Source organism: Macrobrachium nipponense, chromosome 25 (genome assembly GCF_015104395.2).
Source record: "Macrobrachium nipponense isolate FS-2020 chromosome 25, ASM1510439v2, whole genome shotgun sequence".
NCBI lineage: Eukaryota > Metazoa > Arthropoda > Malacostraca > Decapoda > Palaemonidae > Macrobrachium > Macrobrachium nipponense.
This window is the reverse complement of record NC_087214.1, coordinates 69,710,447-69,767,946: the sequence shown is the minus strand read 5'-3', so window position 1 is coordinate 69,767,946 and position 57,500 is coordinate 69,710,447. Positions and strand designations below refer to the sequence as shown.

The 57,500-nt window shown below is 37.7% G+C and overlaps 4 protein-coding genes across 4 annotated transcripts; 3 read left to right on the top strand and 1 right to left on the bottom strand.

Moving 5' to 3' along the window:
* Positions 1-1,914: 1,914 nt before the first annotated feature.
* On the top strand, positions 1,915-5,388 carry LOC135199218 (uncharacterized). The gene is made up of 6 exons (XM_064227086.1): positions 1,915-2,287; positions 2,574-2,646; positions 3,330-3,815; positions 3,976-4,095; positions 4,268-4,460; positions 4,827-5,388. Exons 1-6 carry the CDS (start codon positions 2,015-2,017, stop codon positions 4,936-4,938), a joined length of 1,257 nt encoding a protein of 418 aa, XP_064083156.1. The 5' UTR covers positions 1,915-2,014; the 3' UTR covers positions 4,939-5,388.
* Positions 5,389-18,038: 12,650 nt separating this feature from the next.
* LOC135199516 (ETS homologous factor-like) lies at positions 18,039-23,763 on the top strand. Its single transcript, XM_064227635.1, has 6 exons — positions 18,039-18,900; positions 20,436-20,634; positions 20,971-21,204; positions 21,810-21,959; positions 22,123-22,315; positions 22,999-23,763. Exons 1-6 carry the CDS (start codon positions 18,601-18,603, stop codon positions 23,108-23,110), a joined length of 1,188 nt encoding a protein of 395 aa, XP_064083705.1. The 5' UTR covers positions 18,039-18,600; the 3' UTR covers positions 23,111-23,763.
* A 3,569-nt stretch (positions 23,764-27,332) lies between these two features.
* LOC135199102 (ETS homologous factor-like) lies at positions 27,333-30,856 on the top strand. Its single transcript, XM_064227021.1, has 6 exons — positions 27,333-27,896; positions 28,094-28,292; positions 28,463-28,675; positions 29,231-29,338; positions 29,790-29,982; positions 30,113-30,856. Exons 1-6 carry the CDS (start codon positions 27,675-27,677, stop codon positions 30,225-30,227), a joined length of 1,050 nt encoding a protein of 349 aa, XP_064083091.1. The 5' UTR covers positions 27,333-27,674; the 3' UTR covers positions 30,228-30,856.
* A 7,569-nt stretch (positions 30,857-38,425) lies between these two features.
* Positions 38,426-42,410, bottom strand: LOC135199515 (ETS homologous factor-like). The gene is made up of 6 exons (XM_064227633.1): positions 41,994-42,410; positions 41,272-41,470; positions 40,888-41,100; positions 40,377-40,481; positions 39,711-39,903; positions 38,426-39,580 (listed from the first exon to the last, which is right to left on the bottom strand). Exons 1-6 carry the CDS (start codon positions 42,207-42,209, stop codon positions 39,469-39,471), a joined length of 1,038 nt encoding a protein of 345 aa, XP_064083703.1. The 5' UTR covers positions 42,210-42,410; the 3' UTR covers positions 38,426-39,468.
* Between the last annotated feature and the right edge of the window lie 15,090 nt (positions 42,411-57,500).

Genomic DNA, 57,500 nt, shown 5'->3' with positions numbered 1-57,500 from the left:
CATCTGAGGAATATATCAGAGTGAGCGTAGATGTGTTTAAGTATAAGCTCGACAATTATCTAAGCTGCATCCCAGACCATCCAAGATTGGAAGATGCAAGATATACCGGAAGATGCATTAACAACTCTCTGGTAGACATTAGAGGCGCCTCATACTTAGGGACCTGGGGCAACCCGAACAAGATGTAAGGTCTGTAAGGTCTCTCTCTCTCTCTCTCTCTCTCTCTCTCTCTCAGCTAAGTGGCCTAAGTCGCTGTCTGAAGATTTAAAGAAAAACTAATAATTCTGTACGAAACTCTCAGCCAAGGCCCGGTGGTGGCCTATGCGGTCAGCACCCATACTTGTGCCAGACGCACGATCATGGCTAACTTAACTTTAAATAAAATAAAAACTGCTGTGGCTACAGGGCTGCAATTTGTTATGTGTGATGAGTGGAGGACAGACAAATAGCCATGTCAGTAGTTTCCTTTTATAGAAAACTAGAAAGTAAAAAAAGAAGAAAAAGAAAAAAAAAAGAAATAGGCATGAAATTTTTTACCACCTCGCTCCAGGAAGTCTTCGAACGACTGCATTGCAGAGCTGGGAAATGTTAAAAAAAATAATAAAACAAATAAATAATATTTAACATCGAAACCAATAATTTGGTATAAAAAAGATATTAGTGTTTGGTAACTGAAAAAAAGTAAAAAATAAATAGATAAAATTTAACATCCAAAGCATAATTTGTTAAAGAAAAAATAGTGTTTGGTAACAAAAAAAAAAAAAAAAATTAACATACAAAGCAATAATTTGGTAGAAAAATATTAGTGCTTGGTAACTATAACTTTAGTACTTTGCGGAATATATAAAAGTATATAATATGTATTCTTTGCTCTGGATATGTTGTGTCTTTATCTAACATTAACAAACATATAAGGTAATCATGGGATAAAATCATGTTTTGATTGTTGCAAAAATACTCAGTCTCCATATTTATACTTATGAATATCAATTAATCAATGGGACATCTTTGAAATTAAGTAATATAAGTTACTTAACATTTCTCCATTAGCTGTATGAACTTAATATTTGCATGAGATAAGTCTCTCTTAAAAAAAAAAAAAAAAAAAAAAAAAAAAAAAAAAAAAAGCAAACAAAGGTGGCTACAGCCTGGAAAACCCAAGGTTTAGACTCCTGAATTTGGGCCAATGAGGTGGAGGTTTTGTTGGGGGGTGGGGTTGTTGGTTAGGGGTTAGGTGACTACTAGTTTGGGAGGGGAGGAGGGGGGAATGGATGATTCCATGTGTGAGGCAAATGGTGATTTTTATTTTTGTTTCCCCATTCTATCAATTACGCACAAACACACACACACACACACACAGTACGTGTGTGTGTGTGTATGTGTATGTATGTAAACACCCTAGCCAAACGGTGTAGCGCTGACTACAACTGGAAGAACAGTACAGGTCGTTCTGTGGTACGAGTGTCAGCTGGGGTCAAGAAAGAAAGAAAGAAAATAAAAAAAAACACTGGAGATTCCAGAATCTCAGCGTCGGTACTCCACCACGTCATCTATACGGAACGCCATATACACGTGAACCGTCTTCCCACCCTTTATGTTTTGGTTTATGTTATTATCGTTACGCTCGCGCGCAGTCGCACGCGCGCATGAGAGTGCATACCTTTCTGGATTTCCCTGCCTGTCTCGTCCCGCGGAATTCGGGGCGCCCGTAAACAGCATGCCGACGCCAGACGTTTTAGTGAGGTGGGGGGAGGTGGCGGTGGGAGGAGTAGGAGCTAAAACTTGGAAAATCCATCGGCTGAGGAAAAAAACGTTTGAGGAAGAAGAAGAAGAACAGAGAGAGAGAATAGAATCTTCGGTTCACACAGCATATAAGGAGGAGAAACCGTGCAGACTCCGTCATTCTCGACAGTGAACTCGGTGAGGAGCTTTGGGATTATTTTATAAACTTTCGGAGTCCAGCTTTCCTATCAGAGACTTCCAAGAAGAAGAAAGATCGGATGGTAAACAAAAGATGAGTCGCTGCTTGCCCCAGATCCAGTTCCACGAAGACGGCGCGAGGACCCCGGCCCCCTGCGACGGCGACTTTTTCCCGGAGGACTTCACGGGACTCGAGGCCTCCTTCAGGAGCGACGAGAGGCTCCAAGGAGGCTGCTCCGACTTCGACGTTCTGTACGACACGTACCTGGCGAGATTCGAGCAGTCGATCAGTCTTCAAGGTCAGCATCAGCAGGCTGATTGTGATGACTCTTTCTTGCTTTCGCTCACCCATGAATGGAATGGCCAGGTGGGTTGTATATACACTCTCTCTCTCTCTCTCTCTCTCTCTCTCTCTCTTTCACCCACCAATGAATGGGAAAGCCAGGTGGGATATCTGTACTCTCTCTCTCTCTCCAATGAAAGGGAAGGTCAGGTAGATGGTGATATATGTTCTCTCTCTCTCTCTCTCTCTCTCTCTCTCTCTCTCTCTCTCTCTCTCAAGATGAAGCACATTGAAACAGCTGAGATGAGAAATAGCTACAAAATACCAGCGCGTCGCCAGGTCACTCACCCAATCAAATCTTCCATTTCAGGACAGCCACGAATGGTCGGAAGGCGGAGTGAGAGGAGCTGGAGAGTCACACACACCCGTTAAAAAATTCAAAGGTAGATTCAAGAGACTTCAGAACACCATTCCTTCTTCTGTGTTCCCCCTCAAGATCTTTATAAGAAGTGATGATGATCACGAGTACTACAAACGGTTTCGTTTTGAAATTTTGGAATTTCACCCTTTCCTGCGTGTTCCTCACAGTTCACTTTTTGGTCCATTCCAGTTTTGAAGTAGAGATAATATTGATATGAAAATTAGTTACCATTCCTTATATATAAGGAATAGCAGTTTTACTTCGACCATATTTTTTTCATGTTTCTCGGGGGGGTGGGGTGGGGGGGGGGTGTGATGTGTCTTGATTTTTATTTTTTCATTGGGGGAAGGGGGTGAAGGAAAGGTTTTATTCATCCAAAGGATGTTCGTTTACATTTCCCAAACTAGGAGAGATTAAAAATACGATTGTTTAAATTTCCAAGTCACTTTTTAACCCGGCACGAGTGTCGTGTTTTTAAAGATCTCGCGAAAGCTTGCGGACTTGTCACGCCAGATTTCACAACTATAGACTCTCTCTCTCTCTCTCTCTCTCTCTCTCTCTCTCTCTCTCTCTCTCTGTGTGTGTTTGGGAATGCTTTTTTGTTATATAATATGTTTACGTGCTTATGTCTATATCCAATGATGTTGGCATGTTTTAAAACAACCTCATCAGCTCCTAAGATATCCGTGGGTCATTTCTCAACAGAGGCTGAAGATTTGCAAGACTTGGCTCCTGAACTGAACTCGTCCCCACACGTCGTCGTCAGATCGCAGGATGGGACCTTCTTCTCTGCGCCCCCACCACTTCGTTTTGCTTCTCCCACGCCTTCTTCTTCTTCTTCTTCTTCTTCTTCTTCTTCTTCTTCGCTCTTTGCCCTGGACAACAGCAGCTGGGACCTGACCCAGGAAGAATTCCAGGACCTCGACCGGTACATCCCACCAGGAGGAAGATGGGGCGACCCGACCTTGGATTTACTCGGCTCACTCGAAGAGCCATTTGTCTACTCCTCCACCGAAGAAGTAGCTGAAGGATTAGGTGATTACCCCTCTCCCAAGGGAGTGGAAGGAGGCAACGCTGCTGACGGAAGGGGGGAGGAAGAGAAGGAAGAGGGGGAGGAGGAGGAGGAGGAGGAGGAGGAGGAGGAGGAGGAAGAAGAAGAAGAACTTTACTGGAATGGAAAGGAAGTGGAAGGTAAGTGGTCACTTGTAAATAACCTCAAGAGACTCACACAGGAAATACAGACAGACAGATCCGAAATGATTCTAGATGTGATCTTTAAATTGATGATGATAATCACTGACGAAAGCGTCACTTATCCCCATAGAATACTGATAATTTCCGTCACTTCCAGAACCGTTGATATTCCTGGAAGTTTACGGCAACAAGGAGAGTTATCTATGGAGGCAAGGGCCGAGAGAAAAGGCGAGCTGCGCCGTGACTCAGAAAGTGAAGACGACCTCGAGGAAAGGAGGTATTGTTTCTCAGTTTACTCCATTATTATTATTATTATTATTATTATTATTATTATTATTATTATTATTATTATTATTATTATTATTATTACGGAAGGTAGTCACTTATCAACAGACTAACCAAGAAACAAGTGGACACTCATTCAAAAAACCTCTTATTTCCCGATGCAGAAAGAGGCCCCAAGATTTGGGAGTTTCTGATGCGACTCTTGGTCGACCCAATGACCAACCCGGAATTGATCGGATGGGACGACGCAGCCAGCGGCACCTTCATCTTGACCCAGCCCGGGGTCATTGCCCACCTGTGGGGTGCCAGGGCCAACAAACCCAGCCTCTCTGCCAACAACTTCGCCAGGGGACTCAGGTGACCTTTCTCAGTTTGGAGGATTTTGTTTCGTTTGTTGTGATTAGTTCGTTCTCTCTCTCTCTCTCTCTCTCTCTCTCTCTCTCTCTCTCTCTCTCACTTTTTCTCTCTTTCTCTCTCTCTCTCTGAAATATATGCATATATATATATATCTATCTATATATATAGTATATAAATATATATATATATATATATATATATATATATATATATATATATATATATATAAAGAGAGAGAGAAAGAAGAATTGTAGACTTGCATTAGTCCCACGGAGAGGGATCAATATACCTAGTTGTTAGTCAACTGCGGTGGGTGGTCGCATAGTAAAAAATCCACGGAAACTGACAGCTGCTTATCTGATCCAGGTACCACTACAGCACAGGAGCCCTGACCGCTGTATCCGAGAGACACTATGTGTACAAGTGCGGACCCAAAGCCCTGAGGTACCTCGCCTGTATTCAGAGGAAAGCGGAGTAGACCAGAGAGTGCCGGAAAGTCGAGGTGAAGCACCACCAGCAGCAGCAGCAGCAGAAGTAGTCCTGCGAGTCTTACCCGAGTTCATTGTTGAGTGGGGATAGTGCATGGATGGGTTACCAGAAGCATTCTGGAGCCGTCTGAAGCTGGGAGTCCAGTGTTGATTTTAGGCTTGAGGTGTGAATTAGGCAGGGGCCATTGCCTTGTTACTTCGATGGAGACCTTTACCTGTGTTGAAAAAACTTCACAATATATATATATATATATATATATATATATATATATATATATATATATATATATATATATATATATATATATATAACCCTGTGGTGGGGTTGTAAGAATACTACCACCGTAGGTCCTGTGTGTCATAAAAGGCGACTAAAAGGACAGCTGCTGCCTTGCAGTCTTACTTTTTTAGTAAAACGCTAGACCCACCACCAGTGACTGTGGAAAACTGCTGCCTTGCAGAGGTGGACTATTTAGTCAAAGGCGAGGCCCACCACCAATAACTGTGGTTGATGACAGCAAGGGCATGCAGTCGTAAAAACCCCTTTGCCAAATAATAAACCATGTCTGATGTTGTAAGGAAAGGCGCATCAGGCAACCAACCCCTTAGTGTAGGGATAATGATGGGAAGAAGATATATATATATATATATATATATATATATATATATATATATATATATATAATATATATATATATATATATATATATATATATATATATATATATATATATATATATATATATATGTGTGTGTGTGTGTGTGTGTGTGTGTGTGTTTGTAATTTAGTACCTTACTTTTGTACACGCTTGTACTCACAGTTAAGCTCAATAATTATTTGAGGCGCCCAATTTCTGTGATATGATTTTATTGATTTTTGTTGATGTCTTAATGCTAATAAATAAACTGTATTTTTAATTGCTATATTTAATTTTCAAACCTTATCCCCGTTTGAAAGATATTCTGAGAATGAAGTTCTTCCTTCATTCTCTAAAGCTACGTCGTACACTATCATTCTACTTCAAGTGCAAACTGGAAGAAAGAGGAGTGTCGGTACAAAGTTGGCAAAATATTCTGGATAAAGAATCCCTCCTTAAACAAGCACAGGCAAAGGAGGATTGGATTGAACAAGAGGAGCCGTTTGAAAAGAGAATCTTGATTAATACTACTACTAGTCGAGCTGTCATTTGCTAATACATTTCCAAGTACAGTGTGAGCTTATGATGGGTGTTGCAAATGTACTCTGATGGTTATTTTCTAGCATCAGGTTTAATGTTACACCCAGTTTGCCAAAGGAATGTTATCTTTGTCACCACTGAAATGTGGAAACAGTTTGCCTAAGTGCAATTGTGGAATAATTTAATCCCCCAGATGTTTAAACGAGGAACAAATTCATTCCTGCTCTCAGAAGCTGATGTCTCCTGAACTTCAGGTGTATCACTTTTATTTTCTGTTCCCTCATATTGATTGATTTGTCTTTCTCTCTTTCTCTGTCGGCTGATTGCCCATGGAGCTCTCTTGGGTTAATTATAGTTGTTTGACTCTGTCCATAAGAGTTTTCAGCTGAAGATTTAAAGAGAGAGCGAAAGAAAATTCAGATAGCATCTGATGACGTATAGGGCCAAATATTTCTGATTCCTTAGTTACCACGAACATACAGATACTTCTAAGACGAATTCAGTGATTGTGCTGTGTCGTGGAGCTTCTCAATATCTTAGTTGACAATTTAGTTTGTGTAGTAACCAATTCCTTGAATAATCGCGAGAAGTGTTCATTCAAGCCAAGATGATTGTCCTCTGTGGGGTCTCCTACTAATTTGGGAAGTGTCATGGTACCTGGTGTGACACCTTTAGCTGAAAATGTAAAGGAATGAAGTAAATGAATGTAGTATTTAGGCTAATCAGTGAAGCTTCATGACCAGTTACCTTTCATTACCAGACAGATGAGACCATCAGAGTTCGACTCCACAGGGGAGAAAATCTTTCTGCTCCTGATGGCTATCTAACTGGTGGGTTGCTGGTCTGGTGTGGAAGGATACAATACTCATTTGGGTACAGTGACGAGAAGCTGCAGGATCTATTGAAATAGGTTGAAAGTGATTGTAATTATATATAAGGATAATAACGAGAAAGACTGAGTGAGGAAGAGTTATATGTATTGTTAAACAAGAGGGTTGTTGATTTGTACAGGTATTTGGAAGCAGGTTATTTTAGGTTAGGTTAGGTTAGGCAGTAGGAAGAAAGTTGGAGCGTGCAGACGCCAGGGTAGAACGTATGAAGGACTGATCAATACGTAAGAATAAAAAGACCGAAGTTGTTTTTGCTGCCGAACCTGACAGCCAAACTTGGGTTTATCAACCATATTGAAACGGGTCGGAGTTTGCTAATAAAGTTAGCTGTTTGTTAACGAGTCAGAGTCTGCTAATAAAGTTAGTTATTTGTTGCCTGCAGAGAGGGACAAGATATAAGAAAAGTTACCACTAAACAAATATGAGGGAATGGAAAATAAAACCAGCACTCCTGAAATTCAGATGTCAATAGAAGGGAGCAGGAGTGAAATTACTTTTCATTAAAACATCTGGAGATCAGAAAACAAATGCAGTTGACTGGCTATTCCACATTTGAGTGGTGGCCAAGGTGAAACTCCCCCGCCTCTCTCTCTCTCTCTGTCTCTGTCTGTCACAAAAACCTGACTCACATAGAGAGATGGGTGTCTGGAAATACCCACAGCTTGACCTAGGTCATCACTAGCCAGTAAGAAGTTGTCTTGTTTTTGATGAGACAATGATGCATCTCCTTGGTGTATGTACACACACACACACACATATATATATATATATATATATATATATATATATATATATATATATATATAATATATATATATATATATGTATAACTGAATCACGAAAGTTAGGAACGTGATAAATCCATAAATAAAGATATATGCCACGAAGGATCCTCCTTCGTTTATTTTTCCTTCGTGGCATATATCTTTATGTATATATATCTATATTATATATATATAATATATATATAATATATATATAAACATACATATGTATATATATATATATATATAAATGAACTACTAATTAATTAGTCCCACTTGTATATAGTTATTATCTCTCTCTCTCTCTTGCTCGATATATTCATATCCTATTTTCGTCTTTTCACTCATATTTTGGGAACAATTTTGTAAATTTCCTGGTAGTAATTCGTATATGCCTCCTTGTTTTTTCAAAATGTATTGTTTTCTGGATGAATTATCTGTTATCATGTGTGTGCTCCTCCTAGGTGTGGCTGCCTAAAACTCGCTTATCCTGCCCTCAGACGTTTCCTCGTTTCTGTAGAGTGAAATCGACCTTATTGCTAATCTTGTAATGTCAATTTGGATATTAAGCCTACTTTGACTATGTTTTTCCTCTGTAAGATCAGTTGTGCCTGAGTAAAGGGTCGCACTAGACCGAAAGGGCTTGGCTAATTCGCTTTTCATTTTTTCATTCGTGGCAAAAACCTTTAGTTATATATATATAGGTAGATAGATAATAGATAGATAGATAGATATAGTGTATGTGTGCGTTTCTATTCAAAGAAGAAAACACAGATGAATAACATTAATTTTCATTAGTGATTGACTTCGGATCCAGCGTCAAATGTCGAGGATAAATCTAACCACATAGTTAACCTCTCACCTCCCTCATTAGAGATTCCTTGGGATTTCCTTGATCATGGGTAAAAAGAGGACTTAGCGAGAGAGAGAGAGAGAGAGAGAGAGAGAGAGAGAGAGAGAGAGAGAGAGAGAGCGTGCCCGCGTTTCACCCGAGTGAAAGTTGTTGATACTCATAAGACGTATGATTACCTCACTGGAATTCTGGCTTATAAGAGACATTCCTCTTCTACTTTCAGGTTTCTGGGTCGGCCTAGACGAGAACGGAGCGAGGCTGTGGGGCATTTCGGTGCATTTTGGAGCCGAAGAAACGACCCAAGGACCTCTGGAAAGAAGCAGAGGTAAGTAGCACCTTCTCGTCTCACGTTCGTCTGTTCGTGTTTTGGGACTCGAGTCGGTATTCCCGAACTTCTTCTTCTTCCTCTTCTTCTTCTTTCAACCACGTTGCCGTAATAGAGGCTCAACCTGTTGGATAATAATTGCATAAAATGAACTTGCCAACGTGTTTGGGACGAACGTCCCTGTTACATACCAGAGGCCTCCACTTGGAAAACCCAGCAAAGCTGGGCTCTCGTCCCGTAAAAGGAAGGAGTGTTGCTTCATGTGATTGCAATGAAGAAAAAAAAAGTCGATTCTTCTAGAGTCTTTGATAATGTAAACAGGTACTAGCTGAGGACGTTTGGTCGATCAAAGTTCTCCTTGTAATCCGGACTTTGAGCCAATAGATAAGATTTATAAACCGGCCAATACAATGCGTAATGTTTACGTTAACACCCGATGGGACGAGAGAGAGAGAGAGAGAGAGAGAGAGAGCAACGGCCTGAGCTCGAGCTGGATCAAGACGTGAATCTCTTCATTCTCTTGTCACCGGGGTCCCCTCCCACACTCCCCAAACATCCAGAGGGTTCCAGTTAGCGGCGTACGCGAGGACGGAGTGTGTGACCTTGAGAAGAAATAGGAAAAGTTGATCACATGCCTGGCTCTCTCTCTCTCTCTCTCTCTCTCTGTCGAAGTTCGCTAAGTGGGGATACCCAGTCACCTGGGTGACCGGTTTTACAAAGCAAACTGTTGCTCAGATCAATAGCATTTTACATAATGCATTTTACGAACGGTTACGAATGAATTACCAGGTATGCCGCGGTGTTCCTAAAGGTACTTTTCTACCCCCGTCATTATATATTTTTTTGGGGGGCGGGGGTGGGGGTCGGGCCTAAACTTTATCGATGGATGTTTTGCAAATATGTGACTTTTTTCACAGTGAATGATTCATTTAGAAAGCTTTATTTAAGTTTAACTAATTGCTGACTTTGTATGCAGTGTGAATTCACCTGCAAAATAAATCTGTTATACATATATATATATATATATATATATATAATATATATATATATATATATATATATATATATATATATATATATATATATATATATATATATATATATTTGTGTGCGTGTGTGTGTGTGTGTGTGTGTATGTATCACATACATGTATGTATGTGTACAGATAACAGCAGCTTCTGACTGCCTAGTTGAAAGCCCAATCATCCTTAGTAATGTAGTGGGAATTCCTAAAGGTGTTTACTCGGGACCCACGAACCACAAGGGAACTCGAAAAAATATTGTTTTGTTTTACGCCTTAGATCTCTCTCTCTCTCTCTCTCTCTCTCTCTCTCTCTCTCTCTCTCTCTCTCGTAGTCGAAAGCAACTTAAAACTTAATTAGTATACCCTTTCTTAGCTATAACGGCACTTTATAAGTTTTGAGAAATAATTGTTAAGTGTAATATAAGTGAATATCCAACGTTCTATGTCCTATGAGATGTTTCATATTCTGCATTTTGATGAAAAATGAAAGTTGGTTATAAGAAATCCTAAGTGAAACTTGTGAAATTTACTTAAATTTTAAAAAATTCAGCTTTTAAATTCGCTTTAGTCTGAATGTAATTGATTTACTACGTTAAAAGAAATTATTCCAAAGTGATGACGTATTTCGTACGATAAACGTAGCAAGCGCGAAGATATGTGTACCGTTAATAGTTGCCAACTAATCAATAAATTGATTAGGTTATAGTAAATATTCGATACGATTGAGATTCACTTCATTTACTAAAGTTCGTCGTAAATACTCAGAAAGAAAACGATAAATAAAGAAAACGCAATTGAACAGTAGCTCTCTTCTGGTTCAAAGCAAGTGTTTGAGGGTCGTCATTGATATTGAAACAACCTCGTCAGTACTATTGACTCGTTGAACTGTTATGTAGTGTGAAGATGAGATTGACCATAAATCTGACTTACAAGACAGACACATCTGTTCTGCCTCAGAAGAAGTAAATTCATTCCTGTTCAGAGTAGTTTACATGACAGAACCCTTTTACTTGTTTTCTTCGATTCAGTGATGTGAATATTGGTTAATAAAGTGTTTTTCTCCGTATATTTCTTTCCAATAGTGCGATCATTGGGTAGTAAAATAACTTTTCACAATTTTTTCATTTGTTATCATTTTTATTATCCTAATAATGTAATTATTGTCTAGTAAGGTACTGCCTTCTGGAATTAAACATTTTTAATTCCATTATGTAATCGTTGTCTCATAAAGTAAGCAAAGAGAAAATGTCAATGTTTTTCTATCTATCTTTATATGAACTTCGAGACGGCATATGATTGCACAATATTTTTCCATGACTATCTTGCTGAGTCGAAATCGCACTTAGTACAAATATAAAGAGAAGGAAATAATACGGAAAGAGTTAATTACGACTGCTAGCCAAAAATTAGGCGGATACCGAGAACCATTCCCGAGTTTATGCGAACAGTTATTCTAATTTCATCTCAGGGCGTTGAGAAACCGTAGGATATGCGTTATTATTCAGGTGATGTTGAACACGGACGTTTTCGGCGGGAGCCGCTTTTTTTGTAGGTTGTTGGACGGCATCGTACATCTGGCAACCGTAAGAACGTTTAGCTCTAGGCTTCGTGAAAATGTTCATAATTCGCCCTCCTCTCTCTCTCTCTCTCTCTCTCTCTCTCTGTGTGTCTGTCAACCCTTGAGAATAATTAGAGTAACTTTCGTTCCGCAGCTACGTGAAAATGATTAATTATCATACATCGCCATCCCACTTAGACGCATGGCTTTCTCTCTCTCTCTCTCTCTCTGTGAGAATAACGCACCTGTCCGTTCATCTCTCCTTCGTGACTCATCGGTTTTCGCTCTTGAGGAATGCGATACAAAACGATGCACTCATATTTTTTAAGCCCTTTTAAAATGCAGGTCGGTTTGCGAGTGAAGAATGTGCTGTTGCAAGTCATGACGATGACTACGTTGGGAACGAATGTTTTCAGAGTTCGAGGCTGTGGCGAATCTATTGTAATTAATAAACGTTTCATTTAAAGTGGTAAATACGCACTTATTCACTTATTTAAGTATGCCTACACTTACTTAGATAAGAATAGAGTTCGTTAATTCAAGCTTCGCCGTCGTGGCTGGGAATTTAGTTGGGAAATAGTTAGAAAAATTTGATTTTTTTATTATTCTCTATTTTGGCACAGAGGAAGAGGGGCCGTTTTAGCTTGGACTGACTCTCTCTCTCTCTCTCTCTCTCTCTCTCTCTCTCTCTCTCTCTCTCGGGCCATAAACACAAAACGTCTTCTGGCTGGCTATCCCGGGGTTGTACCTGAGAGGGAATCCTGCTTTCCCGACCTTAGGGAATTGTCGAATTGTCGGATTCGGTAGTTGAGAGAGAGAGAGAGAGAGAGAGAGAGATGGCGAAGTTTTGCGCTGAAAGTGTTACACGATATTGTGTAGTTTATTCCTTTATTTATGAAATTTTTATTTTTTATTGAGAGAGAGAGAGAGAGAGAGATTCACAGGGAAAAACCACATAACACCTTCGGTGTGAGAAAGGTGACACTGCATTTTTTTATATTCGGTATTCGTTTGTCTCCAAATAGTTGGGTTCCTCCTATTGTTGTTCTGTCTCTCTCTCTCTCTCTCTCTCTCTCATTATTGATTACTCTCTCTATTTCTTTCTCTCTCTCTCTCTGAATCTTTTTCTTTCTCGATCTGTCTTTCAGTCTTTGTCTCTCTCTCTCTCTCTCTCAATAAAGTACTCTCTCTTTCTCTCTCTTTCAATAAAATACTCTCTCTTTCTCTCTCTCTCTCATACATACCCAATATAAACAAAAGCACACACACACATACATCCAGTGCCAACCGCCGGAAGTGACGTCAGTCGAAGATAATGACAACACAAATCCGGTGAGGTCAGATAGGACGATGAATGTAAACAAACCGCCTTTCTTCTTCTTCTTCTTCTTCGTTTCAGAGGACTGAGAAAATTCATTCTGGTCAGGCAATAAGACTCGATTATATATATATATATATATATATATATATATATATATATAATATATATATATATATATATATATATATATATATACATATAAAACCATTACACCCATCACCCACAATTTCGACGCAAAAAAAAAAAAAAAAAAAAAAAAAAAAAAAAAAAAAAACAGTACCTTCACCTCCTCGCCTGGGGTCAAACTGGCGCCCCCAATTTAAAAAAAAGTCTTCGTCAGAGGTTGGGTTTAGTGTGTTTAAGAGATGACGTTATAGATACCTACAGGTCCAGTCTCAGAGCTCTTATCTAATTTGATTTCCTCTCGGTCGTGAGAGAGATGAATGAAGTCAGGTGGTTTTTTATTCATTCGTTCATTCATTATCGTCAAATGTTTTTTTTACATTTTATTTATGAATTGTATTCACTTTTATACTTTATGTATATGTAATATATATATATATATATATATATATATATATATATATATATATATATATATATATATATATAACTATTTATGTGCATGTAAAAAAATATTATATATATATATATATATATATAATATATATATATATATATATATATGTGTGTGTGTGTATATATATAACATATATACATATATATATATATATTATATATATATATATATATATAATATCTATATATACATACTATATATACATACGCATACATATAATACATATATATATTATATATATATATATATATATATATATCAACACTATAGTTTTAATATTCTACACATCAAGCAAACTAAACCATGATAATAATAATAATAATAATAATAATAATAATAATAATAATAATAATAATAATAATAATAATTTTTAAAATTATCATTAGCAGTTAGGAACTATCAGTTCATCTCTGCAATTATATTACTTAACCAGCAACACAAACAAAAGTCTAATATTTCAGTCTTTCTGTTTTTTTGTTATTAGTAATTTTTCTATATTTTTTTAGTGTTTCGATTTTATTTATTATTTTTTAAAGCTTATTTTGTAGTTTAGTTTTTTACTGTGTAAATGTATTTTTTAGTGTTTTAATTCAATTTTCAACTTTTTAGTTTATTGTTTAGTTTATTTTTAATATTTTCATTTATTAAGTTTCTTATTTCCTATTTTTTTTATTTTTGATTTATTTATTAAGTTTTTTTTATTTTTTTCCTAGTATTTAGTTAATCTTTAGTTTTTTATTTGTTATTTTTTAGTTTTTAATCAAATGTTTTGTTATATTGTCTTTGGTTCTTGAATTTACATTTTATTTTTAAATGTACTTTTTGTTATTTTTTTAGTTTTTGAGTTTATTTATTGATTATTTTTTAGTTTTTAAATATACTTTTTAATTTTTTAGTTATTAAATAATTTTCCGGTTTTTTAAATTTAGTTTTTTTTTTATTTTATCTTTTAGTGTTCAATATTTTATTTTATTTCTTAAATGTATTTATTTGTATAATTTTTAGTTTTTAATCTTATTTATAGATTATTTTCTAGTTTTTAAATGTAATTTTTATTTTTTTAGTTTTTAGATTATTTTTTCGGTTTTTTAATTTAATTTTTTAGTATATCCTTTAGTTTTTAAATGTATTTTTATATCATCTTTTAGTTTTAAAATTTAATTTTTAGTTTTTAAAATTTATTTATTAGTTTAATTTATAGATTTTAATCTTATTTGTTAGTTTGAAAATGTATCTTTTGGTTCAAGTTTTAGTTTTTAGATCTATTTTTTACTTTTAAAATATATTTTTAGTTTATTATTTAAGTTCTGAAATGTGTTTTTTTATTTTTGAATTTTATTTTATTTTTAGTTCAAAATGTGTTTTTTTTAGTTTTGAATTTTTTTTAGGTTTAAAATGTATTTTTAGTTATTTTTTAGTTTTTAACTTTATATTCTAGTTCATTTTTTATTTTTTAGATTAAATGTTTTTATGTTTTGTAAAATAATATTTTATTTATTTTTTAAATGAATTTGTAATTGATTTTTGTAGTAAAATGTTTTTTTTATTTTTTAGGTTTATTTTTTGGAGGTTTTATTTTTTTATTTTTTAATTTGTCTAGTTCATTTTTTATTTTTTAGATTAAAGGTTTGAGTTTTGAAAATAATAATTTATTTATTTTTTTAAATTTTTTGGAATTTGTTAATTGATTTTTTTAGTAAAAATATTTTTTATTTATTTTTTATTTTATAAATAAATTCTTAGTTGATCTTTAATTTGAAAAATATTTTTTATTTATTTTTTAAATTTAATTTTAGCTGATTTTTTTTTAGTAAGAAAATATTTTTTATTTGTTTTATTTTTGTATCAATTTTTTGTTGGCTTTTCGAGTAAACAATTTTTTTCTTTTATTGATTTTTAATATTTTAATTCCTAGGCAGTTCATTGACTTCTAAGCTTTTTGTAGTTACATTTTTAGGCTTTTCAAGACTTTTTTTTTTTTTAGTCATTTAGTCAATTTAGGGGAATTTACCCTAGAAAATACCACATACAGGAAACGACCGTGGGAACATTGGTAGATATTCTCATCACTGGAGGACACGAAAGGAGTTTTGTTTGTCCCACCAATGTGTTACATCCTATCTCACGGTGCTGGCCTCAAATCCTAGGAAGGAGTCCTTCCAGTAGGGAGTCCTCGGAAGGAATCCTTACAAGGGGTCCTACGGTGCTTCCCCCAAATCCTAGCAAGGAGTCCTTGTAAGAGGTTCTTAGAAGGGGTCCTAGGATGGAATCCTGCTTTCCTGGATTACTTTTTAAGAAATTATTCCTCCTTTATTTTTGTTGGTCAGTGTATTATTATTAACTTTTTTTGTCTATCACAGTCCTCCCATTCGACTGGGTGGTATTAGAGTGTGGAGTTCCAGGTTGCATCCTGCCTCCTTAGGAGTCCATCACTTTTCTTACTATGTGCGCCGTTTCTAGGATCACACTCTTCTGCATGAGCCCTGGAGTTAATTCAGCCTCTAGTGTTTCCAGATTCCTTCTTAGGGATCTTGGGATCGTGCCTAGTGCTCCTATGATTATGGGTACAATTTCCACTGGCATATCCCATATCCTTCTTATTTCTATTTTCAGGTCTTGATACTTATCCACTATTTCCCTGATCGTTTTCTATCACTCCTTCAGGTTGGTGCTCGTACCACTTATTACTGCAAGGTAGCTGGTGGATCTTCGTCTTCTTCTTCTTCTTATTATTATTATTATCATCATCCTCTCTTAGTAACTCCTCATTCTCAAGTTAACACGTCGCTCGATGACTGTCCAATGACTTTTGGGGGGAATTCAGCTCTGGGGAATTATTTTGACTTAGGACTCATTAACGATTCCCGGTGGGCATTTTCCTAATCTGTGTCCAGCTTGGGGAAGGGAGTTACCTCGATACTACATCTGTCTCCTCACGTAAGTGTATTTTTTTGTTTTTTTTTTTGCTTTTTTAAGTTACGCCCCATGTCGTATGAGTATGAATAGCTTTCCATCTTCTTGAGTATGTGACTGAGGGAGAGAGAGAGAGAGAGAGAGAGAGAGTTTGTGATTCTCAAAACTGTGTTAGAATCTAATTTTTTTTTTTTCTCTTTAAAATATCATGGCGACTGACTGCAATTTCAGCTGGTCAATCAGTTGATGGTACTTTCTGCTTTATTAAAAAAGTATTAGGTATTTTCTGCTTATATATATATATATATATATATATATATATATATATATATATATATATATATATATATTTATACACACACACACACACACACACATATATATATATATATATATATATATATATATATATATATATATATATATATATGTGTGTGTGTGTGTGTGTGTAAATATATATACACACATACATACGTTGCATGCTTATAACTCTATTACTTTAAAATACCACCTGTTACGAGATCTGGTTTTTTCGGAAGGTATTTATATGCAGTAGCTGTCAATGGTTTTTTTCTTACATTCACCGAAATATAAAATAATACGTATTCTGTCCTGAAAATTGTGGATCATGTTTATGTGAAATATTACGGGTAAATCCCGTAGAGATTTTAACGCCATATATCCTTATTGAACATGTTGCACCATTTTTTCGTAAGCTATGCGAACTTTGCTGCAAAGAAAACAATCAAGTTTCCTTCATAAATGACAAATATAAAAGCTTTGTGACGTGTTTTTTTAAACAAATACTTGATCGACAATGTTCTATCTACCGAGTAACACTTTTTTCAGGGAGTCTTTTTTCACTCAAATCTTAATGTTAGAGAAAGGGTACCTTTTAATGTTTTTTTAAATTTTTTTTAGTAATGGACGAATACAAAAGTAACGAGTGATTTCTGTTGTAAAGAAAAGCTCAATAGACATTGCTTTATGTACCGAGGAACACTTTATTTTATTTTTTATTTTTACTCAAATCTTAATGGTATAGAAAGGGTACCTCTTAATTATTTTTTAAAAAATAATTGACGAATACAAAAGTAAAGAAAGAGTGATTTCTATTTTAAAGAAAAGCTCAATAGACACTGTTTTATGTACTGAGTAACACTTTTTTTCCCCAAGGGGAACATTTTTTGTTTACCTGTAAATCCAAAGGGCAGAGGAAGGGTAGGAGACCCCCTCAGGAAAACACGATTTTCAGAATGTTTTTTTTCTGTGTGTTCTTTGAACGTGATTCGACGATTACGAAACCTGACGTAAGAGAAGATGCATTTCCCCAATTCTAACCCGGAATAACTCATGCTAGGCGATTCTCTGATGTAAGAAGAAGAAGAAGATGATGATGAAGCTAAAGAAGAAGAAGGTGGTGGTATCCACATAATGCACACAGACTGGCATTTACTCACACAGGCTAGGATATGTGCAGGGATTTTCCCGGGTATGTTTGCCGTAGACGAGATTCGTAGGTCCTACTCACCTATGTGCACTGCACTTTTCTGCAAACGTTTCGGGCCCGAGAAGGGAACAATTTGGCTCCGGCGTGACGTCAGAGAGTTTCCCCTAAATCTGGCTCGTTCGGGTACTTATAGTGCTCTGCGCGCCATTGGCGAGGTCACTCGGACTTCAGAAGGGCCCGTCGAAGGCTGCTTGTGCATCGTAGGCCTAGAACTTCTACTGGAGAACTGTCTGGTGCCCCTTTTCTCAGATCTAGCAAAGGATTCCGTCTGCTTTTTGTGAAGTTGATTAACTGAGGCTGGTATCTAGGCCTATGGAACTTCTTCTGTAGAGCTGTCTGGTGCTCTTTTTCTCAGATCTCACAAAGGATTCCATCCGGATTTTTGTGGCGTAGGCCTACTGCCTCATTCTCTGAGTTCTGTCGTGGATTTCAAACACTGACGAAGAGAGAGATCTGTCGAAAAAGACCCACAGGATTTCGACAGGATTTACTCTGGCAGTTTGAAAATCGAAGTCTCCTTTTTCGTTTATGTGAATTGAAGACTTTTCATCGAAAAGGACAACGCCCACCTGACGAAGACCTACTCCGGGGGACAGAGGAAGAGAGAAACCGCACGTGCGAATCCGTCGCACCCTTGTTCTTGTGTGTGTGTGAGAGAGAGAGAGAGAGATTGGATTTTCAAAACATTATAAAAGAAAATATAAGTTTCATTTAGCCAAAGGCTACCAGCCAAGACATGGACTTTGTTGGTTTCGAGAACCTAGAACCTTCCCTGAGTTACGAAGAGGAACTCCTGCTGTTGACGCAGGCGGGCAACTTCGAAAACCTCTACTACACTTATCTGGTGGACATGAGTTCCTTCTCTGGCGCCCACGAAGGACGTGACGATTCCCGAGGAGGCTTCCCGCAGGAGTTTGGGACTTCGGCGGGCGGGCACGATGTCCCCTGTAGCAGCAGCAGCGGGTACGAAGGGCATTCCTACGAAGGGGATGGAAGGTCCTTCAGAAAGATACCCGTCGGCGACTGGCGGGGCGAGGTAAGAGAACTTCTGGGGTTCCGCGTACGATCTCACAAGTTTTCCTAGTGATGTAAACAATGTTTATCTTTGCTTTTGTGACTGTCTGAAGTCTTGTATCTTAGAAGATTCTATTTGAGGACATTAAAGTCTTATTTAACAGTCTCAATGCCTTCACTGAGGGGGCAATGTGAAGGAAAATGTTTGATTTTATTGTTGTTTATTGATAGTTTTTTTTTATTATTATTATTATTATTTATTAATATTGACGGTGTAGTACTGTTCACGATCAATTCTAACAATATCGAGAGTTGTGTAAAGAAGATATATATATATATATATAATATATATATATATATATATATATATATATATATATATATATATACACACACACGCACAATCTCCTATTCTGTATTTTACAAATTCTTATGAATTTTCCCAGCAACGTTTCAACGCATGACGCAATACTAGAAGTATAACGTCACAGTTTTCAGAAAATGATATCTACTAACATCTGTTAAACTTGTTTTTTTTTTTTTTATTGCCAGACTTGTTTATGCTAATTTTGCTTCCGTTGAAATAAAGTCAGTGCTGATGTCATATATATATATATATATAGTATACACACACACACACACACACACACACATATATATATATATATATATATATATATATATATATATATATATAATATATATTATATAAATTTCATTATTATTTAACCTGTGTATGTTTATGTAAGTGAATACAAAATTCACGTGGTTTAAATTTAACCATATATCTGTATACTATATATATACATATATATTACTTGAACTTAGTGCACAAAAATGTTGTAATTACATTCATATACTTATGCAGGTTGAATAATAACAACAACAATAATAGTGATGGACCAATTAAAATAGTATAGTTTATCCTTATATTACTAGTCATAGAAAATGGTTTCTCTTACTATTTCTCGTTTTCGTTAATGCCTGCAATTTCTGTTGATTTGTTTGTTTTTCATTCATCTTCACCTTATCTATATTGAAAATGGAGAATTTCGATGTAAAATATACATAAAAGATTTTATTCTCACAAAAATGTCTTAAATTTAACTTTAACTTCCGGCATCAATAAGAGTGTAAGAAAACATACATAACGTTCTGTTTTTCGTTGAGAAATGTACAAAAAACAGTTTTTGTATCGTCAATTTTAGGCCCCATCTACAGTGCCCCCGGCCCTTTTACCTCCCATTGGTTCCCTTTGGTCTCTACTCTTCTTCTGGGCTGTCCAACTTCTCTACAATTCCCCGTGGGAGAGTTTAAGAAGAGTAATTAGTGACAACAAAATTCTGCTGTAAGTGTTGAGAAATATACCTGACTTTCTCTTGTGCAGGTTTTTGTCAAAAAACATGCCCTAACTACAGTGCCCCCTTGCCCTTTTCACCTCCCAATTGTGTCATGGGGTCTCTAATCTTCCTTTGAGCTGTCCAACTTCTCTGCAACTCCCTCTCGTGGAGAGCCCATGAAGGGAACATAGTGACAATAGGAATCCTTCCGCCACAGGACTGTGTCGACTGGGCGGACGCCGTCTGCAGGAAGAGGGGCATTGACCCTGCCTCCATCAGCACCTGGGATTTCAGGAATTCGACAGGGGCCACCCTCCTGCAGTTCTCTCCGGAGCACTTCGTCGCCTTCGTCGGTGACCGGTACGGGGAGGTGTTCTTCCAGGAACTGCAAGCGTTGTGGAGGAAAGGCAACAACGGTGAGTTGGGTGAAGAGGGAAAGTTCATCCAGTGAACATAACATGACTTGAAATGTGATTGTGGATTAGTATGTACTTGGGTTCACATAGACTTTGTTGTTATTGATTATGTAGAGAATTAAATAAGTTCTTCCAAGCTTCTGCAGTATCCCGATGCTAACGTCTTATCCTGATTTATGTGTACCTCCTCACTGTAGAAGCCCTATTGCTCTCTTTGTGGCTGGACATCACCTGTCCGCCTTCCTTTTCCTTCAGTCCTGGGCTACAAACGGGCTTTTAAGTTTCCAGTTCCAGCTGCTATTCAGTATATAAATGTGTTGGCATCATTCACTACAGGCAAGAGCATATCCAAACCGGCATCCTCTGAAGGTGCCTATGGGTATACCGCGCCAGGAGAGGGCTTGTTCCTAGCCACTTCTGGAGCCTACCAAGACAGCAAGGACATATTCAGCTATACCACTGAGGACCTTAAGGACCTGGCCCAGTATTTCCCTGACGAGGACTACGATCCTTTATCCCACGACCTGCAAGATTTGGACCTGCTGGAGGAGTTCATGCCCATAAAATACGGTGAGGAGGATATTTTTTGAAGTAGAATTAAGGTGAAATATGTTGAATTGCATAAATCCTGAGAATGGAGGGGAATGGTGGCTACTTGTTTCAGATTTAGATAATAGAGGCCAGGACGTCGACACTGAACTGTACCAGGAAAGGAATGGTAAATTCCATAGAATAATTGCTAAGCAATACAAGGAGGGGGAGGGTCCTTCATGATAGACAGATACCATCTTATGGCTGTTGAAAAGGCAGACATAGCTTGGACAGATGTCACCTTGTTGGGTTAAGCTTAATGGGGTACTAACAGAAATGGCCCCAATAGGAAAAACAGAGCCATCTTGTGGGATGAGCTCAACAGGGTAGCACGAGAAAAACAGTACCAGTAAAACTGACAGATGTCAACTTGAAGTGGTGAGCCTTCTAGAGTATTGATTCCAATGGCACCTACTGAAAAAGAGAATGTTGCTACCCGGTGGAGGTGAGCTTCATAGAGTAGTGACAAAACGGCTATCCACAGTAGAGAAAAGAGAAGCCACCTAGTGGGAAAGAGAAGGAAATACGAGATAAGCAGTAAGTACAGTGACATGACATACTTATTTACATTTGTTCCTTAACAGATGAACCACATCTGAGCTATGAGTATCCTGTTCCCTCTGAAACTTCACCTTCCTCCTCACTCGCTGCTGCGACAAGTTCCTCAGTCGGAGACCTCGCGAGCACTGAAGACGACGTCTTCAAGAAGATACCAACAAATACAAGAAGGAAAGGTGAGCTTTCTCTCTCCTTCTATCACCTTGTGTACTCTTGAAACACATACTCTCATTCCCATGCATTAAATAACGCCATATATTTTGGCTCTCCTTGAACTATAAAATCAGAATAGCTCTGCGATTCGAATTCATTCATAGTTATACTGATTATGCTCGACAGTGAGAGGACCTAGGTCTTGGGAGTTCCTCGTCCGGCTTCTGGTCGACAAACGAACCAATCCAGCGCTCATCCGATGGGAAGATGAAGCCACGGCCACTTTCCGCCTGACACAGCCGAACATCATCGCTCAGATGTGGGGGAAGCGTTCGAAGAACCCAAAGTTGTCTTACGTTAACTTCGCACGAGGCTTGAGGTAGGGTTTTATTAAATTGTGTGAGCTCTTTTTATCTCTCTCTAACTCTTTCTCTTTCATAATGATCATTAGTCATCGTAGAAGTGCTGCGTTGGACGAGTGGTTTTCGTGCTCAGCTACCAATCCAGTGGTCCGAAGTTCGATTTTTGGCTCGGCCAACGCAGAATCAGAGGAATTTATTTCTGGTGATAGAAATTCATTTCTCGATATAATGTGGTTCGGATCCCACCATAAGCTGTAGGTCCCGTTGCTAGGTGACCAATTGGTTCCTAGCCACGTAAAAATATCTAATCCTTCTGGCCAGCCCTAGGAGACCTGTTAATCAGCTCAGTGGTCTGGTAAAACTAAGATGTATTTAACTTAGTCGTAGTAGATAATCTGAGCCTGGGTGTGCTCCATCCACGAAGGCCTTCAGCAAATAATGTTGGTTTGGAAGAGAGACAAATGACAAGCACTGGTCCCACTCGAGCATATGCTCTGTGAGCAACACTACCCGATGAATCCATTCATTTAATGACATCATTACTATCGATTACCATAATTCAAGGAGGAACAATAAGAAATTTCGGTGACAGAACACATAAGCTGTTTCTTGGTGAATCATCCTGGTGACTCTACATCTTACAAACGAGCAGAGGATCAAGGAAAGGAGAGACTAACCATATTTTTCCTGTTTTTTCTAGATATCACTACAACACAGGAGCTCTTGAGCCCGTGTCGGAACGCCAGTTGGTCTACAGATGGGGCCCAAAAGCACTCGAGTACCTAGACGAACTGAAGAAGGCACCCCAGTGACGGGACGCTTTGTTTTGGTCTTTCTGAAGACTGACCATCTCCTGTTGTGATTGGAGGTCACCTTGCCCTCTCACTTGTTGTGACTGGTCTGGCGATGAGGATGGTGATTATAAGGTGTGAATGGTGTTAGAACAATTATTCTGTGTCGTGCCAGTCAGTAGTTGTACCTGGTGGCAAACAATATCTTGTTGAAGGATTTAAATTTCTGGAGAAGCCAAATCGTACGCAAGCAAGCGTTGGCGGAAGTATTGGAACCAAAGGTTCGTTCCATCATCTGAGTGTCCTTTGTGCAAAGGAGGTGTGAGATATCAAACTTTGAGTTATTCTGTGAATTAACGCAATATTTCGTTTTATTCTAAGCAACATTTCTGGAAAATATCAATTTTAATAGATTTCTCTTCCTTAGAGGAAGCACGTACCTTTGTATTATTTATTATGATTATTTTAGTACATAAATGCAGCAATATTTTCCCTCTGTGATAGAAATACATGAATATGGCGTCCGTATTTATTTGTATGTTTCCGGAATTTATGGCAGGAATTAATTTATTATGCACAGGAACTAGGGTTAACACATGTGATGTTTTTGTAACAGTCGGCTGAGGCTGTGGAAGTTTTCTGTTTGAGATTTCATCCTTTGTTCTTAGGATGAATGTGGCTAGTCTATACTATATATATATATATATATAGATATAGAAATATATATATATTATATATATATATCTATATATATATATATATATATATATATATATATATATATATATATAGACTATAATATATACTATATATATATATATATATATAATTATATATATATATATATATATCTCTATATATATATATATATATATGTATATATATATATATATATAGATATATATATAAGACATATATATATATATATATATATATATATATATATATCTATATCTATCTATATATATATATATATCATATATATATATATATATATGGTATATATATATATATATATATATATATATATATATATATATATATGTACCGGCTGATTGATGAATTTGTGATACAGTTCGAAACATTGTATTCTCTCGTTGTTATAACATTACTAAAATAAAAATGAGTAATCACAACGTTTTGCTTAATTTGCTGTTACCTGAGTTGTAACTCTCTCTCTCTCTCTCTCTCTCGCTCTCTCTCTCTCTCTCTCTCTCTCTCTGAGCGTTACTAAGCATGGCTCAACCTGCCGCTTACGACATCCGAAAGAACACGTGTTGAAGACCATTTGGGGGAAATTCCCTAAATCCAGCTGCATTGACCTATAGGTCGGCGTGTAACTTTCTCCTTAGAATCCCTGACTGGTCTGATGATGGCATAAGATTGCCCCTCTCTCTCTCTCTCTCTCTCTCTCTCTCTCTCTCTCTCTCTCTCTCTCTCCCTCTTGGTTACGGTATTTTTTGTTGTTTCATAAGAGTTGTTGTTTCATAAGAGTTTCTGGTTGTGATCACTACACATAACTCGGGTTGTATGTATGGGTTATTTATAGGTCATTGGTGACAGGTTATAGGTTATAAATTCTCTGTATTTAAGAGAAATAAAAGACTTTGGCGAGAATAATCTAATGTAAAATGTTAGATTATATAGAGCGAAAGATACGTAGTTTCATTTAGAGAGAGAGAGAGAATAACTGAAACTGAAAGTTTATTGATTCAGTGTACCGAAAAAATGCATAAATTTGTTAGACAAGAGAGAGAGAGAGAGAGGAAATGGCTAAGAGTTGAACCAATCGGATAACCAGAAGGAAAGAAAAGTCGGAAGAAAAGTAATAATGAATAGTAATAACAACATTTTAATATTTTGATCTTTAAATACCTATGGAGCGACAATAATAGTCACGTGAGTCGAGAAGAGGAGTACTTATAGTCACGAACTCAACAGATGTAAACAAAACCTTTGCGATGACGCAATAGGGGTGACAGTGGGAATGAAGCTGAAGTATTTCCATCTCGGAAAGACCCGAACTCGATACGTATTTTTGGTAAGCAGTGAGAGAGAGAGAGTGAGCGGTGGATGAAGCAGTTTGTCAATATACTTGTTAGTATGTATTCATAGAAGAGAATTCAATATTAGAATGACGAGAGAGAGAAAAGAGGGAGGATGAAGCAGTTTTGAATCAACTATACTTGTTTTGTAATGTATTCAATAGAATATAATTGAGAATTCCAATAGTTAAGAATGGATGATGAGATTAGAGGAGAGAGATAGTATGATAGAATAGAGAAGTAGAGAGATATGATGGTTGATAGAGAGAGAGAGAGAGGTGGATGAAGCAGTTTGTCAATATACTTGTTAGTATGTATTCATAGAAGAGAATTCAATATTAGAATGACAAGAGAGAGAAAGAGAGAGAGATGGATGAAGCAGTTTGTCAATATACTTGTTAGTATGTATTTCTATATAATTGGATTGAGAATTCAATATTGAATAAGACGAGAGTTAGAGAGGAGATATTAGTGATAGATGAGAATAATAGGAAGGAGATATGGTTGAGAGAGAGAGAGAGAGGTGGATGAAGCAGTTTGTCAATATACTTGTTAGAATGTATTCATAGAATAGATGAGAATTCAATATTAGAATGACGAGAGAGAGGGAGAGAGAGAGAGAAAGAGAGAGAGATGGATGAAGCAGTTTGTCAATATACTTGTTAGTATGTATTCATAGAATAGATGAGAATTCAATATTAGACTGACGAGAGTTAGAGAGAGAGATAGTTAGATAGATAGAGAGAGAGAGATATGGTTGATAGAGAGAGAGAGAGAGAGAGGTGGATGAAGCAGTTTGTCAATATACTTGTTAGTATGTTTTAATAGAATAGATGAGAATTCAATATTAGAATGACGAGAGTTAGAGAGAGATATAGTTAGATAGATAGAGAGAGAAAGAGATATGGTTGATAGATAGATAGATAGAGAGAGAGAGAGAGAGGTTGGATGAAGCAGTTTGTCAATATACTTGTTAGTATGTATTCATAGAAGAGAATTCAATATTAGAATGACGAGAGAGAGAGAGAGATGGATGAAGCAGTCTGTCATTATACTTGTTAGTATGCATTCATAGAATAGAAGAGAATTCAATATTAGAATGACGAGAGTTAGAGAGAGAGATAGTATGATAGATAGAGAGAGAGAGAGAGAGATATGGTTGATAGAGAGAGAGAGAGAGAGGTGGATGAAGCAGTTTGTCAATATACTTGTTAGTATGTATTCAAAGAAGAGAATTCAATATTAGAATGACGAGAGAGAGGGAAAGACAGGGAAAGAGAGATGGATGAAGCAGTTTGTCAATATACTTGTTAGTATGTATTCATAGAATAGATGAGAATTCAATATTAGAATGACGAGAGTTAGAGAGAGAGATAGTTAGATAGATAGAGAGAGAGAGAGATATGGTTGAGAGAGAGAGAGAGAGAGAGAGGTGGATGAAGCAGTTTGTCAATATACTTGTTATTATGTATTCATAGAAGAGAATTCAATATTAGAATGACGAGAGAGAGAGAGAGAGAGAGAGATGGATGAAGCAGTCTGTCATTATACTTGTTAGTATGCATTCATAGAATAGAAGAGAATTCAATATTAGAATGACGAGACTTAGAGAGAGAGATAGATAGATAGAAAGAGAGAGAAATATATGGTTGATAGATAGATAGATAGAGAGAGAGAGAGAGAGAGAGATGGTCGAAGTAGTTTGTCAATTACTTGGTAGTATGGCGTCATGAAAGATCATTTGATTTTAAGAAGACGAGAGAGAGACAGTTGATGTCTTCACCCAATTTTGTAATGAACAGCTCGATACGTGTGCCACCCACGGCGATGTATTAGGTAAGCACTGGAAGAATGAATGAGACAGACAGAGAGAGAGAGAGAGAATGATCTAATCTCCTCGCACAGTCAAGGTCAAACGTAGGTAATCGAATCCTGTGAACCATTATGAGAACACAACAAAACCGCATGCACTTACATAGATCACGCAAACAATAGTCCTACACCTATGCTACAAGTAGTGTCGGCCTATGGGGTGATTCAGAGCCGAAGTATGGCCACACAGGAAGCCGTGACATAAAGACTAGGAAGAAAAGAAGATCTCTGACGTCACGGAATCCCGAGTAAAGAACCCCAGGTGGGCGCTAGGTTTAAAAACGTCTGGCCGAGCCGAGTCGATCTCCAGTCTTGAAACAGTTTAGAAAGTGTGAAAGGGCTGTCTGAGTTCAAAGTTCCAGGGTTTTGTAAAAGGTTCAGTGGTCGCCTATCGTGTACAAGGGTTTCAGAAAAGGTTCAGGAATCACCTGAAGTGTGTAAGGGTTTCAGAAAACTTTCAGGGATCGCCTGGAGTGTACAAGGCTTTTATAAAAACTTTAAAAGGTCACTGAAGTGTACAAAGTTGTTTTAAAACGTTCACGGATCACCTGAAGTATACAAGAATTTGACAAAACCTTCAAGGGATCAGCTGCAGCGTCTAAATTTCCCTCGAGGAGGAGAACAGTAGACAAACAGCAACAACAGGATCTTGGTTGTGGAACAGTGAAATGGAATCCTGCAGCCACGAGGACCTTAACGCTTCCTTCAGCTTCGAAGGGCCTCTCTTCAGCGGCGAAAACACCATAGACAAGCTTTGCCAGACTTACCTTGGTAGCCTGGGTTCCTACCGAGAGTCGCATCCTAAGCAGATAAGTTCGGGAGACATGGGAGTGTTACCAGCCACAAGTGAGGATTACGCCGGGAAAGATGTCGCGTACTGGATGCCTCAGGTATAAACTGGAATTTGTTGTTGCTTGTTTTTGGGATAGTTTTTCTTTATTTTTATCATTTGTTTTTACAACTTTGTCAAGTTATTGGGTACATATGATTACTCCCTTATCTATAAATGAAATCCAGAAGTTTCTACAACCTACTGACGTCTTGAAAGTACCTATTTCCAAAACTAATTGAGCTAACGTCTTTCCAGGACTGCCTGGACTGGGCCGGAAGTGTCTGCCGGAAGAGGGGCATTGACCAGTCCACAGTTGACCTCTGGGCATTCAAGAGTTACACTGGAAGCGACCTCCTTCACTTCACCTGTCAAGATTTCTCAAACATCATTGGGTCTATTTATGGCCCTCTCTTCCAACAGGAATTCGCGGCTCTCTACAATAAGAGAGAACAAGGTGAGCATACTCTCTCTCTCTCTCTCTCTCTCTCTCTCTCTCTCATTCAAATGGATGAAAATGTGACACATTACTGAATTCATAGCAGAGACAATATAATTATTTCATAACGTATGAATAAAAAAATGAAGAAAAATTAAACAACTTATTTCCTTTGATCTCTCCCCCAGACAAAATACAAGGAGCCGTGGGGGGCTGCGTCCCTACGTACGGATCCTTCGAGTATCCTACGCAGGAGTCGGGCTACGACAGCGATCCTTGGGAGCTCACCTCCGAGGACATCAAGGATCTAGATCGTTACATCCACCACCAGGCGGACGATCCTCTGGCGGGCAGCCTCTCAGACTTGGGATTTCAGGAACAGTTTCTTCCGATCAGTTTCGGTAAGTCTATAAAATTGTTTTCATTTGAGGAGCATAGTAGGCCTTTGATCTGGAAGGCCTCATGTATCTTTTGGGAAGCGTAGGCCTCCTGGCTTTTATAGATGGATGGTTAAAATAGGTCTGGGAGGAAATTTGCAGGAATGAGAAATGAAAAATTAATTTGGGTGTAATTGGTAATTAGTCTACAAGTCAATCATTTCCATCCAAAATGACTTATACAAAAATGAAGCGCCTCAGTGAGAGATGTGTATTTCTGGTGATAGAAGTTCACTCTCGACGTGGTTCGGAAGTCACGTAAAGATGTTGGTCCCGTTGCTGAATAACCACTGGTTCCATGCAACGTAAAAGCACCATACAAACAAACAAACAAACAAACAATAAAAACTTATAGTGATTATTGAAATAATCTAAATGCTTTTGAATATCAAATACCTTGTCAAATATGAATTTCATTCCAAAATAGTACCAAAGACGTCCTGCACAATATCATGACCTAATTCACCATTACTCCTGTACAAATGATCTAACATCGAGGAATTTCCTTCCCTCCTACAGAAGGATCTCAGCAGATTCCTGAAGCAGCGCTGCAGCAAAGTTCCTACGGTGCCTCATCCTCGGGTGAAGGGCAAGTTCCACTGAAGCAAGTTGAAACTAAAAAGAAAAGTAAGTCTAATTTTGGATTTGATTTGATAAAGAGAGTGGTCAGTTCCAAGTCTGCTTCGATCAAGAAATTAATATTTTCAAGCCTTATTCATATTGTGGTCATTGTTTTCGATTAAATCTTTATTTTTGGAACCGGAAGACATTTTTTAGTTGTAGGTTTAAATGTCAATATTTTTTCTGATAAATTGCCCGCTGGGAAACTGACTCCAAAAATTCTCCACCAGAAAATATGAGAAATTGAATCAAGAATTAATCTGCTGGAAAAGAAAAGCCAGAATAAGAAATTTTATCAGGATATGCTATGAATCTTCGGTGATTGGTTCATGGTATCTAAAACCAAAAAACAGCTCAAAAATCTATAATGAATAACAAATCTAAACCCCTCAGTTGCTGACATTTCCTGAAATCCGAAAGTAACAATTCAACTAAACGTTCTATTTGTCTTCAACAGCTCGTGGTCCCAAGAACTGGGAGTTCGTGATTGGTCTCCTGTCGGACCCAAGGACCAACCCTTCCCTCATAAGATGGGAGGACAAGACCCAAGCCACTTTCCGTCTGGTCCAGCCAACAGCCATCGCCCAAATGTGGGGTCGAAGGACCAACAAGCCCAATTTGACCTACGACAATTTCGCCAGAGGGTTGAGGTGAGTGAACTGAAGACTGAGATTGGAAGAGAAACCTCCATTTTAAACTATGATTGATAATTTATTTCATTAGTTTTCATATTTCTGTAAAAATACGACTTTCTACAAACATTTCTCTTAATTCCTACAGGTACCACTACACCACAGGCGCCCTGGAAGCCGTGTCTGAGAAGCAGCTGGTCTACAAGTGTGGACCGAAAGCCCTGAAGTTCCTCATCGACATGAAAAAGGAAGGAGTTCAGTGATGACCATGAGGGATCCCGTGACGTCACTGAGAAATAGTCACTGTTAATGTGGAGCAGCAGGCCAGTTCACTCCACTGGCCTGGAGTGAACTGGATGTGGTTCTTCAGGGACCTCGAAGCCACGCCACTCCCGAAGACCTTCCACTTTGTGCGAATCATCCAGGATCTCTAAGCAGTGCCATTATTTGAGGTTCTTTAGGAATCTCGAAGCCGCTCCAGTCTGACGCATCATTCAGTGTGCGGATGATGCAACTCCCGATTTATGAGAGTGTGTGACCAGGAGCGCCATCATTTACCAAAGACTGCTGGTACTCGGCTAATTATTTATCCTAATCTAAGCAAACTGGCATTCATATATTGAGTCGAGACAGCTATGTATTAGTCAACAACCAAAGCTACTTTGCATCTATCATTGTTAAGTGGTAAAAGAACTAGATGGAGAAAGTTCTGAAGCCAAATATAGACGTTAGTTCTCAAGAAGTTATTGGATATTATTTATTTATTAATTTATTTATATATCTGTTTTTCTGACAACTAATCTCTTTCTGTTACTTATTTGAAATGAACACCATAGTATTCTTTGGAAGCTTGAATTTCAGTCAGTGGTCCCTGTGGTGGGCTTGTTCCGTATGAATAGAGTTTCATCTTCTGAAATAATAATAATAATAATAATAACAAATAATAATAATAATAAATACTAATAATAATAAGAAGAAGAAGAAGAAGAAGAAGAAGAAGCAGCGGAAAAAATACCCTTATGTATTCATAAATATGCTAGTATTACCCGATCTCATAACGTAGTTATTTATTGATAGGTTACTATTTATTCGAATGTTTTCCCAGATAACAGCTGGCAAATACTCTGTTGAAGTTTTGTAGCCGTAGTATTTTTTATGTCTAATTGCTATAGTCCGTGATATTACGAAGTGTGGCTGTGTTACAAAGTAATTTGTAATATTATAATTTGTTTTATGATGTTGAAGAATATTTTGTAACATTATAATTTATTTTGTAATGTTAAAAATTATTTTGTAACATTTCAATTTGTTTTGTAACCTAAAAAAATATTTTATAACATTGCAATTTGTTTTGTAATGTTAGAAATGATATCATAACATTGCAATTTGTTTCGTAATGATGAAAATTATCTTGTAATATTACATTTTGTTTTGTAATGTTAAAAATTATTTTGTAACACTACAATTTGAGTTGTAATGTAAAAAATTATTTTGTAACATTTCAATTTGTTTTGTAACGTAAAAAATTATTTTACAACATTGCAATTTGTTTTGTAATGTTAAAAATGATATCAACATTGCAATTTGTTTCGTAATGTTGAAAATTATCTTGTAATATTACATTTTTTTAATAATGTTAAAAATTATTTTGTAACACTACAATTTGAGTTGTAATGTTAAGATTATTTTGTAGCATTACAATTGTTTTTGTAATGTTAAAAACTATTTTGTAATATTACTATTTATTTTGTAATGTTAAAAATTATTTTATAACATTACAATTTGTTTTGTAATGTTAACAAATATTTTGTAACATTAAATTTTTTTTGTAATGTTAACAATTATAATATATAATTTGTAATAATTTCATTGTATATTTGTACTTTTTTAAATTTATGTGTTCATAACATCTTCATCCCTCAGTAACATCAATATTTTCATAATGATAATGAGGGATGTCATTGTTAATATTCATTCATTATACTGTAACTCATTTTACTGTAATGAGAAGGGCATTTATATTAATACTGCAATATGATTTCAAATCATCCTCTAATAACATATTATTTATATCAATATTTATTTATTTATAAATACATATTTATTGACCTATGATTTCAAATGATTTCCTTACAACAATACTTCTCTGTATATATAATATGTAATTATTGCTTACTCGGGGAGTAAGCCTACAAACTACATTATTGTTGGAATGAAAATGTCAAAAATAAATAATGTGCTTGTTAAACAGTACAGAAAAATGATTTCTAACAAAATACAGCGTATTGATTTTAATTTTCGTTGGTGAAACAACCTTCTATTTGACCTTAGATTCTAGCACGGTCCCCGAGTAAGCCTTGTTTATTTATGATTGTATATTTATTCCAGTGCATTTTTTGTCTTGTGTTTATTGGAGTTATGCTTTGCTGTGATGAATTTGGTTACGTTCCTCTGAGGGATTTTGTGGACAAAATCCTGGATGGATTGTTTTATATTTTTGTAATTTTGTTAATGATTTTGCTATTTATTAAAGTGAATTTCCGTGGCTCATAGTTTCGTCTTTCAAATTACCTAAAGAGATGGGGAAATGATAATAATAATAATAATAATAATATCATATTTATAATAATGAACATTATTGTTTATTATTATTATTATTATTAATATTATTATTTTATTATTATTATTATTATTATATTATTATGATTATTATTATTATTAATTATTATTATTATTATTTATTATTATTATTATTAATTAATTATTAATTATTATACATTCTGTAGACAAGAATGCTCACATTTATAGTAATGAGAAAAATAATCGTACGTGAGATATCTATCTATCTATCTATATATATATATATATATATATATATATATATATATGTGTGTGTGTGTGTGTGTGCGTGTGTGTGTGTGTGTGTGTCGTGTGTGTGTGTGTGTGGTGGTGTGTGTGTGTGTGTGTATAATATATATGTAAAAAGGGGGAATGTACAGACTCATCATTTTTAACTTCCATGGAGACAGAGAAACTATCTCGTAAGATATATATACGAATCTTCAGAGGGTGTCCATGATACGAGTAGTAAAAGAATCAAGTTTATTATAACGAAACGTTTCGCACATGAAACATCTGTGCATCATCAGTCTGCAAAGAGCAATCAGACAAATAAATAACATATAAAACCATAGAACACAAACAGAACTCACATGAATTAAAATAGTCTTCAAATTAACCAAAAAAAAGTACAAAGTAAAAACAGTAGAAAGAGAGAGAGCACCCAAAACACTAACCGTTCATGAGGAGAGAAGATGGAATGACCTGTCGTCAAATGCAGGTGACGACGTTACCGTTTTTACTTTGTACTTTTTTTCATGTGAGTTCTGTTTGTGTTTTATGGTTTTATATGTTATTTATTTGTCTTTTTGCTCTTTGCAGACTGATGATGCACAGATGTTTCATGTGCGAAACGTTTCGTTATAATAAACTTGATCCTCTTACAACTCGTATCATGGACACTCTTTGAAGATTCGTATATAATTTCTCCACTGAACGACTATATACAGACACACACACACACACACACACACACACACACACACACACACACACATATATATATATAATATATATATATATATATATATATATATATATATATATTTATATATGTATATAATTACAATAGTCTTGTAATATAATGCTGCCATCATCATAATATAAAAAAACTGATTTCTTGAGATCCTTGCCAAAACCGGTAAGCAAGTATTCTCTCCTACTTTCAGGGTCCTTGCATTGAAAGAAAACGGGAATGAGGTTCACCTGACAACTACTATAGTTTACTCCCCATCAGTCCGTCTTTCTCTCTAGTGTCGTATAGTGATAACTCTCCAACAATTTGTATTCGATCTGCCCAGTGATTCTGGATCGTCGATCTGCAGTGTTCGTATCGACCTCGGACGAGGTAAGTTTACTTCAGGTTATTATAATATGTAGCTTTTTTGTGGGTTATATTTGATTGTGTCAAGTATATTATTATTAATTATTATTGTATATTTCCGGAAGGAGACCCTCTCGTAGACATGTTTTGTTAAAATAACTGCTGCTTCAGCACTATTAATCTTATAAGAGTCTTCTCTATCTTTCTGATGACGCTTTCTCGTTGTTGCTTAGACTGGCGAGCAACGCACCAAAGGGCATGGTAAAATTCGGTTGAGTCATTTGATTTATTATTGCTTATACAATTCTCTCTCTCTCTCTCTCTCTCTCTCTCTCTCTCTCTCTAACGCGACGTTTCCTCCTGATCGACAGGACATTATTCAAGCGATAACTGCTGAGGGACTGAATTCCAGTGGCGAGTCCTTCTCCTTTTATCGTGGTGTTGCGAGCTCTCCAGTACGGTCAGAGCACTTCTCCGGTAGGTCGAGTTTTTATTGGTTCCCGGGAAGGTGACTCATACGGCGGGCGTTGACTAGTCTTGCAGACCTTCTCAGGTAGGGGGTATCACCGGGAGCCTCTTGATTGGCTTCTACCTGCGTGACGTCACCCCTGGTATTATTCTCATGTCCGGTGTTCGTTCCATGCGCGCTGGTACTTTCGTTAGGGGAGAGGGGTGTGGTCCTCCTCACACACGTCGGTATCAGGAACGCTTCTTGGGTGGTATTGAGGGGAGGCTTTTCTTCGAGGATGAGCAGCGCTTCTAGGAGACGCAGACGTCGTGGGTCAGGTGCTCTCCCGATGATCTTAGTATTCCTGACGATGTCGTCTCTCGTGATGTTTCTGCGGTGTACTGCAAGGGCGTGCTGCCTAATGGCGCCTCGGAATACTTCGAGAAACTCGACGCCATCTTGTCTGATGTCTCTAAGTTCGAGAGACTTACGAAGAACCCTACGGAAGACATCAAACGCGACGCCAACCGGGTCATCGCAGCCGTGAATGCCGCTACGAATGCCACACACCTCCCGCCCATCCAAGGTGACTACAGCCTCGGCTACCTTTACGGGAACGTGAAGACCCACAAGGAAGGCAACCCCCTACGCCCGATCATCAGCCAAACGCCTGCCCCGACTTACGCTCTGGCCAAACGCCTTAATAAAATTCTGACCCCCTATATCCCCTCCAGGTACTGCCTCACCTCATCGGTAGAATTTTTGGAGAAGATCCGCGACTCCCCCGGTGCGGGAACCATGGCGTCCTTAGACGTTGAGTCCCTATTCACCAACGTCCCAGTCGACGAGACGATAGGGATCATCATGGAGCGGGTATATAGGAATCCCGATATGAGACCCCCCTAACATCCCAGAAGACTCCTTAAGAACCCTGCTGGATATCTGTACGAAGAGAGCCCCTTTCACCACCCACCGAGGACAGATGTACCGCCAGAAGGACGGCGTAGCGATGGGGTCCCCCTTAGGAGTCCTCTTCGCTAACTTCTACATGGGAGAAGTGGAAGAAAGGGTCTTCTCGCAACACAGATTTGTCCCCGCACATACGCACGCTACATCGATGACATCTTCGTGCAAGCCGACTGCGAGGATGAGGTAGAAGCCCTTCGGCAGCAGTTCCTGCAGAACAGCGCACTCAACTTCACTGTCGAGTACAGCAGCAACGATCGGCTCCCCTTCCTCGACGTCCTTGTCACGAAGACGAATCAGAAGTTGGCGACGACCGTTTACAACCAAAGCTACGAACCTCGGACTTTGTCTGAATGGTGATAGCGAGTGTCCTGCGCGGTTCAAGACCACCACCGTCAGGGCCTTCGTCAGGAGGGCCCTCTCGCACTGTTCGACGTGGCAGGACACACACCTCGAACTCGACCGAGCATCCCAGATGCTAATTAACAATGGGTACTCGAACAAACTCGTAAACCGAGAAACTCGAGCCGCCCTTGACAAGTGGTACATGACGGAGGAAGAGAGAAGGAACATTCCGCCCCCGGAGGATATCAAACTTTTCTATAAAGCCTTCATGCACCACCAATACAAGGAAGAAGAAGCAGCCATGAAGAAAATAATAGAGGAACACGTCCGCCCCATGGAGGAAGGAAAGAGAGTGTCCCTCATTATTTACTACAAGAATCGGCGTACGAAAGACCTCCTGATGAAGAACAACCCCTCCCCACCGGCAGGAGACCCCCTGAAGCAGTCCAACGTCGTCTACCGATACGTATGCCCCGCCCAAGGATGCCCTGGGATTTACATCGGCATGACGACGATGCGCCTGTCAAAAAGGATTTCCTGGGCCACGCCCAGGAGGGCGCCATTAGGCAGCACGCCCTTGCAGTACACCGCAGAAATATCACGAGAGACGACATCGTCAGGAATACTAAGATCATCGGGAGAGCACCTGACCCACGACGTCTGCGTCTCCTAGAAGCGCTGCTCATCCTCGAAGAAAAGCCTCCTCAATACCACCCAAGAAGCGTTCCTGATACCGACGTGTGTGAGGGAGGACCACACCCCTCTCCCCTAACGAAAGTACCAGCGCGCATGGAACGAACACCGGACATGAGAATAATACCAGGGGTGACGTCACGCAGGTAGAAGCCAATCAAGAGGCTCCCGGTGATACCCCCTACCTGAGAAGGTCTGCAAGACTAGTCAACGCCCGCCGTATGAGTCACCTTCCCGGGAACCAATAAAAACTCGACCTACCGGAGAAGTGCTCTGACCGTACTGGAGAGCTCGCAACACCACGATAAAAGGAGAAGGACTCGCCACTGGAATTCAGTCCCTCAGCAGTTATCGCTTGATAATGTCCTGTCGATCAGGAGGAAAACGTCGCGTTAGAGAGAGAGAGAGAGAGAGAGAGAGAGAGAGAATTGTATAAGCAATAATAAATCAAATGACTCAACCGAATTTTACCATGCCCTTTGGTGCGTTGCTCGCCAGTCTAAGCAACAACGAGAAAGCCGTCATCAGAAAGATAGAGAAGACTCTTTATAAGATTAATAGTGCTGAAGCAGCAGTTATATTATTGATTATTATTATTATTATTATTATTATTATTATTATTATTAGTTCTTAATGGGCACCATATTTTTTGGAAGCTTAAATTTATTATTATTATTGTTATTATTATTATTATTATTATTATTATTATTATTATTATTATTATTATTATTAGTTCTTAATGGGCCCCATATTCTTTGGAAGCTTAAAATTTATTATTATTATTATTATTAATTAATTATTATTATTATTATTATTATTATTATTATTAGAAGATTAACCCCATTCCTTTGGACCAACCCCCCCAAAAGGGCCACCGATTCGAAATCCAAGCTTCCGAAAAATATTTTGTCGTTCACTCCACAGAATCAACAGGAGGTGAAAAGGGGAAATCTAGAGAGAGGAGATCGTTTACTAGAAAAACAGATAAATCAACAAATCAATAAGTAAAATAGAAACGTAAGCGAAATACTGTAACACGAGTTGAATATCTCGGTTCGGTTTGTGTTGTGTTTCAAGTTTGTCTGTTTATCTCATGCAAAGCGTTACGCGTGGTATGATGCGAAAGTTCGACCTAACATGGGCCCTTCAACTTATCACAAGCGACTGGACTTTGGTACAGAATCAAACATCACTTTCAGGGAGAGAAATGTTGACAGTACGAGATTCTTGCATGGCTTCGCGAGTGTCTTTTGATTTCAGTTCATCTTGATTTTGATAATTGGTGTCTCATATCTGAATATTTCAGATAAAAATTCAGGCTATATAGTTGATTAATGATGTCATTCATACAGTTGATAAATGAGGTCGCGTCGAAGGTAAGACGTCACATGATTGATAGTATAGGTCACGTTGATGGTAAGGTGTCAACTACTTGCCAAATGAGGTCACTTCGAGAATAAGAGGCCACATGATTGATAAATGAGGTCATGTCGAAGATAAGAGGTCACTTGGTTGATAAATGAGGTCACGTCGACGATAAGAGGTCATATGATTGATAATATAGGTCATGTCGATGATAATAGGTCACATGATTGATAACTGAGGTCATGTCGATGATAATAGGTCGCATGATTGATAACTGAGGTTATGTCTATGATAATAGGTCACTTGGTTCATAAATGAGGTAACATCGAAGATAAGAGGTCACTTGGTTGATAAATGAGGTCACGCTGACAATGAGAGGTCACTTAGTTGCTAAATGAGGTCACGCTGACAATGAGAGGTCACTTAGTTGCTAAATGAGGTCGCATCGAAGATGAGAGGTCACATATGATTAACGATATCTTAAAGAGTTTCACATAAAAGTCATTACAAATATGGAAAACCTGTTGCCGGTAGTGGAGAGGTTGGTTCAACTGTGTTATGATGCTTGATTGCGTGAACATGGCTATGGGAACTAGGATATATTCTTATTTGGTTATCATATTAGGAATTTTGTTCACGTCTTTTTAATTTCCCTGCGTGATAGTTTCTTGTGGGTTGCAGAAAAATGAATAAAAGAAGCATTAACAATAAATAAAAAGTATATTTTTCCATAAAAAGGAAACACGACATCAAAATTATTATAGAATAATTTGTGTTCTTCATTCTTATTAAGCCCTTCGCAGAAGGTACGCATCACAAAACATAATATATTAGGATACAAGATTAAATAAATGCCTAGGACATGCTAAAAAACTATGTAATAAATAAGGCGATATAAATAATCAGCTGTCTTTTATCACAGACGAATCGTCGCAACATTTAAGATGCTTAGATTCAGCTGCGAGATTTAGGAATAATTGAGTCTGACTAGAGACGCGGTCTAGAAATAATATCACTCATTAAATGAGACTCTGAGTGTAGTGGGTCCTATTTCTCAGCTCTTTGGACACAACATTCTGAGAATGAGAGAAATGTTTCACGGCTAGCTTGTGGATAACTGCAACGCTCTCTTCAACGGGAGAGAAATGTTGTCCACACCACTTCTTCTTCACTTTCGCCTTCCTAAGACCTTAGGACCATTCTTGAATAGATGGCCCTCTCGAGCATTCCTCCATGAACTTTTATTCTGGGCTCCATTGCTCCCTCCACCTATAGTTCCCACGCGTCTTAATTACGTGTAGATGGAAAATGCCTCCGCCTATCCACAAATACATAGCTGCCTTGATGCAATATATTAATGCTATTTTGCTTAAATTAGAATAAATTATTAGGCGAGTATATATATAAGACGATGCTTCCAGTGGTGGCCAACTTGAATAGCAGTCTTTGGTAGATAATGGCATTCCTGGTCACATGCTTTTATAAGTCAGGAGTTGCAGCATCTGGAACACTGATGAACCAGCTAAATTGGAGTGGCCTTGAGATCCGTGAAAGCTCCGCTCAGTGGAGCGACTCCCAGATCCTTTAAAACTACACTGAGGGAAGTGGCTTCGAGATCCTGAAGAACTGTGCACAGTGGATCTGCTTTGAGGTTCTCCTAGAACCACACAGAGCTCCCTTTTAAGGCAAGCGGAACAAGAGGAAATAAGATCTCTCAGTGACGTCACGGGATCCCTCAAGGTCATCACTGAACTTCCTTTTTCATGTCGATGAGGAACTTCAGGGCTTTCGGTCCACACTTGTAGACCAGCTGCTTCTCAGACACGGCTTCCAGAGCGCCTGTGGTGTAGTGGTACCTGTAGGAATTAAGAGAAATGTTTGTAGAAAGTCGTATTTTTACAGAAATATGAAAATCAATGAAAGAAATGATCAATTATAGTTTAAAATGGAGGTTTCTCTTCCAATCTCAGTCTTCAGTTCACTCACCTCAACCCTCTGGCGAAATTGTCGTAGGTCAAATTGGGCTTGTTGGTCCTTCGACCCCACATTTGGGCGATGGCTGTTGGCTGGACCAGACGGAAAGTGGCTTGGGTCTTGTCTTCCCATCTTATGAGGGAAGGGTTGGTCCTTGGGTCCGACAGGAGACCAATCACGAACTCCCAGTTCTTGGGACCACGAGCTGTTGAAGACAAATAGAAAGTTTAGTTGAATTGTTACTTTCTGATTTCTGGAGATGCTAACAACAAGTTTTTCTTTCTAAATTTATTATTGACTTCTGCAAGTATTTTTGTTTTTGTTTATTAATGCCATGAATCAGTAACCTAATTTTTATGACATATCCCGATAAAATTTCTGCTTTTGGTTTTCATTTTCCAGCAGATTAAGTTCTGATTCAATTTCTCATTTTTTCTGGAGCAGAATTTTTCGTTTCATTTTCCCAACGGGCAACTGACCAGAAATCCAAAAACTATTGATATTTAAATGTACAGTAAAAAAGATTTCCTCAGTTTACAAAAATGGAGATTCAGTTAAAAACATTAACCAAAATATGAACGAGACGTTAATATATTCTTTTTTATCTTTTTTTTTTTCTATAAGCAGACTTGAAACTGACCATTGTCTTTATGGGGCCAAATCCTAAATAGAACTTACATTTCTTTTTGGTCTCGTCTTGCTTGAGTGGGACTTGATCTTGGCCCGAGTGGGAGGTCCCGAAAGAACACTGCATCACTGGTTCAGGGATCAGCTGAGATCCTTCTGTAGGAGAAGAAGAAATCCTTCGATGTTATTTTGTACAGGAGTAATTGGTAAATTGGGTGAAGACATTGCATTGAATGTATTTAGAATGAATTGTTTTGGAATGGAATTCATATTTGACAAGGCATTCGATATTCAGAAGCATTTAGATTATTTCTAATAATCACTATCAGTATTTAATTTCTGTATAAGTAACTTTGTATGGAAATGCTTTACTTGTAGACTAATTACCAATTACACCAAAATAATTTTTCATTTCTCATTCCTGCAAATTTCCTCCCAGACCTATATTAACCATCCCTCCTTCAAAGGCCAGGAGGCCTATCTTTTCCCAAAAGGGACATGAGGCCTTCCTGATTATAGGCCTACTATGCTCCTCAAATAAAAAATAATTTTATAGACTTACCAAACTTGAGCGGAAGAAATTGTTCCTGGAAGTCCAAGTCTGAGAGGCTGCCCGCCAGAGGATCGTCCGCCTGGTGGTGGATGTAACGATCCAGATCCTTGATGTCCTCGGAGGTGAGCTCAAAAGGGTCGCTGTCGTAGCCCGACTCCTGCGTAGGGTACTCGTAGGATCCGTACGTAGGGGCGCAGCCACCTACGGCGCCTTGCATTTTGTCTGGAGGAGGGAACAGAGGAAATAGGTTATTTATGTGTTTTTTTGCCATTTTTTTCATGTTATTTTTCATAAATTTGAATGTTTCTTTCGATTTTCACTGAGAGAGAGAGAGAGAGAGAGAGAGAGAGAGAGAGAGAGAGAGAGAGAGAGAGAGAGAGAGAGTATGCTCACCTTGTTCTCTCTTATTGTAGAGAGCCGCGAATTCCTGTTGGAAGAGAGGGCCATAAATAGACCCAATGATGTTTGAGAAATCTTGACAGGTGAAGTGAAGGAGGTCGCTTCCAGTGTAACTCTTGAATGCCCAGAGGTCAAGTGTGGACTGGTCGATGCCCCTCTTCCGGCAGACACTTCCGGCCCAGTCCAGGCAGTCCTGGAAAGATGATGGGTAAGTCAGTTTTGGATTTTGGAACGGCTAACTGTTTTAATCAATATATATATATTGCTTTTACTTAGAGATTTTAGGAATTTCTGGAATCCAGACTTGAGTCACTCCTGGAATCCAGACTTGAGTCACTCCTGGAATCCAGGATTGAGTTATTTCTGGAATCCAGACTTTATTTACTTCTGGAATCCAGGATTGAGTTACTTCTGGAATCCAGGCTTGAGTTACTTCTGGAATCCAGGCTTGGGTTACTTTTGGAATCCAGGCTTGAGTTAATTTTGGAATCTAGGATTGAGTTACTTCTGGAATCCAGGATTGACTTACTTTTGGAATCCAGGCTTGGGTTACTTCTGGAATCCAGACATATGACTGATGAAAACATTTACTAAGCCTTTGTAATAATTGGATTTGTTTACTATCTTGTCTGGGGTTGATAATGAACAGCTGTTACGAGAAACTTGTCGCTAAAGTGACGAAAGGAAGGACGAACACTCCGAAAATGTCTGCTTACCTCTGGCGTCCAGTGAACGATGTCTGTCCTTGCAAAAGTCTCGATCTCGTCGAGTGACCCGCTGTTGTGGGCGCTCGGCTGCTCGTAGTTCTCGCCCAAAGTGCTCATGTTGCCCAGATAGGTCTGGCAGAGATGATCGAGGGCGTTCTCCCCGCTGAAAATCGGCTCGTCGAAGCTGAAGGAGGCGTTGAGGTCTTCGTGGCGGTAATAGTCCATATCTCTTATAGGCTCTTCTAAAGCGTCACTCACTCGTCTAACGTATGCGTCTATGATAGTAATCCCGCGGAAACACCTAACAGATTCCGTATCGTATCGAGAAAGAGAAGCGTTTGATCTCCAGTGACTTTCTCGAGGGGGACGCTCTATCCGATGCTGTCACTCGGCTTTGTATGGCTGTACTGTCTTCCATCTTCGACTTGCTGGTGGTTTTAAAGAAAACATTGACGTCACACAAGCAAGGGTGTCTTCCTACTGCCGTCTCACGTCACGGCCTTCCGCCAGGGCAAACGTTTGCGCCCGAAAAATCTCTACTCGGGAGCGCCGAACCAACAAACGCCACTACTACTACTCCTTCCTTCTTCCCCCAGCCTCGCTCTGTGGTCCAAGGAGGTGGGAGGCGGTAGTTGGGAGATGGGAGTGTGGCCTGCCTCGCCCTCCGTCGCCCACACCGTCCCGAAGGGCAGCCCCGCTCCGCCCCCTTCTCTAGAAAGGAAACGTGCTCGACATTCTCCCAGGCGATACGTATATGAAACGGTGGTTCCCCTGGACGAATTTCGTGAAACGCTCGCGACTATTTGTTATTGTTCCTGTTCGAAAATAGACGCGGTTTTTGTGCAACAGCATTTGATAAGTCTCTTATGAAATAAGGAAACCGAGGTAATTTCTCTTATGGATCCTGACGTGGCTGTTGGCCAACTCTCTCGAAATTCAAAGGTGCCGTTGTTTTCGTTACTTCTTTCATCTTTGCTAATATATCCATTCAGTCTGCTTGACTGCCGGATTAATAGTATCGTTATTGTCGAGCCCAGAGTTTCATACTTTTGGCGCGTTTGTCGTGAACGTTTTTAGCAGTTTTGGTTCCTTCAAGGTCAGTCCGATCTTTCCTTAAGAGGCAAAAGGACTCTTCCACTTGTTTAGATAAAGTGTCTCTTGTTTATTTACGTTTCGTCCACTTTGTAAGCAAGACCCAGAGAGTTGCAGGTCAGGTCTGTTGGAACAGAAACCTCAGTCTAGTCAGAATCTAGAAATGGCAAAACAGTGAGTTCCCTTGTTAGGGCATCTATCCAGTGCATTGCATTGCAGCTTTTTCCAGGTCATCCTTGGGTAAAGCATATGACCTGTAAGCCTCCCTTGTTAGGGCATCTATCCACTGCATTGCATTGCAGCTTTCTCCAGGTCATTCTTGGCCAATGAATATGACCTGTAGTGCGTTCAGTTTTATGACAAAGACAGAGAGATACATGTGTGTCTCCAAAGGTGGAGGATTCGTTTTAAGGTGAACGACTGGGGTAGAAATTTCTTTTCAAATCTTAGTTGAGGATTTCAAGATACAGTTAGGGAAGTACTGGTTTCATCAGGGAAGTGTGACAAAATGTTCTAGATCAAAAGAAACACCACTGTGTGCAATGAGACAGTACAGAGTCTAGACTTAAATAATGAATGATATCCCAAGTAGCAAGACCTGCACTTAAAAGAAGAAGAGAACGACGCCAGAAACGAAAAAGTTTTAGAAAAAAAGCGGAGTAATATTTGTAAGAGATGTCTAGTTTCGAATCAAGGGAAGAAGAAGAAGACACCAACTGAAACAAATCTCAGTAGCGAGACCACCTTTACTTAGGACAGGGGTTTTCAACTTGGGGTACGCCAAGGGTCTGTCAGGGGGTACGCGCTCCCCAAGGTTCTCGAATGAATTTGGAAGCCGACCTACGATTTGCTTTAGCAAAAACTGTTCCTCGGCTGACTAGGCTAATGGACGGGAAGCAGTTTCATCCATCTCATTAATTTTCTTTGCAGCCGATTTAATGTAAATGTTTTTGCAGCTCAGTATCATAACCTTGAAAATTGACTGCATAGCCACAGGTCAATAATCATAATTCAAAAGAAAAATTTATGGAATATTATTGGTTACGTCAGGAGGATTATGTACTAACTTTTCTGGAGTGCAGTCCTTGTAAATAGACACACTGGAATTTTTTTTTTTATGTTTTGTTATCCACTTTAAACTCAATGCAGGGGCCACATTACTGGCATTAGAAATACCCGAAAGAGTACGTGGAGAGAAAAGGGTCGAAAACGCCCTGACTTAGGAGAAGAAGAAGAAGAAGAAGAAACCAAAACAAAGGAAGAGGAAGTACTTCTATAGACCTATAGCAACCTCCGGTCCCAATAGCCAAAGGCTACAGCGTGACTGCTGCAGGTTTGGGAGACTAACAGTAACAACAATTCGATTTCGGCTGCACGCAACGAGCCACCTTGTGAGGGGTGACTCTAGGATGAAATTTAGCTGTTGAAGGATTGAATCGCATCGTAGCTGAGGTCAGTTAGAAGAGAATAACTTTGTTCAAGTGCCCTGATGTCATTTTTCCGCAGGACATGGCTATATTATTTTAGAAATTGATTTTTGCCCTTGAATAGATCTATGGTTTTATTAAAATCTCATTATTAGTTGAACAGTCTGGGTACAATATGTGTACTTAAATTTCTGTATTTTGGGTGGTGCGTCGAGCGGCAAGTTGTAGTAATATTAGTAGTATAGTAGTAGGTCAGGGTTCACCTTTGAAACGGCTCCCAGCGAGGCTTAGTAACCTTTGCAACGGCTCCTTAGCGAGGGAGGAAAAAATGTGTGACTTAGATATTATTATTTTTTTTTTAGCTTATTTACTGATTTCGCGCGCTTGCGCATGCATGCATGCATACACGCACCGAAAAGATTGACTGAGAGAGAGAGAGAGAGAGAGAGAGAGAGAGAGAGAGAGAGAGAGAGAGAGAGAGAGAGAGAGAGAGAAGACTTTCCCTGGAAATCCCAAACAGGATTAGCTTATGCTTTTCAAATACGTTTCTTGATTCTATTTTCATCTCTCTCTCTCTCTCTCTCTCTCTCTCTCTCTCTCTCGTCTCGATCTCTCCTCTCTCTCTCTATCTCTACTCTCTCTCTCTCATTTTTTCTTTTTTTTTTTTTTTTCTTTTTTTTTTGCTTTCCTTGTATAAATCAAAATATCACCAATTTGACTGCTAGAAAGCACTTTTGAAGAGAGAGAGAGAGGGGCGTGGGGGGGAAGTCGCGTCCCACAACTCTTGACGAACACCTACAGGCTGAGGTCACGGAAGGTCACGTGAGAGAGAAAAATCTTTCGAGAGAGAGAGAGTTACAAGGAGTTACAAGGATTAGGATGTCTCAAAGACTTGTTAGTCCATCTGAGGAGACATCGTGGGCTCACTTATGTGTAGGAGCAGGTTTTACTGTTCTTTCACAGTGTCCTAATGATTTTGTCTAGCTTTCTTTAAAACTCTTCCACGCTGTTGCTGTTTAAAAATTCTGGTGGCAGTTTATTCCACTTATCACATATCTTGTATGTAAAGAAGTTCCCACAGTGGGATGTGTTGTATCTCTTCAGTTCTAGTTTCCATCCATTATTTCTTGTCTGGTTTTCGTTTAAAACCTCTTCATTACCGAAAGTTTGTTTGGAGGTAGGTGGGTACCACCATTCAAGTCTACTACACCGCACCGGGTGCATAAAGGTGGTATGCGTAGTACCACCAAAACTCCTCTTTTCAGATAGGGACTTCCAATCATTCTGTAATTTCGGTTTGAAGAGTTTGGAGCAAAATAAACAGTATGACACGATGCCAGACGTATGATGAAACCCCAAAAAATATTATTATTGGCTTATAGTAGTGTGTAGGTGACAGATGAACTGCGTCTCAACAAAAAATCACAAAACCAGACAAGCGTAAACATGTAATAACTTCTACCCAAGTAAAAAAACCAGTTGTATCATCATTTTAACTGTATTTATTTATTTATTCACATTACATTTTACAAATAAAAGATATGACACCAGATAAATGAAGGTAGAAATAAAGCCTTATAGTAACTTTATATATATAAAAAAACCAAACCAGAGAAAAAGCAATTTTTTCTGAGGACAAGAAACTTGAAAAATTAGTTTAGATACCCCTGATGCCCCTAAAGTTGTTTTCTGTGATGAAACTAATCTTAGAAAACGTAGAAAATGACATTGACCAATTTTTGAAAGATATACTATAAAATTTGTGATTTCCATATTTATTGGCGGGGCTTTCGCTTTAGTTTTTGCTCTTTTTTTTGTTATTACGTGCTTATTTACGGTTCTATTTTGATAATACTTTATGTGCATGTTCCAGGTGCGATATACCAACATTCTGTAAGACCGAATTTCTATTCAAGACCGTAGTTTTCTCACCGACCACCAGTGTCCCTTGTACAAGGGACACTGAGGTTTTTCACCATTTTTTTTTCATAAAATCATTTATTTTCCCTGTAAGATGATAAAACTAACAGAGAATATGCGTTATTATAGTGCTAATAATACCTGATAATTTCATTAGCCTGTCTTGATTAGTGTATTTTTGGCAAATATTTTTACGATCGGCACCCCTCCAAACTTGAGTCACTACCGAGAGATTCAGTTCGGTAGCAAACGCAATGTTTACATTCTGCTCACCCACCCGGTAAAGAAGGGGTTAATGTAAATAGGTTACTGTCTACTTTTGTTATGTCTTTCAGTATTTTAAATTTTTCCATTAGTTGTCTTCGCAGTCGTCGTGTTTCTAAGGCATACATGTTCAGGCTCTCTAGTCGTCTTTGGTAACCTATTTGCCTGACGGATGGAATTAACTTTGTGGCTCTTGCTTGTACTCCTTCTGATCTATTTATGTCTTTTCTGAGTGTTGGTGACCAAAACTGTACTGCATATTCAAGATGGGGTCAATTATTGATGTGTAGAGGTGCAGCACCGTTTCCTTGTTTCTGTATTTGAACTGCCTCTTTATGTATCCCACTAGTTTCTGTGCCTTCTTTTCAGCTTTTATGTACTGTTTTGTGGATCCCATAATAATGAATCCAAGGGCCTCCTCTTGTTCTACACTATTTATGTCATTCCCAAGCAGCATGTAGCTGGCATGAGGGTTGTTTGTTCCTATTTGTAACACTTTACACTTATCTACGTTAAAAGGCATTTGCCATTTTTTTTACCGCTCTATTTTCATTAGACCATTTCTTAAACTTTCAATGCATCTGGGTCTGCTGCATCTACACCTAGTTTGGTGTCATCTGCAAATTTGGCTATCCTGCTAGTTAAGCCTACACCAATGTCGTTAATGTAAATAAAAAACAAGAGGGGGTCAAGGACGGAAACCCTGAGGAACTCCACTCGCTACATCTGCCCATTCTGATTCTTCATCGATTATTACTACTCTCTGTTTTCTATAAGTTAGCCAGTCTTCGATTCAGTTTGCTATTTTTCCTTCAATTCCTAAAGCTCTAACTTTTTGAGACAACGAAAGAGAGAGATTGCATAACAATGGCTAAGAGCAAAACGAGAGAGAGAGAGAGAGAGAGAGAGAGAAATTGCATAACAGTGGCTAAGAATAAAACAAGAGACAGACAGAGAAAGAGAGAGAAATTGCACAATAATGGCTTGTAAAACCCAAAAAAAAAAAGAAATGAGAGGAGAGAGAGTGTAGAGGAGATTACATAATAACAGCCAAGACAAAAAACACCAGATCGCACCATACGTATATCTTTCTATTATGCTACACTCCCACGAACAAGAGGCTTTCCCCAAAATCAATTGGCCAATCAGGGCCCTGCTTCCTATTGACGTCACGAGGTCCCTGTCATCGGTGTCAGGGAGACCAATGACGGGCGGCGTTCTGGTTACCAGGGTAGTCCCCGAATCACTTTGACCTCCGTGGATTTCGAAGGCACAGAAGCAAGGATTCCGTTTGTCCGGAAATTGATGGCGAAAAAAAGTGAGACGGCAAGCAGACGTGAATAAGTGGATATGACGTAGCCAAGGGCTTCTCTAGATATTAATAAATAGATATCACATAGCCGGGGGATGATATCTTATTTCTAGAAGCTCGTTTAAGATGGCTGTGGTGAATTTTGTGATGGTGTTTGGCGGTTTGCCTGGATTTGTAGTAATTGTTTCGTGAGCGCTAAATATGACACCAGGAAAACCGCTAAATTCGACGTCATCCTCTCAGTTAGATTTCTTGTAATTATGAGGTTATGGAGAGAGAGAGAGAGAGAGAGAGAGAGAGAGAGAGAGAGAGAGAGAGAGAGAGAGAGAGAGAGTTTCCTGATAGCGTAACAATGAAGTAATGGCCCATTGCATGATCACATTTTTTATTTTATCAATCAGGGAAGTCCTGAAGATATATATATAGATATATATATTATATATATATATTATATATATATATATATATATATATATATCTATCTATATACATATAATACAAATTTTCCTCTTCTGCTGAAGTGGACTTGAATCACTCGCTCACCCACCGGATGTTCTTACAAGTTCTTACACCATTGCTGTGCGTAGTTTCTTCATTCACAAGTCCTAGGGACTAGTTTTCCTAATGTATCACCAGATGGCTGTCTTCTAGTATGCTCGATACGTCAAGATGCTGGTATGTGGATGGTAACTATCGTCTTTCCAGAGTTCTCTGAGATTTTTGCTTACAAACTATTCTTTGTTGTTCTTCTTCTCGTTGGGTGTTTAGGAAAGGTCTATGGAAAAGCCTAAAAAAAGGTCTGAAAAGGTGTTTCGCGTTAAGTTAAAGATGCAGGAATTTTAGGATAGGATATTTATGATTTATTTATTAGAATGAAAATGTAAAAAAATAAATAAAGTGCAAGTTAAACGCTGCAGGAAAATTATCACTAATAATATATAAAGTGTTTATTTTGAATTTCGGGTGGTGAAACAAAGCTCTATTTGACTGTAAGTTTTAGCACGCGCCCTGATTAAGCTGGAGATCGGATCACGCCTTTTCCCGATTCTTGAAGATGAAATTCTGCAGTTTCATCATTTTCTAATATTATAAAGTTCCACTGAGATTCATGTGGAAGTTAGTAGGTCAACTAATTAAGAAGCCTTATTGTGACCCTTTAAACCTTGAGCATCGCTGAATAAGTTTGATACAAATTTTGCGATAATTTCTACCATTAGCTGCAGGCTGTTGGGTCCTGCAACCTCACTCCGAATTTTTTTTTTCTTTCTTTTTTTACCTGGGTAGGGTCCAAGGTTTGGTGACCCGACCTTTAGGACAAGGTCAAGGTCGAGGGCTATATATATATATATATATATATATATGTATATATAATAATATATATATTACATATATATATATATATATTGCTTATGCTTTAAAAAATCACAGTAGATGCACGTGACTTCATTAGATAAGCGAATACCACAGGAAAATGATAGTCAGAAATCCAAGCGCTTTCGTCTTTACTAAGACATTGTCAAGGAGCTAATGAAATACAATTGGAGAGAAAGGTCTCAGGTACACAACAAGATCAAGAATACCTGATGGTTAATTGTCAAAAGGGTAAAAATTAAAAGAGATAATCCAGGATTATCGGATATCACACGGTAACAAACCTAAACAGATTTGATCCTAACCGAAATTACAAAGTATCCTTACATTCCAAAACATGTAAAAACTGAATATATTAATTTTGTTGCTTATATTTATCTACAACTTTTTTCATTATGAACGCATCAAGTTTAAATAAACCAAGACTAAAATTTAGAACATTTCCATTATTTGACTTGATGAAACAAGATTCAATGATATTCCTTTTAACTGTGTCATTACTTGGGATTAAGGCTCTTGCTTGACTCCAGTTAATAGGATGATCTAAATCTCTCATATGTACGAATAATGCATTCGATATTTGCCCAGTTCTCACAGAATATTGGTGCTGTTTTAGACGTTGTGAAAGAGACTTACAGGTCTGTCCGTAACAGACTTTATCACATTTTTTGCAAGGAATTTCATATATGCAGCCTGGAAGATCTTTAGGAGAATTTTTTATTACTAAACTCCTGACATTAATATTACTGAAAACAACATTTATGTTAAAAAGCTTTAAAATCCTAGGAATATCTAAAAATCTTTCATCATAGGGTGATTTTAAAATGTTATGCTTACTAAATTCAAGTTTGTCATCAGTTGAATAAAATGTTTTTCTAGCTCTTTCCTATGCCACATCTACAAAAGTCCTTGGGTATTTAAATTTCAATGCAATGTCATAAATAGTTTTAATCTCAGCGTCAATAAACTGCGGGCTACAGACACGTAAAGCCATTAGGAACTTCCCAGAAAAAACAGAATTTAACATTTTGATGGTGATTGCAGTAGTAATGAACAAAAGAGGCAATTTTAGTTGATTTCCGAAAGACTGAAAAAGTGAAATTTCTATCATTTCTGTGGACAGTTACATCAAGAAAATTCAAACTACAATTTCTTTCTTCCTCTACAGTAAATTTTATAGAAGGGACTAAATTATTGAGATTATTAAGGAATTCCTGGAGATTTTCGTGAACTGGCCAAATACAGAAAATATCATCCACATACCTAAACCATATAACTTTTTGGGACAAAATTCTTGGTAAGAGTTTTGTTTATCAAAAAAATTCCATGTAATATTGCTAAGGACAGGAGATAAGGGATTACCCATAGCCATGCCAAACTTTTGTACGAAAAATTCCCCATTAAAACAAAATCTACTATCTTTGATACATAACCTTATGAGACTAATGAGGTTTGCTACAGTTAAGGGAATATCATGACGTTCTAATTCATCCTCCAAATATTCAAGTAAATCATCTACCGGCACTTTTGTAAATAAAGAGACTACATCAAAGCTAACCATATTAAAATCAAAATTCAAATTTAAACTATTCAATTTGTTTACAAAATCATCAGTTTTTAACATTCGTGTTAGAATTGTTTCCTACCAAAGGTGTAAGAATTTTTACTAGCAATTTAGATAAATTATAAGTAACTGAGCCTACTGAACTAATGATTGGGTTATTGTTTTTGTGTGTCTTGACTAAACCATCCATATAAGGTAGGGAGGCGCATTGCGGTGTAAACTGTTTAATTAAATGGTCAAAGCCATTGAAAAAGGATTTAATTTGTTGATTAAAATGGGAGTTCACTCTCTGTGTAGGGTCAGACCTCAGTTTCGTATAAGTATCAGTATCATTTAGCAATGTCATTATTTTACTTATATAGTCACTTTTATTCATTATTACCACTGCATTAGATTTATCTGCTTTTGTCACTTTCACTGTTTCGTCTTCTTTAATTTTCTTAAAAGCCTGGAGAAATCTCACGGGTACATTAGGGGGAGAAGGTTTACACATAGCACCATACACAATACCTCTACAAATACTGATATCCTCAGGGCATAGGTTTCGATTAAATTTTTCTAAATAACAAAAGGATTTAGAGATGTCGACACAGTCCAGGTTACTATTAAACACACCAAAGCTTAACCCATATCCCAAAGCCGCTGTCGTAGCACTATCCACTGGTTTGTCTGATAAATTAATCATGAAGTCCACGTTGGCATGCTTAGTCCAGTCGCTTTCAGCAATAAGATTTTTCAGCTTGACTTGAAGCTTCCTTTCAAGACGGTTGCAGCACTTCCTCAGTTTTCCGTATAGCAATAATCCAGCATCCGATTCTTCCAATCGACAGGAACCATCTGATTAAAGCCATACCGTCTGCTTCTAAGTGTACGAAACGCATCGTCTACTTTCACTTTTGTGATGTCGATGTGTTTCTGAAGTATGATTCGTTGAAACTCGTCGAAAGGTCGCTCTGCTAGACGAAGAATTCTCACTGGTAAAATCGACTTGGGCATCACTTGCTCGTTCATACACTTCCGTAGAAAGTTAAGTCGAAGTTTCAGTTTGTGAGCGATGATAAGAGCATTACAGAAGGATGTCACGAATAGAACAAGGCTCGGAAAATTCACAGAAAAGGCGCAGAAGTTGCGTGTGGTTTCCATTATGCTTAAAAAATCACAATGTCTTAGTAAAGATGAAAGCGCTTGGATTTCTGACTATCATTTTCCTGTGGTATTCGCTTATTTAATGAAGTCACGTGCATCTACTGTGATTTTTTAATATATATATATATATTATATATTATATTATTTATATAATATATAATATTATTCTATAAATATATAATTCTATTTATATTATATATAGATATTTTTAATTAATATCTATTGTAATATATATATATATCTATATATATTATATATATTCCTATATATATTCTCTATATTATATATATATATTCATCATCATCTACTATATCTCGATTTCTATATATATATATATATATATTATATACTATTCATATATATTATATATATATAGATATATAAGATAATAAATATGTTTACATCTATGTTTTCAATAAATGACCCCTAGAACACAGAATAAACTGGAATTTGTGCCACTTATAAGTTTATAGCTAGGGCGACTGTCGGTACACGAGTAACATGATAGAATGAACATTTCAAAGGGCTCCTGGGATTCAGATGTCAATGATAAAGTTTTCCTTCAACCAACGCTTAATCGGATTAAAAGGGATTTGTCAACCGGAGTGACCAAAATTGGCTTAACTGTGGATGGGTATAAATACCACCTTTTCTGTAACTTTTCTCATTCATCTACCTGAAGAGAGAGACAGCAGTCTCTGAAATATAGTACTTTCTTTCTATATGGCGTTTTATGGTTCCTTTTATTATGGTATATATATATATATATATATATATTATATATATATATATATATATATAGTATATATATATATATAATAATATTCATATATGTAAAACTATATAAGATATATTATATATGTTTGTATAAATATATATATATATATATATATTATATATATATTATATATATATATATATATATATATGTATATAATATACTATATATATATATATATATATATATATATATATATATATATATATATATATATATATACATAAATTGGGAGAACAAACTTACTTTTGCCGAAAACAAACAAAACTTTATCATGCAGTAAACCTAATCATAAACTCTCTCTCTCTCTCTCTCTCTCTCTCTCTCTGTGGGTACAAATCTTCCTCCATCGCAGAGATCATTCCACGAAATCATCAAAGATTGTTAATTATTCTCTTTCATTCTTTGTGGGTAACAATTCTTCCTCCTCGCAGATCATTCCACGAAATCATCAAGATTGTTTTATTATTTTCTTTCATTTTTCTCCGCCAATTTCTGACTTTCTCTCTCCATGACGTCAGAGGTTTTCTAGCGACGGGGAATTCCCTAGGGAGGACATCAATGAAAAAGTTCGGTGGTAGGAAACGTTCCTCCGCGTATGTATTACGCATGCGCCGGAACGGTGTCTGTATATATATATATATATATAGATATATATATATATATATATATATATGATATATATATATATATATTATGTATTATGTATTACGAAAGAGAGAGAGAGTTACAAAGATTAGGATGCCTCAAAGACTTATTAGCCCATCCGAGGAGACATCGTGTGCTCACTGTGCTTACTGTGCATTCACAGTGTCCTCATGATTTTGTCTAGCTTTCTTTTAAACTGTTGCTGTTTACAACTTCTGGTGGCAGTTTATTCCACGTGTCACATATCTTGCATGTAAAGAAGTTTCCACAATGGGATGTATTGTAGCTCTTCAGTTCTAGTTTCCATCCATTATTTCTTGTCTGGTTCTCGTTTAATGTAAATAGGTTACTGTCTACTTTTGTTATGCCTTTCAGTATTTTAAATGTTTCTATTAGTTGTCCTCACAATCGTCGTGTTTCTAAGCCATACATGTTCAGGTTCTCTAGTCGTCTTCGGTAACCTATTTGCCTTATGGATGGAATTAACTTTATGGCTCTTGCTTGAACTCCTTCTAATCTATTTATGTCTTTTCTGAGTGTTGGTGACCAAAACTGTACTGTATATTCAATATGGGGTCTAACTATTGATGTTTAGAGCTGCAGCACCGTTTCCTTGTTTCTGTATTTGAACTTCCTCTTTATGTATCCCACTAGTTTCTGCGCCTTCTTTTCTGCTTTTATTCACTGTTTTGTGGATTTTAAGTCCTAATTAATAATGATTCTAAGGTCCTCGTCGTGTTCTACACTATTTATGTCATTTCCCAGCAGCATGTAGCTGGCATGAGAGTGATTATTTCTATTTGTAACACTTAACACTTTTCCAAGTTAAAAGTCATTTGCTATCTTTTTTACCATTGTCCTATTTTCTTTAGATCATTTCTTAAACTTTCCACCGCATCTGGATCTACTGCATTTAAACCTAGTTCGGTGTCGTCGTCAAAAATGGCTATCCTGCTAGTTAATCCTACATCAGTGCCATTAATATGAATAGAATACAAGAGAGGGCCAAGGACAGAACCCTGAGGAACTCCGCTTGTTACATCTGCCCATTCTGATTCTTCACCATTTATTACGACTCTGTTTATACAAGTTAGCCAGTTTTCGATCCAGTCTGCTGTTTCTCCTACAATTCCTAAAGCTCTAGCTTTTGTCACTAGTTTTATGTGTGGAACTTTGTCAAAGACCTTTTGGAAATCTATGTAAAGTATATCTGTTGCTCTACTACTGTCGTTAATACAAAGCATGTTATCGAAAAACTCCGAGAGGTTTGATAGTCAGGATCTGTTTTGTCTGAAGCCGTGTTGGCTGTTTAACAACAGGTTGTTTCTATGAATGTGATCCACAATTTGTTCTATGGGTTCAAAAATCTAACAAGGGACAGATGTTAGACGGATTGGTCTATAACTTCCTGGCTCTTCTCCTGGAACTCTTTTGTAAACCGGGGCCACATTACCTAGTTTCCATCCTTTAGGTGCCTGTCGTTGTACTGCTGTTATGTAGGTGAGGAACTATCTCCTCTTCGAATTCTTTTATTTTTCTTGGCTGACTCCCATCCGGGCAAGGAGATCTGAACTTGTTGAGCTTTTCTGTCTTGTTTTTAAGGTCAGAGAGAGAGAGAGAGAGAGGAGAGAGAGAGAGAGAGAGAGAGAGAGACCCTCATTATCTCATCACCCATAATATCTCTCAGTGTCGCCACAAATGAAAATACCAGCTGTCTCCTTCTCGTTCATTCTCTTCTATTACCAAGAACAGATTCATTCTGAGAATGGCCGCCATGTTGTGACGTCACTGGGCGAGACAGACACTTCAGTTCCATCCCCCTGCTGTGTTTGGTTGTGACAACTTATATATACGCGCGTATGGACCGATAGCCTAGGATCGATCCCTAGGCGGGGAATGAATGCCAGTGTAGGTTCTATTAGTGCAGGTGATTCATCATTTATCTGGTGGTGAGAGAGAGAGAGTGAGTGAAAGACACAGGGACATTTATCATGTATATATTTGTATATGTACATATTAACTTTGCAACTCCCTGCCTGCCTCTCTCTCTCTCTCTCTCTCTCTCTCTCTCTCTCTCTCTCTCTCTCTCTGAGTCGGCACGCGATCTTAAGCAGTCTAACAGCGACCTTGAAGTAAGACGATGAGTTTTGCTTGTTTGTCCTCTCGCGTCTTCCTCAGCGGATCGATTGAGTATCCTCCACATTAAATCATCACAAACTCTGAGATGTTCGGGTGAGGCGATAGAAAATCCCATGAAATATCTGTGTTAACGTTTCTGGAGAGCAAACATCGTACGTGAGGCAGCACCGTTTTGGTTTTCTCTGGGTTGGGGTACCCTGCCATGGTCCTGCGCCACTCCGTTTGAGTATCAAATATTAAGTTGTTCAAACGGGAACTGGGACGAGATTAATTATCGTTCTTGGGACGCGTTTGGTTGCACTTTTGGCTATGTATGCATGAATCCTACTTATAGATAGTCAATATAATCTACTAATTCGTCAGGAGAACTGTTAAAATGGAGAGAACTTTTAGAATACTAATTGAGGCCACCACTTAACAACCGTCTATCTGCACAAAACAGAAATCGGAGAAAAACGCGATTGAAGTTTTGCCATGTTAACATTATCATATTTCCGTTAATATTTATGCTATGACATAATTCTTTTTTTTTCAAAATGAAGCTAAAAGCATGCTCTTTACAAATATGTGTGTAAATATTATCTGTCTATCCATAAAGTACCTCAATTATCTGCAAAAATCCGAAGTTTGTCAACATTGGAATGACGATATAAGTGATAATTATGAATGGTATTGTCATTTTTTTTTCTTCAACATTATATTAGCCTAGATCTTAGAAACGTAAATAGTTAAGAACTAGTAGAATTATATAATGACGGGAAGAAAAAATAAAAAAAAGAAAATTAGAAAACTATTATATAAGAATGGTGTTCTGTAAAATTATTATGTAGCTCTCCTTATGATATGTCTTTGGTCATCATTCATAGTAGGCCTACTTGGTGCAATCACAAAACTGCATATCTAAAAAAAAAATGTGTTAAAGCATACTGTTCTCCTAAAAGCATGGCAGGATGCAAGATTTAATAGCACCATTTTTTTTATTATACTTAATTACGCATAAAAGAAGAGTATGACTAACTTTTTTTTTCCCATTTAACGCATCTGAGGATCCAATAATGGGTACAGTAATGATAGGCTAATAGATTTTAAAAATCCAGGAAGGTACTTTACTGTTTGGAAGGTATTTTCACTGGTTTTTTAGTAAACCATAAAAAGACCGAGGAGTAATTCCACTGCGTTGTTTTCCATTTCATTCGATTCCTTATGCTTTCTACCCATAATAACTCTTATTTTTGTCAGAAACAATGCTTAATGAAAATTATAAGGTAAACCACGGAACACGAGAACTTGACAGCCAAACTAAAGAACCTCATTGGTGGACGCATGCAGATAGCGTTTTGTTCGACAGAACATTATCCGGGCTCCTTTTCTCTCGAGTAACCGCTTACCTGCAATTTTGCAGATATACGCGCAAAACACACACACACACACACACACACACACACACACACACACACACACAACACACACACACATATATATATATATATATATATATATTATATATATATATATAATATATATAAATCTTACAATTTCTAAACACTAGTATATAGAAGAAGAGTTGCTCCATTCGAAAGAATGTATAACTCAATATCCGAAAATTTGCAGATAGACGGTTGTTAGAGTGAACTGGGACATGATTTTGTTCTTGGGACAGGTTTCGCTGTCCTTGTGGTTAAGTATGAAGTAATCCTACTTTTAGATAGTCAAGATAATCTACTACTCCATCAAGAAAACTGGTAAAATGGAGAGAACTTACAATCATTCAGAACACCATCTGCTTCCTAGTACTTTTCACGATTCACCGCACCCATGGACCGTACCTTTATCTCAGGTAACCGGTTCCTTCATA

Coding starts and splice junctions, on each gene's coding strand:
- LOC135199218 (XM_064227086.1), top strand. CDS start 2,015: ATGAGTCGCTGCTTGCCCCAGATCCAGTTCCACGAAGACGGCGCGAGG. Junction 2,647..3,329: donor ACCCGTTAAAAAATTCAAAG/GTAGATTCAAGA, acceptor ATTTCTCAACAG/AGGCTGAAGATTTGCAAGAC. Junction 4,461..4,826: donor AACTTCGCCAGGGGACTCAG/GTGACCTTTCTC, acceptor TATCTGATCCAG/GTACCACTACAGCACAGGAG.
- LOC135199516 (XM_064227635.1), top strand. CDS start 18,601: ATGGACTTTGTTGGTTTCGAGAACCTAGAACCTTCCCTGAGTTACGAA. Junction 21,205..21,809: donor GTTCATGCCCATAAAATACG/GTGAGGAGGATA, acceptor GTTCCTTAACAG/ATGAACCACATCTGAGCTAT. Junction 21,960..22,122: donor AACAAATACAAGAAGGAAAG/GTGAGCTTTCTC, acceptor TATGCTCGACAG/TGAGAGGACCTAGGTCTTGG.
- LOC135199102 (XM_064227021.1), top strand. CDS start 27,675: ATGGAATCCTGCAGCCACGAGGACCTTAACGCTTCCTTCAGCTTCGAA. Junction 27,897..28,093: donor TCGCGTACTGGATGCCTCAG/GTATAAACTGGA, acceptor ACGTCTTTCCAG/GACTGCCTGGACTGGGCCGG. Junction 29,983..30,112: donor AATTTCGCCAGAGGGTTGAG/GTGAGTGAACTG, acceptor TAATTCCTACAG/GTACCACTACACCACAGGCG.
- LOC135199515 (XM_064227633.1), bottom strand. CDS start 42,209: ATGGACTATTACCGCCACGAAGACCTCAACGCCTCCTTCAGCTTCGAC. Junction 41,471..41,993: donor TCGTTCACTGGACGCCAGAG/GTAAGCAGACAT, acceptor TCATCTTTCCAG/GACTGCCTGGACTGGGCCGG. Junction 39,581..39,710: donor AATTTCGCCAGAGGGTTGAG/GTGAGTGAACTG, acceptor TAATTCCTACAG/GTACCACTACACCACAGGCG.